The sequence below is a fragment of the Oncorhynchus gorbuscha genome, linkage group LG02 (genome assembly GCF_021184085.1).
Source record: "Oncorhynchus gorbuscha isolate QuinsamMale2020 ecotype Even-year linkage group LG02, OgorEven_v1.0, whole genome shotgun sequence".
NCBI lineage: Eukaryota > Metazoa > Chordata > Actinopteri > Salmoniformes > Salmonidae > Oncorhynchus > Oncorhynchus gorbuscha.
This window is the reverse complement of record NC_060174.1, coordinates 5209681-5264272: the sequence shown is the minus strand read 5'-3', so window position 1 is coordinate 5264272 and position 54592 is coordinate 5209681. Positions and strand designations below refer to the sequence as shown.

At 43.9% G+C, this 54592-nt stretch overlaps 2 protein-coding genes across 5 annotated transcripts; one reads left to right on the top strand and one right to left on the bottom strand.

The window, feature by feature from the left end:
* The first annotated feature begins 5903 nt into the window (after nt 1-5903).
* On the top strand, nt 5904-28632 carry LOC123996518 (cysteine protease ATG4B-like). Of its 4 annotated transcripts, none has more exons than XM_046299921.1 (14): nt 5905-5959; nt 6718-6819; nt 9092-9163; nt 9276-9374; nt 10391-10492; nt 10964-11036; nt 12265-12344; nt 21035-21237; nt 21420-21498; nt 22711-22856; nt 25713-25769; nt 27124-27220; nt 27327-27434; nt 27656-28632. In XM_046299921.1, the coding sequence occupies exons 1-14, from the start codon at nt 5950-5952 to the stop codon at nt 27721-27723; spliced, it is 1296 nt and encodes a 431-aa protein (XP_046155877.1). In that variant the 5' UTR covers nt 5905-5949; the 3' UTR covers nt 27724-28632. The 4 variants fall into 4 exon arrangements, with proteins under 4 accessions (XP_046155892.1, XP_046155877.1, XP_046155900.1 ...); XM_046299944.1 differs by lacking the exon at nt 5905-5959 and adding an exon at nt 6001-6384; XM_046299936.1 differs by lacking the exon at nt 27327-27434 and having other exon boundaries at nt 5904-5959.
* Nucleotides 28633-37905: 9273 nt separating this feature from the next.
* Nucleotides 37906-50398, bottom strand: agxta (alanine--glyoxylate and serine--pyruvate aminotransferase a). The gene is given in 11 exon segments (XM_046299958.1): nt 37906-38245; nt 38585-38713; nt 39824-39919; nt 40164-40233; nt 40805-40903; nt 41084-41168; nt 42853-42923; nt 43057-43157; nt 44920-44996; nt 46401-46593; nt 50166-50398. Coding segments are annotated over 11 exon segments (1194 nt in total). The 5' UTR covers nt 50331-50398; the 3' UTR covers nt 37906-38137.
* Nucleotides 50399-54592: the final 4194 nt, after the last annotated feature.

Here is a 54592-nt window from a genome sequence, read left to right as displayed (position 1 = left end):
TAGACTGGGTATCTGTAAAGCACTGCCGATGTAAAAAGGGCTTTATAAAATACATGTGATTGATTGGGAGTTGACAGCTGGAGGGACAGAGATTAACAAGTAATCACTGGATGGACCAAGGGGCCAGGGTTCCAGTCTAGAAGCACGGTTTTGACTACTCCTATGGTTTTAACAGCTCCTACAGTTTTGACTGCTCCTACAGTTTTGACAGCTCCTACGGTTTTGACAGCTCCTACAGTTTTGAATTCTCCTACAGTTTTGACTGCTCCTACAGTTTTGAATTCTCCTACAGTTTTGACTGCTCCTACAGTTTTGACTGCTCCTACAGTTTTGACTGCTCCTACGGTTTTGACAGCTCCTACGGTTTTGACAGCTCCTACGGTTTTGACTGCTCCTACAGTTTTGAATTCTCCTACAGTTTTGACTTCTACGGTTTTAACAGCTCCTACAGTTTTGACAGCTCCTACAGTTTTGCTTCGGTACTGCGGTTTAACTGAAGGCCGGACCAGAAAGACAATTTCCATAGACCCTCCGCAAAGAGAAAATTACTAATAAGATTTAGTCATTGCTTTTGTGCGCAAAGCGTCCATTAAATTATTCAGCTAATTGTCGCTGAGGCCGATATTTACAGTGTAGTCGGAAAGTATTCAGACCCCTTTGACTTTTCCCACATTTTGTTTCGTTACAGCCTTATTCTAAAATGGATTCAATTGTTTGTTTTTCCCCTCATCAATCTACACACAATACCCCTTAATGACGAAGCAAAAACAGTTTTTATAAATTTTTGCAAATTTATGAAAAATACGAAACCAAAATATTACATTTACATAAGTATTCAGACCCTTTACTCAGTGGTTTGTTGACGCACCTTTGGCAGCGATTACAGCCTTTTTTAAGGTATGGCGCTATGGATTACTGCAACTCGCTGTTGGCTGGGCTCCCTGCCTGTGCCATTAAACCCCTTCAACTCATCCAGAACGCCGCAGCCCGTCTGGTGTTCAACCTTCCCAAGTTCTCTCACGTCACCCCGCTCCTCCGCTCTCTCCACTGGCTTCCAGTTGAAGCTCGCATCCGCTACGAGACCATGGTGCTTGCCTACGGAGCTGTGAGGGGAACGGCACCTCAGTACCTCCAGGCTCTGATCAGGCCCTACACCCAAACAAGGGCACTGCGTTCATCCACCTCTGGCCTGCTCGCCTCCCTACCACTGAGGAAGTACAGCTCCCGCTCAGCCCAGTCAAAACGACGCCAGGACAGCGGAGTCAATCACCACCTTCTGGAGACACCTGAAACCCCACCTCTTTAAGGAATACCTAGGATAGGATAAGTAATCCCTCTCACCCCCCCTTTAAGATTTAGATGCACTATTGTAAAGTGACTGTTCCACTGGATGTCATAAGGTGAATGCACCAATTTGTAAGTCGCTCTGGATAAGAGCGTCTGCTAAATGACTTAAATGTAAATGTAAATGTAAGCTTGGCACACCTGTATTTGGGGAGTTTCTCCCATTTTTCTCTGCAGATCTTCTCAAGCTCTGTCAGGTTGGATGGGGAGCGTCGCTGCACAGCTATTTTATGGTCTCTCCAGAGATGTTAGATCGGGTTCAAGTCCGGGCTCTGGCTGGGCCACGCAAGGACATTCAGAGTCTCACCCGACCTCAACCCAATTGAGATGGTTTGGGATGAGTTGGACCGCAGTGAAGGAAAAGCAGCCAACAAGTGCTCAGCATATGTGGGAACTCCTTCAAGACTGTTGGAAAAGCATTCCAGGTGAAGCTGGTTGAGAGAATGCAAAGTGTGTGCAAAGCTGTCATCAAGGCAAAGGGGGCTACTTTGAATAATCTCAAATATAAATATATTTTAATTTGTTTTAACAGTTTCTGGATTACTATGTGATTCCATATGTGTTATTTCATATTTTTGATGTCTTCACTATTATTTTACAATGTAGAGGGGGAGAGGGGTAGAGCAGTGGGTGAGATGGGTAGGAGTAGAGCGAGGGGGAGGGGTAGAGCAGGGGGGGCGGGGTAGAAGTAGAGCGAGGGGGAGTAGAGCGGGGGGGCGGGGTAGGAGTAGAGCAGGGGGCGGGATAGGAGTAGAGTAGGGGGGCAGGGTAGGAGTAGAGCGAGGGGGAGGAGTAGAGCAGGGGGGGGGGTAGAAGTAGAGCGAGGGTAGGAATAGAGAAGGGGGTAGGAGTAGAGAAGGGGGGTAGGAGTAGAGAAGGGGGTAGGAGTATAGAAGGGGGGCAGGAGTAGAGAAGGGGGTAGGGGTATAGAAGGGGGGTAGGAGTAGAGAAGGGGGTAGGAGTAGGGAAGTGGGGATAGGAGTAGAGAAAGGGGGGTTTGATTTAGAACACGTTGCTACATAGCTTACACACACACACACACACACACACACACACCAGGGATCCCTAATTGAACAAGGGAACATTCATGATCTGACTTTGTCATCTTCACACAAAATGACCACTGTGACAGTTGATTGTATATTGATTTAAGTAACATTAGGACTATTAACTGTCACAGTGGTTATTTGTATCAAGATGACAACGTCATAACATGATGATGCAGATTTTGTATACGTAATTTGTGCTCATGTGATGTTGGTCATTATATACCGGTTTCCACTAGTTATTACAGCCCCAAAAATGTGCCTATATCATCGCAAACATTAATGAAAACAAAAATGTACTTGATGGTCTTAATTTAAGGTTAGGGTTATACATAAGCAGTATTGGACGCATTTAGAGTTAAGGACAGGATTAGGTTTAAAATCACATTATAAGAAGATATATTGTAGAAATAGTCGCGTTTATTACTTCGTGGCTGTGGTAACTAGTGACGAGTGCATAAACCCGGATATAGAGCTGGCCAGTTTGTTCCAGGGAGGCTCAAATCGGTGGAAGTCTGTCTCCCTCCAGCAGGTGGCGTTTTTTCGTTGTTTCGCCCACCAAGCAAGGAGTTTTTGTATGGGGTTCAATACGAGTGTCGAATTTGGTCAACAGCTGTGTTGTTATGTTGATTTGATCGAATAAAAGTGTTGTAATGCTTAAGTTGTTATGAGTGTACTGATATTAGTAGGGACACGTGACATCCTGGCAACTTTGAGAAACTAGATCTGATTTGTTTTCAAATTCTTTGTGGGTCTGAGGGAAATATGTGTGTCGAACATGGTCATATATTTGGCAGGAAAATAGGTGCAGCTCAGTTTCCACCTCATTTTGTGGGCAGTGGGCACATAGCCTGTCAGCTCTGCCTCTCTCAATAACAAGGACATCTATGCTCACTGAGTCTGTACAGAGTCAAAAGCTTTCCATAATGTTGGGTCTGTCATGGTTAACAGGTATTTCACTGTTTAGGGCGAAATAGCATTCCAGTTTGCTTTATTTGTTGGTTAGTTCTTTCCAATGTGTTAAGTAATTATGTTTTTGTTTTCTCATGATTTGATTGGGTCTAATTCAGTGGAGGTTTCTTAGGGAACGATGGCTCATAATAATGGCTGGAAACCATGTGTTAGATGTTGCTAATTCCTTTCTGCCTATTCCGCTCCTATTGGATGGTTGTATAATTATTTTCTGGATTTTGATCCAATAGCGCATATCGTCCTAATTCAGCTCTGCGTGCATTATTAGTTGTTTTAAGTTGCACACAGAGGATGTTTTTGCAGAATTCTGCATGCGGAATCTAAATTTGGTGTTTGTCCCATTTTGTGAATTCTTGGTTGGTGAGTGGACTCCAGACCTCACAACCATAAAGGGACATGGGTTCTATAACTGATTCAAGTTGCACATTATTACCAAAGACTTTTTATAACTAACCAAGATAGACCACCGCCTGTCGTTTCCCAAAGGGAGCAAATGAATCATAGTGGGAAGAACAAGCAAGGAGGTGGGTAGAGCCAAGCACGAGCTGGTGAGAGCCTATTGGCGTTTTCTAGCGTGTATTTGCATATTTGCATCAGGGAACGCCTACTCTGAAGTGCGCTTGTGCAATAACTAAATTCGTCCTTGCACCCTTCTTAACAACGCAAAAAAAAAATCAACTTTGGCAATGGGTAAAGTCTACAAAACATAGTCCATTCTGTTTACAACCAAATCTAGTTTTGGAAACAGAAAACTATATCGAGATCAAATGTTTCATCGATGAGACATTTGGCAGAATGTTGGGTAAAATCCATCTCACTCCATCTTTTCCCCACTGCCGTCCACAGAGCTTCCTCTCGAGCCCTGAATGCTGATTGGCTGGCAGACGGGGTATATCAGACCTTATATAACGGGTGGATCTAATCCTGAATGCTGATTGGTTAAAACCACATTCCAGTCGGTGTCTAAGTCCACAGATTGTCATGTTCCACATTGTTTCAATATTCAAATTCGATCTCCAGTCCCGTAGTAATGAACCTGTCGGGAGTCGGGACGAGACAGACAGACAGACAGACAGGCAGACAGGCAGACAGACAGACAGACAGACAGACAGACAGACAGACAGACAGACAGACAGACAGACAGACAGACAGACAGACAGACAGACAGACAGACAGACAGACAGACAGACAGACAGACAGACAGACAGACAGACAGGCAGGCAGTTTCTCAGCCAGTCAAAATCATGAATCAGCATCATTTTTATTGATACATACAAAAAAGGTCAATAGAAAAAAGGTCAAACGAAACGCAGATCATTTGAAGTCTTTCCAACTTCATTTTGAAGTGATTGTGTTACTGTAGCTGTGTTGTTGGCTAGCTCCTCTGAACAACTGTGTCCTGACGAGTGAGCACACTTTCTACGCCAGGCGAAATCGTGCCTCATTAGCTCATTGTTATGGATGTATCCAAATATATGTCACTATAAAACAGCTTCAACAAATGCAAATGCAGCTACTTTGCTGTACATTAGCCGTAGTTATAGCTAGCTAGCTAGCAAGGGATAAGAACGTTGCCAGCCAGTATGGTTATAGAACATTTAGAACCAACGACTGAGTCGTGTCCATAGATACAGAACCAAAATACTTAACGACTGAGTCGTGTCCATAGATACAGAACCAAAATACTCAACGACTGAGTCGTGTCCATAGATACAGAACCAAAATACTGAACGACTGGGTAGCGTCTCTAAGCAACCCTAGATTTGTGTCAGGGTGAATATATTGTGGAAGGATGAACTAGTATAAATGCATTAATCGTAACAATATTTTTATATGAAAATATGTCAATCATTATTTGAATATGTTGGGCACCCGCTCTATAAAAGTGATAATGCCCTCGAAAACGGTGTTTGGAACATATATTGGCACAGTTTGCTGGACTTCCGACTTCGATCTCGGGCCGAACAACACACCCGTGCCAATATATCGTCCAAACACCGGCTTCGAGGGCATTATCACTAATGACAATTTTATTTTGTTACTGTTCTAATTACATGGGTAACCAGTTTATAATAGTAACAAGGCACCTCTGGGGGGTTGTGGTATATAACCAGTATACCACAGCTAAGGGCTGTGTCCAGGAACTCCACCTTGTGTCGTGCTTAAGAACAGCCCTGGTATATTGGCCATATACCACACCTCCTCGGGCATTATAGCATAATTATACCTCAGTGGGACAAACACGTTAGACAAACTATTCTCTTCTCTGGCATCCTGTTTACTAAGGTTGTGGGTGGCAGTCAGTTTGCCTAGTTTCGCTGATCTCCATCCTATGTGTGGCAAGAAACCACATTGAATCGCATTCAGTCCATTCTATCAACAACACCAACAGCTCTACGTAAATGTTACGCTTAAGGGAAGCCATCAATGGATTCTTATTGGACGAAAAAAATATTTGCCCCGCCCAAAGCAGAAACTCCGATTGGATACTTAAATAGAAGAAGAAAAAAAATCTGCTATATTGATTTCTTATTGGTCGTATGATGTTTCCTCCTGTTTGGACAGATCAACAACACATTATGTCGGGATGGATGCAGGTAGGAAGTCTTTTTCAAGAAAATCAAGGATCTAGCCAGCGTCTGAACAAAAGCAAGCCACTTGTAAAATTACTATATTTCGTACAGGATTTCAATTTGTACATCAGTTTGAGGTTTAAATGTTACATATATGTTGAATGTGAATAAAGAGTAGTCAGTAGCTAGCTAGCCAGTTAACGTTAAGCTATCAACCAGTCATTGCAATCAACCCATCCAGACAGACAGCCGAAACTATTATTAGTCTAGTTAATTAAACAAGCACTCGGTGTATTTTGGGCTGAAAACATCCAGTAGGCGAGCAGAACCAGGTCCAATATAAACGAACCGGATTGTTCAGTGTCACATAGCTAACAAGCCAAATAAATGTATTTGCAATGTCATTCTCTGTCGCAAGCCGGGCCAGCTAGTTCAGCTGTCAAACTGCAGTGAGTGAGTCTGTTTTGCCATTTTGAAAGTGCTTGGACCATAGTTAATAGTCCTAATGTTGCTTAAATCAATATACAATCAACAGTCACAGTGGTCATTTTGTATGAAGACGACAACATCTGATCATGAATGTTCCCTTGTTCAATTAGGGGTGTGTGTGTGTGTGTGTGTGTGTGTGTGTGTGTGTGTGTGTGTGTGTGTGTGTGTGTGTGTGTGTGTGTGTGTGTGTGTGTGTGTGTGTGTGTGTGTGTGTGTGTGTGTGTGTGTGTGTGTGTGTGTCGTGTACGCTATGTAGCAAGGTGTTCTGAATCAAATGTACTTCTATATTTCAGCTACTCTCACGTACGACACACTTGGCTTTGGAGAGTTTGAAGATTTTCCAGAGACCTCAGAGCCAGTGTGGATCTTGGGGAAAGAGTTCAACGCACTCACAGGTAATTGGATACATCATCAGATCAGCGAGGTGGTGTAAATGTTGTGTGTTCTTCTTGTGTCCTCGTCAAGTTACTGTGAAATATGGAATGATTCCATTAGTCATAATGTAAATGCAGAAGTATAGAATAAACACACAGATCTATCTACACAGATGGTACATAAAGGCATACTGCCCCCAGCAAAATGCTAATCTGAGAACCAGTCTTTTTTAAAGCTAACATTCCACTCTGGTCATTTGCTAAAGAGACTGTCCTTTCATCTCAAGGTTCAATATGCAGTTTAATGGTTTTTATTCTAGGCGTGAAGATATTTCAACATGTCTAGACGATTGTAAAGGCTACACTGATCACTTGTGCTTGGCTGTCAAATGTATGGTGTCCCCATGGGCCTAATGTTTAAAATGAACGTAATGGGATCATCGTTATTATTTTAGCTGTCCACGGTAGATGTACCTCCTAATGAAAGAGGCTCCCCATCCTGCTGATGTGAGCCACTGGCACTTGTGTCTTTATGGAGGAGAAAGTGAACTTGCAATTTCCAAAACTTGAGCTCAGTTGGGGAATCTGGGATTTGCCTACGTCAACAAGCCAGGGTTTCATTAAATATGCCTAGGCACTGTACTTTTAAAAACATTTATTATTGATCATTTTAATTAAACTGACAAATATATGGCTTGCATAGCACAGGTGGTGGTTGTAAACTCAATGTTGTAAGCCAGGCCTAATTTACACTGAGTGTACAAAACATTAAGAACACCTGATCTTTCCATGACATAGACTGACCAGGTGAAGGGGAGGAGACAGGGGAGGATGAAGGATTTTTAAGACTATAGACAATTGAGACATGGATTGTGTATGTGTGCCATTCAGAGGGTGAATGGGCAAGACAAAAAACTTAAGAGCCTTTGAACGGGGTACGGTAGTAGGTGCCAGGTGCACCAGTTTGTGTCAAGAACTGCAATGCTGCTGTGTTTTTTCACACTCAATAGTTTCCTGTGTGTATCAAGAATGGTCCACCACCCAAAGGACATCCAGCCAACTTGACACAACTGTGGGAAACATTGGAGTCAACATGGACCAGCATCCTTGTGGAACACTTTTCACAACTTGTAGATGCCATGATGAATTGAGGCTGTTTTGAGGTGGGGGGGGATTTAACTTCTGACTTACACATCTCTGTATTCACTGTTCCTTTGACCAGCCATGCCTCTCCATTTAGCTCTCTCTTCCATCCTCTCTCTATGCCTCTTATAGCTATTGAACCAGTAGCCTAGCCCAATGCATGTGCCAGAAGTGACAACATATTCTGAACAAAAAATATAAACATAACATGCAATTTCAAAGATTTTACTGAGTTATAGTTCATCTAAGGAAATCAGTCAATTGAAATAAATTAGTTAGGCTCCAGTCTATTGATTTCACATGAAAGGGAATACAGATATACATCTGTTGGTCACAGATACCTTAGAAAATGGTAGGGTCATGGATCAGAAAACCAGTCAGTATCTGGTGTGACCACCATTTGCTTCATGCAGCACAACACGTCTCCTTCTCATAGAGTTGATCAGATTGTTGATTGTGGCTTGTGGAATGTTGTCCCCACTCCTCTCCAACGGCTGTGCAAAGTTGCTGGATATTGGCGGGAACTGGAACACGCTGTCGTGCACGTCGATCCAGAGCATCCCAAGCATTCTCAATGAGTGACATGTCTGAGTATACAGGCCATGGAAGAACTGAGACATTTTCAGCTTCCAGGAATTGTGTACAGATCCTTGCGACATGGGGCTGTGCATTATCATGCTGAAACATGAGGTGATGGCGGAGGATGAATGGCAAGAGAATGGGCCTCAGGATCTCATCACTGTATCTCAGAATGCCCAATGTTAGAATATTTTCCTATCAAATTCATGAACTAAGTCAGAATGTTTTCCTATCAAATTCATGAACTAAGTCAGAATGTTTTCCTATCAAATTCATGAATTAAGTCAGAATGTTTTCCTATCAAATTCATGAATTAAGTTAGAATGTTTCCCTATCTGTCTAATTTGCATAAACATTGTGATTGAATGATAGCTGTGAGGGTTATCAAATCAAATCGTCTAATATTCTGGAGTTCCATAATGATAGAATGTTAATTTGATGGTTTTCCCGAAAGGCCAGTCTCTTTGGCACATGACACGAGTGCCGAGGAATAGCTGAATAGAGACGGGCAACCAGGCTATAACAGAAGTCATACTTCTTTAGCTAACTCATTGTCTTTTGTTTTATCCAGAAAAGGATGACATTCTTTCAGATGTCACTTCACGACTATGGTTCACCTACAGAAAAAACTTCCCGCCCATTGGTGAGTAGCCCAATCCTTCTGTAGCTAGCCACAGAGTAAACCAAGGTAATTTTTGATTGTATACGCCAATAAGATTAGCCTATCAGGTGCATATTGTTTCAATGTGTTCCAGGAGGGACAGGGCCAACGTCCGACACAGGCTGGGGCTGCATGCTGCGATGTGGACAGATGATCCTAGGCGAGGCCCTGGTCTGCAGGCATCTAGGCCGAGGTAAGGATGACTGCTTTACTAATTCTTTCGCGTCTTCTGCTCCCTGAAGAATACAGCTAGTGGTATTACGCGTATCCTTCAACGTTAGCTTCTATTATCCCCCCCCTTCAATGTTAGCTTCTATTATCCCCCTTCAACGTTAGCTTCTATTATCCCCCCCTCAACGTTAGCTTCTATTATCCCCCATCAACGTTAGCTTCTATTATCCCCCCTCAACGTTAGCTTCTATTATCCCCCTCAACGTTAGCTTCTATTATCCCCCCTCAACGTTAGCTTCTATTATCCCCCTCAACGTTAGCTTCTATTATCCCCCCTCAACGTTAGCTTCTATTATCACCCCCTCAACGTTAGCTTCTATTACCCCCCTCAACGTTAGCTTCTATTATCCCCCTCAACGTTAGCTTCTATTATCCCCCTCAACGTTAGCTTCTATTAATCCCCCCTCAACGTTAGCTTCTATTATCCCCCCTCAACGTTAGCTTCTATTATCCCCCCTCAACGTTAGCTTCTATTAATCCCCCTCAACGTTAGCTTCTATTATCCCCCTCAACGTTAGCTTCTATTATCCCCCTCAACGTTAGCTTCTATTATCCCCCTCAACGTTAGCTTCTATTATCCCCCTCAACGTTAGCTTCTATTATCCCCCTCAACGTTAGCTTCTATTATCCCCCTGAACGTTAGCTTCTATTATCCCCCTTAACGTTAGCTTCTATTATCCCCCCTTTCAACGTTAGCTTCTATTATCCCCCCTTCAACGTTAGCTTCTATTATCCCCCTCAACGTTAGCTTCTATTATCCCCTCTCAACGTTAGCTTCTATTACCCCCCTTCAACGTTATCTTCTATTACCCCCTTCAACGTTAGCTTCTATTATTCAAGATGTATTTGTCCCCCCTCCCCCCTGAATTATCTCTGTCACTGTGTGGTACAGATCTCCTATTGCGCTGTACTAGAGTACTCTGTTCAATAGAGCAGTTGTTTCACACAGCAAATGATAATGGTGTTTTTGTTAAGCAGACTGGAGATGGGTGAGAGGCCAGCCTCAGAGAGGACAGTACATCAGTATCCTCAACGCCTTCCTTGACAAGAAAGACAGCTACTATTCTTTACATCAAATTGGTGAATACTAACTTGTACTTAATTCAATTTAAACTACTTTATTTGTTTCTTGGAAAATAATTTTCCTTTGATTTGTAATCTCATAACAATGATGCACTGATTCAGTCATACTTTATATTTAGAAATGGATGGGTGGTATTTCTTACAATAATAGTGTGTTTCTCACCACCTACTACAATATGACAAATATAGTCACAGAACAAGTCGGTCATCTTCATCTTTATTGGTATAACGTCATCTTTGTCTTTATTGGTATAACATCATCTTTGTCTTTATCAACTAACATCAGTTGTCTGTGTACTACAGCCCAGATGACATCATTATTAGGATGGCACTAACATCAGTTGTCTGTGTACTACAGCCCAGATGACATCATTATTATGATGACACTAACATCAGTTGTCTGTGTACTGCAGCCCAGATGACATCATTATTAGGATGACACTAACATCAGTTGTCTGTGTACTACAGCCCAGATGGGAGTCGGGGAGGGGAAGTCTATAGGCCAGTGGTACGGACCGAACACAGTGGCACAGGTACTGAAGTAAGTACAGTGATCTCCTCAATTAGTCTCTAGATCAGGGCTCTCCAACCCTGATCCTGGAGAGATACCCTCCTGTAGGTTTTAACTCCAACCCTGTTCCTGGAGAGAGACCCTCCTGTAGGTTTTAACTCCACCCCTGTTCCTGGAGAGAGACCCTCCTCTAGGTTTTAACTCCACCCCTGTTCCTGGAGAGATACCCTCCTGTAGGTTTTTAACTCCAACCCTGTTCCTGGAGAGAGACCCTCCTGTAGGTTTTAACTCCAACCCTGTTCCTGGAGATACCCTCCTGTAGGTTTTAACTCCAACCCTGTTCCTGGAGAGATACCTCCTGTAGGTTTTAACTCCAACCCTGTTCCTGGAGAGAGACCCTCCTGTAGGTTTTTAACTCCAACCCTGTTCCTGGAGAGAGACCCTCCTGTAGGTTTTAACTCCAACCCTGTTCCTGGAGAGATACCCTCCTGCAGGTTTTAACTCCAACCCTGTTCCTGGAGAGATACCCTCCTGTAGGTTTTAACTCCAACCCTGTTCCTGGAGAGATACCCTCCTGTAGGTTTTTAACTCCAACCCTGTTCCTGGAGAGATACCCTCCTGTAGGTTTTTAACTCCAACCCTGTTCCTGGAGAGATACCCTCCTGTAGGTTTTTAACTCTAACCCTGTTCCTGGAGAGAGACCCTCCTGTAGGTTTTTAACTCCAACCCTGTTCCTGGAGAGAAACCCTCCTGTAGGTTTTAACTCCAACCCTGTTCCTGGAGAGATATCCTCCTGGTTGGAGTTAAAACCTACAGGAGGGTATCTCTAGATGATCATCTAGTTACTAGATTATGACTGTACACTTTTAGCCTGATTTTAAGACTAGTCCTGGATGAAAAATAAAATCATGCTCAATGAAGAATTAGTTCAGGACCTGTCTTAACCCATGTCAGGAAATCAGGCCCTAAGTGTTTATGGTCATCATCTAAAAACTAACTGTGTTGAATATTGTCCGTCTTGCCCTAAGAAAACTGTGTTGAATATTGTCTGTCTTGCCCTCAGGAAACTGACTGTGTTGAATATTGTCTGTCTTGCCCTCAGGAAACTGACTGTGTTGAATATTGTCCGTCTTGCCCTCAGGAAACTGACTGTGTTGAATATTGTCCGTCTTGCCCTCAGGAAACTGACTGTGTTGAATATTTTCCGTCTTGCCCTCAGGAAACTGACTGTGTTGAATAATGTCCGTCTTGCCCTCAGGAAACTAACTGTGTTTGACTCGTGGAGTCGTCTGGCGGTACATGTTGCTATGGACAACACCGTGGTGATGGAGGAGATCAGTGAGTAGTGAACACGGTCATGATACTTCATCCATTACCACTGTGCATATCAACGTATAGAACATTCTCTGAGTGTAAAAAACATTCCATGACACAGACTGACCCGGTGAAAGATATGATCCCTTATTGATGTCTCTTGATCAATCCACTTCAATCTGTGTAGATGAAGGGGAGGAGACGGGTTAAAGAAGGATGTTTAAGCCTTGAGACAGTTGAGAAATGGATTGTGTCTGTGTGCCATTCAGAGGGTGAATGGGCAAAACAAAATATTTAAGTGTAAAAAATATTTAAAATATTCTAGTTACTTTTAATGTTTACATACTGCTTTACTCATTTTTATTTGACCTTTATTTAACTAGGCAAGTCATATCTTATTTTCAATGACGGCCTAGGAACAGTGGTTAGAGTGTAGAGGGGCAGAAGCACAGATTTGTTACTTGTCAGCTCGGAGATTCAATCTTGCAATCTTTCGGTTACTAGTCCAACGCTCAAACCACTAGGCTACCCTGCCTCCTCTACACTCTAACCACTAGGCTACGCTGCCTCCTCTATACTCTAACCACTAGGCTACGCTGCCTCCTCTACACTCTAACCACTAGGCTACCCTGCCTCCTCTACACTCTAACCACTAGGCTACCCTGCCACCTCTACACTCTAACCACTAGGCTACCCTGCCGCCTCTACACTCTAACCACTAGACTACCCTGCCTCCTCTACACTCTAACCACTAGGCTACCCTGCCGCCTCTACACTCTAACCACTAGGCTACCTGCCACCTCTACACTCTAACCACTAGGCTACGCTGCCTCCTCTACACTCTAACCACTAGGCTACGCTGCCTCCTCTACACTCTAACCACTAGGCTACGCTGCCTCCTCTACACTCTAACCACTAGGCTACCCTGCCACCTCTACACTCTAACCACTAGGCTACCCTGCCACCTCTACACTCTAACCACTAGGCTACGCTGCCTCCTCAACACTCTAACCACTAGGCTACCCTGCCTCCTCTAACCACTAGGCTACCCTGCCTCCTCTACACTCTAACCACTAGGCTACCCTGCCACCTCTACACTCTAACCACTAGGCTACGCTGCCTCCTCTACACTCTAATCACTAGGCTACGCTGCCTCCTCTACACTCTAACCACTAGGCTACACTGCCTCCTCTACACTCTAACCACTAGGCTACCCTGCCACCTCTACACTCTAACCACTAGGCTACCCTGCCACCTCTACACTCTAACCACTAGGCTACGCTGCCTCCTGAACACTCTAACCACTAGGCTACCCTGCCTCCTCTAACCACTAGGCTACCCTGCCTCCTCTACACTCTAACCACTAGGCTACGCTGCCTCCTCAACACTCTAACCACTAGGCTACACTGCCTCCTCTACACTCTAACCACTAGGCTACGCTGCCGCCTCTACACTCTAACCACTAGGCTACGCTGCCTCCTCTACACTCTAATCACTAGGCTACCCTAACCCCTCTACACTCTAACCACTAGGCTACCCTGCCACCTCTACACTCTAACCACTAGGCTACCTGCCACCTCTACACTCTAACCACTAGGCTACGCTGCCTCCTCAACACTCTAACCACTAGGCTACCCTGCCTCCTCTAACCACTAGGCTACCCTGCCTCCTATACACTCTAACCACTAGGCTACGCTGCCTCCTCTACACTCTAACCACTAGGCTACCCTGCCTCCTCTACACTCTAACCACTAGGCTACGCTGCCTCCTCTACACTCTAACCACTAGGCTACGCTGCCTCCTCTACACTCTAACCACTAGGCTACGCTGCCGCCTCTACACTCTAACCACTAGGCTACGCTGCCGCCTCAACACTCTAACCACTAGGCTACCCTGCCGCCTCAACACTCTAACCACTAGGCTACGCTGCCGCCTCTACACTCTAACCACTAGGCTACGCTGCCGCCTCTACACTCTAACCACTAGGCTACCTGCCACCTCTACACTCTAACCACTAGGCTACGCTGCCTCCTCTACACTCTAATCACTAGGCTACCCTAACCCCTCTACACTCTAACCACTAGGCTACCCTGCCACCTCTACACTCTAACCACTAGGCTACCTGCCACCTCTACACTCTAACCACTAGGCTACGCTGCCTCCTCTACACTCTAACCACTAGGCTACGCTGCCGCCTCTACACTCTAACCACTAGGCTACGCTGCCTCCTCTACACTCTAACCACTAGGCTACCCTGCCACCTCTACACTCTAACCACTAGGCTACCCTGCCACCTCTACACTCTAACCACTAGGCTACCTGCCACCTCTACACTCTAACCACTAGGCTACGCTGCCTCCTGAACACTCTAACCACTAGGCTACCCTGCCTCCTCTAACCACTAGGCTACCCTGCCTCCTCTACACTCTAACCACTAGGCTACGCTGCCTCCTCAACACTCTAACCACTAGGCTACACTGCCTCCTCTACACTCTAACCACTAGGCTACGCTGCCTCCTCAACACTCTAACCACTAGGCTACCCTGCCTCCTCTAACCACTAGGCTACCCTGCCTCCTATACACTCTAACCACTAGGCTACGCTGCCTCCTCTACACTCTAACCACTAGGCTACCCTGCCTCCTCTACACTCTAACCACTAGGCTACGCTGCCTCCTCTACACTCTAACCACTAGGCTACGCTGCCTCCTCTACACTCTAACCACTAGGCTACGCTGCCGCCTCTACACTCTAACCACTAGGCTACGCTGCCGCCTCAACACTCTAACCACTAGGCTACCCTGCCGCCTCAACACTCTAACCACTAGGCTACGCTGCCGCCTCTACACTCTAACCACTAGGCTACGCTGCCGCCTCTACACTCTAACCACTAGGCTACGCTGCCTCCTCTACACTCTAATCACTAGGCTACCCTAACCCCTCTACACTCTAACCACTAGGCTACCCTGCCACCTCTACACTCTAACCACTAGGCTACCTGCCACCTCTACACTCTAACCACTAGGCTACGCTGCCTCCTCTACACTCTAACCACTAGGCTACGCTGCCGCCTCTACACTCTAACCACTAGGCTACGCTGCCTCCTCTACACTCTAACCACTAGGCTACCCTGCCACCTCTACACTCTAACCACTAGGCTACCCTGCCACCTCTACACTCTAACCACTAGGCTACCTGCCACCTCTACACTCTAACCACTAGGCTACGCTGCCTCCTGAACACTCTAACCACTAGGCTACCCTGCCTCCTCTAACCACTAGGCTACCCTGCCTCCTCTACACTCTAACCACTAGGCTACGCTGCCTCCTCAACACTCTAACCACTAGGCTACGCTGCCTCCTCTACACTCTAACCACTAGGCTACCCTGCCACCTCTACACTCTAACCACTAGGCTACCCTGCCACCTCTACACTCTAACCACTAGGCTATCTGCCACCTCTACACTCTAACCACTAGGCTACGCTGCCTCCTCAACACTCTAACCACTAGGCTACGCTGCCTCCTCAACACTCTAACCACTAGGCTACCCTGCCTCCTCTAACCACTAGGCTACCTTGCCTCCTCTAACCACTAGGCTACCCTGCCTCCTCTACACTCTAACCACTAGGCTACGCTGCCTCCTCAACACTCTAACCACTAGGCTACACTGCCTCCTCTACACTCTAACCACTAGGCTACCCTGCCTCCTCTACACTCTAACCACTAGGCTACCCTGCCGCCTCTACACTCTAACCACTAGGCTACCATGCCGCCTCTACACTCTAACCACTAGACTACCCTGCCGCCTCTACACTCTAACCACTAGGCTACCCTGCCGCCTCTACACTCTAACCACTAGGCTACCATGCCGCCTCTACACTCTAACCACTAGGCTACCCTGCCGCCTCTACACTCTAATCACTAGGCTACCCTGCCGCCTCTACACTCTAACCACTAGGCTACCCTGCCGCCTCTACACTCTAACCACTAGGCTACGCTGCCACCCCTGCTTTACTCATATGTATATACTGTATTCTATTCTACTCTATTTTACTGAATGACACTCAGACATTGCTTGTCCTAATATTTATATATTTCTTAATTCCATTATTTTACTTTTAGATTTGTGTGTATTGTTGTGAATTGTTAGATACTCCACTGTTGGAGCTAGAAACACAAGCATTTAGTTAGATATTACTGCACTGTTGGAGCTAGAAACACAAGCATTTAGCTAGATATTACTCCACTGTTGGAGGTAGAAACACAAGCATTTAGTTAGATACTACTGCACTGTTGGAGCTAGGAACACAAGCATTTAGATAGATACTACTGCACTGTTGGAGCTAGGAACACAAGCATTTAGATAGATACTACTGCACTGTTGGAGCTAGGAACACAAGCATTTAGTTAGATATTACTGCACTGTTGGAGCTAGAAACACAAGCATTTAGTTAGATACTACTGCACTGTTGGAGCTAGAAACACCAGCATTTAGTTAGATACTACTGCACTGTTGGAGCTAGAAACACAAGCATTTAGTTAGATACTACTGCACTGTTGGAGCTAGAAACACAAGCATTTAGTTAGATACTACTGCACTGTTGGAGCTAGAAACACCAGCATTTAGTTAGATACTACTGCACTGTTGGAGCTAGAAACACAAGCATTTAGTTAGATACTACTGCACTGTTGGAGCTAGAAACACAAGCATTTAGTTAGATACTACTGCACTGTTGGAGCTAGAAACACAAGCATTTAGTTAGATATTACTGAACTGTTGGAGCTAGAAACACAAGCATTTAGTTAGATACTACTGCACTGTTGGAGCTAGAAACACAAGCATTTAGTTAGATACTACTGCACTGTTGGAGCTAGAAACACAAGCATTTAGATAGATACTACTGCACTGTTGGAGCTAGGAACACAAGCATTTAGATAGATACTACTGTACTGTTGGAGCTAGGAACACAAGCATTTAGATAGATACTACTGCACTGTTGGAGCTAGAAACACAAGCATTTAGTTAGATATTACTGCCCTGTTGGAGCTAGAAACACAAGCATTTAGTTAGATACTACTGTTGGAGCTAGAAACACAAGCATTTAGTTAGATTATTACTGCACTGTTGGAGCTAGAAACACCAGCATTTAGTTAGATATTACTGCACTTTGGAGCTAGGAACACAAGCATTTAGATAGATACTACTGTACTGTTGGAGCTAGGAACACAAGCATTTAGATAGATACTACTGCACTGTTGGAGTTAGGAACACAAGCATTTAGTTATATATTACTGCCCTGTTGGAGCTAGAAACACAAGCATTTAGTTAGATACTACTGCACTGTTGGAGCTAGAAACACAAGCATTTAGTTAGATATTACTGCACTGTTGGCACTAGGAACACAAGCATTTAGTCAGATACTACTGTTGGAGCTAGAAACACAAGCATTTAGTTAGATATTACTGCACTGTTGGAGCTAGACACACAAGCATTTAGTTAGATACTACTGCACTGTTGGAGCTAGAAACACAAGCATTTAGTCAGATACTACTGTTGGAGCTAGAAACACAAGCATTTAGTTAGATACTACTGCACTGTTGGAGCTAGAAACACAAGCATTTAGTTAGATATTACTGCACTGTTGGAGCTAGAAACACAAGCATTTAGTTAGATACTACTGCACTGTTGGAGCTAGGAACACAATCATTTAGATATATATTACTGCACTGTTGGAGCTAGAAACACAAGCATTTAGTTAGATACTACTGCACTGTTGGAGCTAGAAACACAAGCATTTAGTTAGATACTACTGTACTGTTGGAGCTAGAAACACAAGCATTTAGTCAGATACTACTGTTGGAGCTAGAAACACAAGCATTTAGTTAGATACTACTGCACTGTTGGAGCTAGGAACACAAGCATTTAGTTAGATACTACTGCACTGTTGGAGCTAGAAACACAAGCATTTAGTTCGATATTACTGCACAGTTGGAGCTAGGAACACAAGCATTAAGTTAGATACTACTGCACTGTTGGAGCTAGAAACGCAAGCATTTAGTTAGATATTACTGCACTGTTGGAGCTAGGAACACAAGCATTTAGTTAGATATTACTGCCCTTTTGGAGCTAGAAACACAAGCATTTAGTTAGATACTACTGCACAGTTGGAGCTAGGAACACAAGCATTTAGTTAGATATTACTGCCCTTTTGGAGCTAGAAACACAAGCATTTAGTTAGATATTACTGCACTGTTGGAGCTAGAAACACAAGCATTTAGTTAGATATTACTGCCCTTTTGGAGCTAGAAACACAAGCATTTAGTTAGATACTACTGCACAGTTGGAGCTAGAATCACAAACATTTAGTTAGATACTACTGCACTGTTGGAGCTAGAAACACAAGCATTTAGTTAGATACTACTGCACTGTTGGAGCTAGAATCACAAGCATTTAGTTAGATATTACTACTGTTGGAGCTAGAAACACAAGCATTTAGTTAGATATTACTGCACTGTTGGAGCTAGAAACACAAGCATTTAGTTAGATATTACTGCACTGTTGGAGCTAGGAACACAAGCATTTAGTTAGATACTACTGTTGGAGCTAGAAACACAAGCATTTAGTTAGATACTACTGTTGGAGCTAGAAACACAAGCATTTAGTTAGATACTACTGCACTGTTGGAGCTAGGAACACAAGCATTTAGTTAGATACTACTGTTGGAGCTAGAAACACAAGCATTTAGTCAGATACTACTGTTGGAGCTAGAAACACAAGCATTTAGTTAGATATTACTGCCCTGTTGGAGCTAGAAACACAAGCATTTAGTTAGATACTACTGTTGGAGCTAGGAACACAAGCATTTAGTCAGATACTACTGTTGGAGCTAGAAACACAAGCATTTAGTTAGATACTACTGTTGGAGCTAGGAACACAAGCATTTAGTCAGATACTACTGTTGGAGCTAGAAACACAAGCATTTAGTTAGATACTACTGCACTGTTGGAGCTAGAAACTCAAGCATTTCACTACACCCGCAATAACATCTGCTAAATATGTGTATGTGATCAATAATAATTTGATTTTGTGTCCAAACCTTTGACTGGTACTGTAGGTATGCCTGAATTGGTGTTTTGAGGGTATTTAAAAAATATATAACACATTCTTGAGACTGTGTGGGCATAGGAAGACATTGCAATTGGAGGATGCATATTCTATATTGATAGGCTATTCAATAGGATACATCTGTTCTATATGATGATAGGCTATTCAATAGGATACATCTGTTCTATATGATGATAGGCTATTCAATAGGATATATCAGTTCTAGATGATGATAGGCTATTCAATAGGATACATCTGTCAGGAACAAACTAAGGAAATGATGACTCATTTTACATGTGTTTTGTAGTGCTCCCTCACCTAATAAACTATTACTAGACCACTGGGTACTTCATCATTACCACTATCATTCATTACCACTATCGTTACCGTTATCATTCATCATTGCCACTGTCATTACCATTATCGTTCATCATTACCACTATCGTTATAGTTCACCGTTACCACTATCATTATCGTTACCATTATCATTCATCATTACAGCTATCATTATCATTGCCGCTATCATTATCATTACCGTTGTCATTCTTCGTTACCACTACCATTACCATTATCGTTGATCATTACCACTATCATTCATCATTAGCACTATCGTTACCATTATCATTCATCATTACCATTACCATTCATCATTACCACTATCGTTACCGTTATCATTCATCATTGACTCTATCGTTATCATTCATCATTACCATTATTGTACATCGTTACCACTATCGTTACCATTATCATTCATCATTACCACTATCATTATCGATACCATTATCATTCATCATTACCATTATTGTACATCGTTACCACTATCGTTACCATTACCGCTATCATTATCGATACCGTTATCATTCATCATTGCCATTATCGTTATCATTCATCATTACCATTATTGTACATCGTTACCACTATCGTTACCATTATCATTCATCATTACAGCTGCCATTATCGTTAGCGCTATCATTACCATTATCATTCAACATTACCACTATCATGATCGGTATCATTGCCACTATCATTATCATTCATCATTACCACTATGCCTCATCAATGTATAGAACATGTGGTTAAAGACTGGGGCATCAACTGTTACTCTTAACGTTATCATAATCCCATTTATTATTTATAGAACATGTGGTTAAAGACTGGGGCATCAACTGTTACTCTTAACGTTATCACAATCCCATTTATTATGTATAGAACATGTGGTTAAAGACTGGGGCATCAACTGTTACTCTTAACGTTATCACAATCCCATTTATTATGTATAGAACATGTGGTTAAAGACTGGGGCATCAACTGTTACTCTTAACGTTATCACAATCCCATTTATTATGTTTGTTTTGTCAGTGCAGTCCAGGTAACCCTACGGGATCTTGTGGATCACCTATGGACCAGTCTCCATCATCATTATAGATGGGAACAGGCTATTGACCATTTATGAGACGAGTGAGCTAGACTCATGATACTTATAGATGGGAACAGGCTATTGACCATTTATGAGACGAGTGAGCTAATGACTAATGATGATATTGGACCTCTCCTCTTCCCCAGAGCGTGTGTGTATTTACACAAAATGTATTCTTGTTTTTCTCACCAGAGCGGTTGTGTATGCCCTGGCTGGACTATGGTGGAGCAGCGTGTGCAGAGCCCCTGGGGTGGATGCCAAAGCATAACGGCTGCCTGGAGGGGGCCTGTGCCCTGGCTGAGGAGGAGACGGCTCTCTGGAAGCCCCTGGTCCTTCTCATCCCTCTCAGGCTGGGCCTGAGCGACATCAACAAGGCCTACATCGAGACCCTGAAGGTGAGACAGAGTGGCCAATCATACCAAAATAATACACAATTGCATTGAATTGACATGGCAGTTTGATTTTGTTAAATGAGCAAAACGTCACCTGCTATTATTTAGAGGCTCAGCCATTGCCTATTTTTCCTCAAGTGCCTCTTTTTATAAATGACCTCTCTTTCTGTGTCTCTTCTAAACAGCAATGCTTTCAGCTGCCCCAGTCCCTGGGTGTCATCGGAGGGAAACCCAACAGTGCCCATTACTTCATAGGCTATGTTGGTATGTCCTGTACACTAACATTACATCTGAAGAAAAATGATTTGCTTCTGAAAAAGTCTTTAAAACACATTTGCTTACCAGCGTCTCTGAATCGTTCGGCTAAAAACAGACAATGTTCAGTCTTGTCATTTGCGGAACATATTTTTTTTGATATCCAGACATTCTATGTACACTGCCGTTCAAATGTTTTGGGATCACTTAGAAATGTCCCTGTTTTTGAAAGACAAACACAGGATAGAAAGTGGAGTGGGAGGCCCCGGTGCACAACTGAGCAGAGGACAAGTACATTAGAGTGTCTAGTTTGAGAAACAGACGCTTCACAAGTCCTCAACTGGCAGCTTCGTTAAATAGTACTCGCAAAACACCAGTCTTAACGTCAACAGTGAAGAGGCAACTCCGGGATGCTGGCCTTCTAGGCAGAGTTGCAAAGAAAAAGACACAGACACTGGACAGAGGAACTCTGCCTAGAAGGCCAGCATCCCGGAGTTACCTGTTCACTGTTGACGTTGAGACTGGTGTTTTATGGGTACTATTTAATAAAGTTGCCAGTTGAGGACTTGTGAGGCATCTGTTTCTCAAACTAGACACTCTAATTGTGTACTTGTCCTCTTGCTCAGGTGTGCACCGGGGCCTCCCGCTCCTCTTTCTATTTTTCTTTCAAAAACAAGGACATTTCTAAGTGATCCCAAAACATTTGAATGGTAGTGTGCACACTGAGTATACTAAACATTAGGAACACCTTCCTAATATTCAGTTGCACCCCTCCCATCCCCCCTTTTCCCCCTTAGAACAGCCTTCATTTGTCGGCGCATGGACTCTACAAGGTGTCGAAAGCTTTCCACGGGGATGCTGGCCCCATGTTGACTCCAATGAGCCTGTCACCTACTACCATAACCCCGTCCGAAGGCACTTAAATGTTTTGTCTTGCCCATTCACCCTCTGAATGGCACACAGACACAATCCATGCCTCAATAGTCTCGAGGCTTAAAAATCCTTCTTTAACCCGTCTCCTCCCCTTCATCTACATGTCTCCTCCCCTTCATCTACACTGATTGAAGTGACATCAATACGGGATCATAGCTTTCACCTTGGATTCACCTGGTCAGTCTATGTCATGGAATGTTAATGTTTTGTACACTCCGTGTGTCTGTTATTCCAATACACCTCTGACTGGTCTCCTTACTGTATGGCCCCTATCCTATGTCCCCCCAGGAGAGGAGTTGATCTACCTGGACCCCCACACCACCCAGCCTGCAGTAGAGCCCTGTGAGGACAGCCAGGTCCCCGACGACACTTACCACTGTCAGCATCCGCCGTGCCGCATGCACATCTGTGAAATAGACCCCTCCGTCGCAGTGGTAAGAAGGACAGAGGCAGAACCTATGTAGGTCAAAGAATCGCAGTGGAAAGAAGTACAGAGGCAGAACAAGTATTTGATACACTGCCGATTTTGCAGGTTTTCCTACTTACAAAGCATGTAGAGGTCTCTATTTGTTATCATAGGCACACTTCAACTGTGAGAGACGGGATCTAAAACAAAAATCCAGAAAATCACATTGTATGATTTTTAAATAATTAATTTGCATTTTATTGCATGACATAAGTATTTGATACATCAGAAAAGCAGAACTTAATATTTGGTACAGAAACCTTTGTTTGGAATTACAGAGATCATACGTTTCCTGTAGTTCTTGACCAGGTTTGCACACACTTCAGCAGGGATTTTGGCACACTCCTCCATACAGACCTTCTCCAGATCCTTCAGGTTTCGGGGCTGTCGCTGGGCAATACGGACTTTCAGCTCCCTCCAAAGATGTTCTATTGGGTTCAGGTCTGGAGACTGGCTTGGCCACTCCAGGACCTTGAGATGCTTCTTACGGAGCCACTCCTTAGTTGCCAGGCTGTGTGTTTCGGGTCGTTGTCATGTTGGAATACCCAGCAACGACCCATCTTCAATGCTCTTACTGAGGGAAGGAGGTTGTTGGCCAAGATTTCGTGATACATGGCCCCATCCATCCTCCCCTCAATACGGTGCAGTCGTCCTGTCCCCTTTGCAGAAAAGCATCCCCAAAGAATGATGTTTCCACCTCCATGCTTCACGGTTGGGATGGTGTTCTTGGGGTTGTACTCATCCTTCTTCTTCCTCCAAACACAGCGAGTGGAGTTTAGACCAAAAAGCTCTATTTTTGTCTCATCAGACCACATGACTTTCTCGCATTCCTCCTCTGGATCATCCAGATGGTCATTGGCAAACTTCAGACGGGCCTGGACCTGCGCTGGCTTGAGCAGGGGGACCTTGCGTGCGCTGCAGGATTTTAATCCATGACGGCGTAGTGTGTTAGTGTGTAGTGTGTCTTTGAGACTGTAGTCCCAGCTCTCTTCAGGTCATTGACCAGGTCCTGCCGTGTAGTTCTGGGCTGATCCCTCACCTTCCTCATGATCATTGATGCCCCACGAGGTGAGATCTCGCATGGAGCCCCAGACCGAGGGTGATTAACCGTCATCTTGAACTTCTTCCATTTTATAATAATTGCGCCAACAGTTGTTGCTTTCTCACCAAGCTGCTTGCCTATTGTCCTGTAGCTCATCCCAGCCTTGTGCAGGTCTACAATTTTATCCCTGATGTCCTTACACAGCTCTCTGGTCTTGGTCATTGTGGAGAGGTTGGAGTCTGTTTGATTGAGTGTGTGGTCTCTTATACAGGTAACGAGTTCAAACAGGTGCAGTTAATACAGGTAATGAGTGGAGAACAGGAGGGCTTCTTAAAGAATAACTAACAGGTCTGTGAGAGCCGGAATTCTTACTGGTTGGTAGGTGATCAAATACTTATGTCATGCAATAAAATGCAAATGAATTAATTAAAAATCATACAATGTGATTTTCTGGATTTTTGTTTTAGATTCCGTCTCTCACAGTTGAAGTGTACCTATGATAAAAATTACAGACCTCTACATGCGTTGTAAGTAGGAAAACCTGCTAAATCGGCAGTGTATCAAATACTTGTTCTCCCCACGGTATGTAGGTCAAAGAAGATGGAGAAATACTTTAGCTTGTAGGAACAACTCCATTTTCTGGGTGACCTAAATATTGACTCGTTTTCATCAAGCTGCCCACTCAAGAAAAAAAGCTTCAAACAGTAACTAGTGCCTGTAACCTGGTTCAGGTTGTCAGTCAACCTACCAGGGTGGTAGCAAACAACACAGGAATAAAATCAGCCATGTATTGAAATCAATAGAATGTATTGATCACATCTTTACTAATGCTGCAGAAATCTGCTCTAAAGCAGCATCCGAATCAATAGAATGTATTGATCACATCTTTACTAATGCTGCAGAAATCTGCTCTAAAGCAGCATCCGAATCAATAGAATGTATTGATCACATCTTTACTAATGCTGCAGAAATCTGCTCTAAAGCAGCATCCAAATCAATAGAATGTATTGATCACAGTATAGTAGCCACATCTAGAAGAACCCAACGTTCCAAAGGCTGTGTAGTGTCTAAGAGATCATACAAGAGGTTCTGTAGGGATTCCTATGTTGAAGATGTATAGAGTATTTATTGGTGTGATGAGGAGCCATCAGACGCTGCACTCGATCCCTTTTAATTGGGTCTTCCACATACTGGTAACCCATTTAAAGGGATACTTTGGGATTTTTGGCAATGAAGCTCTTTACCTACTATAGAGCAAAAGGGGGAGGGGGCACAGGACAACATGACGATGACAACACAGAACTCTTCCACATCAAGTGGGCAGTAAAATCTGTTTTAAATTATATATTCTTTAAACGTAACACCTCACGGAACAACGCGGAAGGTGAAGAGACACAAACTCAAGCATTCTAGACACTGTAGTGTTGTGGATTTTATATTGTACATTTGTAATAGAGTAGCAATATATCTTGTATGGTGTAATGTTTTATTTACAATGTAGGCTGTTGTGTTGTGAGGTAAAAAAATATGTATATATATAATAAATTAAACCCCTTTTGGACCCCAGGAAGAGGTGAGAAATCTTAACAAATACTAATGATAGCATTAGCAAAAGCTAATTCTGATGACCACTATTTGAAGTTGAATGGCTAAATGCCTCTAAGTTGGTTATTTTGTGATTCTAGATCGATAGATGTGTTTTTTAGTTTTTGCCCTAACAGATTGTTTTAACACAGTAAAGCAGACAATCCTACAGTTGTCTTGTTTTCTGCTGTTTACCAGGGTTTCTTCTGCCGAACGGAGGACGACTTCGATGACTGGTGTATGCGTATCCGACAGGTACGCTGTTTTCCCTATGAGGTTAAAGGAAAAACCCTCCCCAAAACCACTCATTCATTTAATATAATTCAATAAATAATACTATGTTATGAAAAATGCCACTCATTCATTTAATATGCATTGTTAAATAATACTATGTGAGAACAATATGTGTCATTTTTTTTGCGTTATAATAATGTTGGTAGCAACATGGAAAATCGTCATGGAAATATGTTGCCGTTCAAGTAGACTACAAACCCCACAATGCAATGCTCTCTATGGGCTGTCTGGCTAGCTACACAAAGGAAATATCAGCATGTGAAGTAGCTAGTTAACTGTAAAACCGCCCAATCAATTTAGTCTACAAGCTCACCGTGTTCAACCTGCAGATCGATGTGTCTCAGAGTGGAGTCTGACCTGTACTTTTGAGGAGATGGTGAAACGCTGCCCATGCTACGTCAATGGGCCGCACAGTGCATTCTGGCCGATTCTGGGACAAAGAGCGCTCTCCTTCAAGGAGTGAAATGGAATCTATTGGGCGCTAGCTCAAAAACCCAAGCATTAGCACACATTTTTGTCAACAAAAAGTACAACATTACAAATCTTTCAATATTGCTAAAAATTTGATCAACGGCTCTCATTCGAAAGAACATTCTCCTGAGTTATGACATCGGCCAGTATTGTAATCTGACATGTGTGATAGACGTTTTCGCAATCTAAAAGTCATATTCCTATTAACTTCCGGGTGTAGTGAGAGAGACTTTTATCACAGTGGTACATCATACCGGCCGGGTTTCTGTCTGCTTAAACGCCAATGGCTCAGATAAACATGAAAGGACCCTGGGAATCGATAGAACATCACTCAAGAGATGCATTTAAAAAAACAATATAACATTCAAAATGGGCGACTCTTTCCTTTTTTAAAAGAATTCACCTTGATGTAACCGATGTGAAATGGCTAGGTAGTTAGCGTTTCAATCGGGTGACGTCACTCGCTCTGAGGCCTTGAAGTAGTTGGTCCCCTTGCTCTGCAAGGGCCGTGGCTTTTGTGGAGCGATAGACAACTGACACCCACGAAGCATCGTTACCCATGTGTGCAGAGGGTCCCTGGTTCGAGCCCAGGTAGGGGGCGAGAAGAGGGACGGAAGCTATACTGTTACATTGACACAACTGATTTTCTGATGTGTTAGTCCCTATTCCCCTGGATCCCAGGAAGACTAGGGGGTTCGTAAGGAGTCTGCTAATAGGAGATATAACGACAGAAAGGGGGTAGTTCTGCCTTGTTTCAGTTAGCCAGGCCTGTGAGTATTGGGTCCTATGGTGCTGAGTGTATTATCTGACCTGTCTTTCCCCCTCCAACCTGTGCCCCCCCCAGTTGTCCCACACTAGAGGAAGCCTGCCCATGTTTGAGCTGGTAGACTGTCAACCATCTCACTTCGCCTGCTCTGTAGACGTGCTCAACCTCACTCCGGGTAAATATCCAACACTGCTGTCTACTTGACCTGTCAAGGGAAGAGATTTCCTCTTGACCTGTGAGGGGGTCGGGGAAGGGATATTGTGATTTACTTCTCTTTACAGGTGAGGCTGGGATTCAGTCAGAGGTGCGTTGTGGACAAGCGCATTGCACTACCGACAAAGCGCCTTTTAAAGGCAATTTCCCTGATGTTCGCGGAGATCGCGTTCACGGTAAAATAATATTTTTTTTAAACTGCTGGCGTCGGCTCAAGTGGAAGTTACATTTTAAATGTCTACAACACACCTTTTTTTGTGTGCTTGAATCCTGAATCCGGGACATTATGTTGAAGACTAGATAATGTGATTTGATGTGTCAACAGATTATACAGGGTGTTTAAGACATTGATGTGATAACGTTGCTAAATTTTAATTTCCCATCTCCCGTCTTCTAGATTTCTCAGACCGGTCGGAGCGCTTCTTTGATTCTGAGGATGAAGAGTTTGAGATCCTGTCCCTGTGATGAACTGGAGGAATACAGTTACCATCTGTCCTGGCAGAAACGCCCGACGATTCTTCTCTGTATCAGAAGGGAAGCCAATAGGGGACAGGAGATGACCGGTGACATCACTAGCCCAGTCTGGCACCGATGGTGTAGTGATGTGTCAAACAGTTGTCTTCTGGTCAGTCACCTGGTGCTCTCCGTGTCCAATGAGGAGACTCCTTGCTGCGAGGTGGTACCAGGTAGTGCTCTCCGTGTCCAATGAGGAGACTCCTTGCTGCGAGGTGTTACCAGATAGCAGGAGCTCTCGGGAAACATTCAGTGCTACTTGCATCTTCACATTGGTTCTCCATTTTAAGTCTGAACACATTATATATTTCATTTAAGCCAGGGGTGATAAACTCATTGTGTGGAGGGCTGAGTGTCTGCAGCTTTTTTCCCCCATATTCAATTAAGACCTAGACAAATAGGTGATGGGAGTTCCTTACCTAAATTAGTAACTTTTTAATTCATCAAATCAATTACAAGGGTGATGTGGAAAAATAAAAAACAGACACTCGGCCGTCCGTGGAATGAGTTTAACACGTGTGCTTTAAGTGATATGGTGCCTTTCTCCCCCTCTCCCCTAAACTGAATTACCATAACACACAACGATGTCTTTAGGAACTTGGTTGACTCTCTGTCCACGTGTATTGACTGATGTAAATTGTAAATCAAAATGTGGTTGAGTGAAATTTTGCAGACAAAGTAGATTTGCTTGTATTATAATTTGTTTTCTTGAGAGTACCATTTTATATCTAAAAATTATCTCTGTACTAAACACTGGCTCATTTTAAAGATGATTTTATTTCCTCTAACGACACATGAAGACAAAATGAATGGCCGTGTTAATGAAAATATCATTTAAAAAGATAAAGCTTGGACATGTAATTTAGTAGTTTTGGGCTGTGCTCTTTAGAGAGTTAAGGATTCGAAATAGTTGATTTATACACACTTAGATATTGTACAACCTATATCCTCTTCATATTCAAGTCTTTTCCCTTCTCTGACCTCTCTTCATATTCAAGTCCTTTTCCTTCTCTGACCTCTCTTCATATTCAAGTCTTTTCCCTTCTCTGACCTCTCTTCATATTCAAGTCCTTTTCCTTCTCTGACCTCTCTTCATATTCAAGTCTTTTCCTTCTCTGACCTCTCTTCATATTCAAGTCCTTTTCCTTCTCTGACCTCTCTTCATATTCAAGTCTTTTCCTTCTCTGACCTCTCTTCATATTCAAGTCCTTTTCCTTCTCTGACCTCTCTTCATATTCAAGTCCTTTTCCTTCTCTGACCTCTCTTCATATTCAAGTCTTTTCCTTCTCTGACCTCTCTTCATATTCAAGTCCTTTCCCTTCTCTGACCTCTCTTCATATTCAAGTCCTTTCCCTTCTCTGACCTCTCTTCATATTCAAGTCCAGGCGGTGATACAGCCCGCCAGGATGCTCTTGATTGTGCATCTGTAGAAGTTTGTGAGTGTTTTTGGTGACAAGACACATTTTTTCAGCCTCCTGAGGTTGAAGAGGCGCTGCTGCACCTTCTTCACGACGCTGTCTGTGTGGGTGGACCAATTCAGTTTGTCCGTGATGTGAACAGGGAGTACAAGAGAGGGCTCAGAACGCACCCTTGTGGGGTCCCAACAGGGAGGGATTACCTGGACTTGTCCAATAAGAAACACTTTATTTTTCTGTTGCAAACATTTTGCTACAGTGTGCCATAATGAACACTACCCAGGTATCCCACTTCCACAGCTCATTCTCTGATGCCGTAATGGCGTTTACACTGTGGTTGTTAATGTCTGTGCGCACATCTTCAATGTCCTTGGCTGCATCAATCACCTAGGAGAAGAAAGACAAGAATATGACTAATCGATATCAACTTATCCACAGGAGCACTTAATTCAGCCTTTACTTGTGTTGATTTAAGAATGGTGGATGGAAACCAAGGGCTGTGTTCATTAGTACACACTGTAGCAAAACTTGAGGGCTTCTTATTGGACAAGTTCCAATAGTACCTACCCGTTTTGCTCACTCCTCCTCGGAGGGGTTGATCTGAAGGAACGCTGGTCTCATGTCATAACAAACTGGCTCCGCTGGCCTCCTCCTCGGAGGGGTTGATCTGAAGGAACGCTGGTCTCATGTCATATCAAACTGGCTCCGCTGGCCTCCTCCTCCTCCTCGGAGGGGTTGATCTGAAGGAACGCTGGTCTCATGTCATAACAAACTGGCTCCGCTGGCCTCCTCCTCGGAGGGGTTGATCTGAAGGAACGCTGGTCTCATGTCATAACAAACTGGCTCCGCTGGCCTCCTCCTCCTCGGAGGGGTTGATCTGAAGGAACGCTGGTCTCATGTCATAACAAACTGGCTCCGCTGGCCTCCTCCTCGGAGGGGTTGATCTGAAGGAACGCTGGTCTCATGTCATAACAAACTGGCTCCGCTGGCCTCCTCCTCGGAGGGGTTGATCTGAAGGAACGCTGGTCTCATGTCATAACAAACTGGCTCCGCTGGCCTCCTCCTCCTCGGAGGGGTTGATCTGAAGGAACGCTGGTCTCATGTCATAACAAACTGGCTCCGCTGGCCTCCTCCTCGGAGGGGTTGATCTGAAGGAACGCTGGTCTCATGTCATAACAAACTGGCTCCGCTGGCCTCCTCCTCGGAGGGGTTGATCTGAAGGAACGCTGGTCTCATGTCATATCAAACTGGCTCCGCTGGCCTCCTCCTCCTCGGAGGGGTTGATCTGAAGGAACGTCTGGCTTCGGTAGCCCCACGTCAGGCATCATACACCAGCCCAGACTGAAACCCGGTAGACCTACTGTAACAGCTGGTTGTTACTGGACTCTTTACCTTAGCGCTGGATCTATCTCATTGGGATAAAGATATCCTCCAGTATTTAAAAAAACAACTTTTCCTGTTAAAATGATATCCCAAGTATAACTACAGTAAAGTACACACACTAAAGGGTACAAAAATGTAAACTTTTTTTTTTTTTACACAACTGCAAACTTGCAGGAGAAGAGTATTCAAGGAGTTGGTCTGATGGGACCTTGTGATGTCATCAACCCCCTCTCCCCCCTTTGCTTGAGAAACATTAGAAAACTAAAGGGATGATGTCATGACATACAGTGGGGCAAAAAAGTATTTAGTCAGCCACCAATTGTGCAAGTTCTCCCACTTAAAAAGATGAGAGAGGCCTGTAATTTTCATCATAGCTACACTTCAACTATGACAGACAAAATGAGAAACAAAAATCAGGAAAATCACATTGTAGGTTTTTTTTATGAATTTATTTGCAAATTATGGTGGAAAATAAGTATTTGGTCAATAACAAAAGATTACCTCAATCCTTTGTTGGCAATGACAGGGGTCAAACGTTTTCTGTAAGTCTTCACAAGGTTTTCACACACTGTTGCTGGTATTTTGGCCCATTCATCCATGCAGGTCTCCTCTAGAGCAGATTTCCTTAACAAAAGGCACATCTCAATAGGTGGTCCAGGTACACTACCAGTCAAAAGGTTTGGACACACCTACTTATTCAAGGGTTTTTCTTTATTTTTACTATTTTCTACATTGTATAATAATAGTGAAGACATCAAAACTAGGAAATAACACATATGGAATCATGTAGTAACCAAAAAAAAGTGTTTTTTGAGATTCTTCAAAGTAGCCACCCTTTGCCTTGACGACAGCTTTGCACCCTCTTGGCATTCTCTCAACCAGATTCATGAGTTTCAAATCACGGGTGTGCCTTGTTAAACGTTCATTTGTGGAATTTGACACGGTAGGGGTTGTATACAGAAGATAGCCCTATTTGGTAAAAGACCAAGTCCATATTATGGCAAAAACAGCTCAAATAAGCAAAGAGAAACGATAGTCCATCATTACTTTAAGATATGAAGGTCAGTCGATTCGTTTCAAATTTCAAGAACGTTGAAAGTTTCTTCAAGTGCAGTCGCAAAAACCATCAAGCGCTATGATGAAACTGGTTCTCATGAGGACCGCCACAGGAAAGGAAGACCCAGAGTTACCTCTGCTGCAGAGGATACGTTCATTAGAGTTAACTACACCTCAGACTGCAGCCCAAATAAATGCTTCACAGAGTTCAAGTAACAGACACATCTCAACATCAACTGTTCGGAGGAGACCGTGTGAATCAAGCCTTCATGGTCAAATTGCTGCAAAGAAACCACTACTAAAGGATCCCAATAATAAGAAGAGGCTTGCTTGGGCCAAGAACCATGAGCAATGAACATTAGACCTGGTAGAAATCTGTCCTTTGGTCTGATGAATCCAAATGTGAGATGTTTTGTTCCAACCGCCGTGTCTTTGTGAGACGCAGAGTAGGTGAACGGATGACTTCAGCATGTGTGGTTCCCACCGTGAAGCATGGAAGAGGTGTGATGGTGTGGGAGTGCTTTGCTGGTGACACTGTCTGATTTATTTAGAATTCAAGACACACTTAACTAGCATGGCTACCACAGCATTCTGCAGCAATACGCTATCCCATCTGGTTTGCGCTTAGTGTAATTATCATTTCTTTTTCAACAGTACAATGACCCAACACACCTCCAGGCTGTGTAAGGATGTCAATACGATTTGACCAAGAAGAAGAGTGATGGAGTGCTGCTTCAGATGACCTGGCCTCCGCAATCACCCGACCTCAACCTATTTGAGAAGGTTTGGGATGAGTTGGACCGCAGAGTGAAGGAAAAGCAGCCAACAAGTTCTCAGCATATGTGGGGACTCCTTCAAGACTGTTGGAAATACATTCCAGGTGAAGCTGGTTGAGAGAATGCCAAAGGTGTGCAAAGCTGTCATCAAGGCAAAGGCAAGCTACATTGAAGAATCTCAAATATATTTTTACTTGTATAAACACTTTGTTTTGGTTACTACATGATTCTATTTGTGCGTGTTCAATCTTTATACATTCTTGCAAATCCTCAGACTCCTTGAATCTTCTGAAGGTGAAGGATGGTGTCGACGCAGGATTGCATTACTCGTCCGTTAACTTTTCAATAGTGACTATGGAACAAGGGAAAATATCAATATGGGATCGTTATAGGAAACATAATACAGTCAGATTGATATGTATACATTACTGATAACTTCAATTTCAAATGTTTACTGGACAGCTGCCCGTTTGGTCCCTCTGGGCATGTGTTTACTGGACAGCTGCCCGTTTGGTCCCTCTGGACATGTGTTTACTGGACAGCTGCCCGTTTGGTCCCTCTGGGCATGCGTTTACTGGACAGCTGCCCGTTTGGTCCCTCTGGGCATGTGTTTACTGGACAGCTGCCCGTTTGGTCCCTCTGGACATGTGTTTACTGGACAGCTGCCCGTTTGGTCCCTCTGGGCATGTGTTTACTGGACAGCTGCCCGTTTGGTCCCTCTGGGCATGTGTTTACTGGACAGCTGCCCGTTTGGTCCCTCTGGACATGTGTTTACTGGACAGCTGCCCGTTTGGTCCCTCTGGGCATGTGTTTACTGGACAGCTGCCCGTTTGGTCCCTCTGGACATGTGTTTACTGGACAGCTGCCCGTTTGGTCCCTCTGGGCATGTGTTTACTGGACAGCTGCCCGTTTGGTCCCTCTGGGCATGTGTTTACTGGACAGCTGCCCGTTTGGTCCCTCTGGGCATGTGTTTACTGGACAGCTGCCCGTTTGGTCCCTCTGGGCATGTGTTTACTGGACAGCTGCCCGTTTGGTCCCTCTGGGCATGTGTTTACTGGACAGCTGCCCGTTTGGTCCCTCTGGGCATGTGTTTACTGGACAGCTGCCCGTTTGGTCCCTCTGGACATGTGTTTACTGGACAGCTGCCCGTTTGGTCCCTCTGGACATGTGTTTACTGGACAGCTGCCCGTTTGGTCCCTCTGGACATGTGTTTACTGGACAGCTGCCCGTTTGGTCCCTCTGGACATGTGTTTACTGGACAGCTGCCCGTTTGGTCCCTCTGGACATGTGTTTACTGGACATTCGCCCGTTTGGTCCCTCTGGGCATGTGTTTACTAGACAGCTGCCAGTTGATGGAAAAGTGTTTTCAATGACTCCTGGGTTGACAAGGGAATCTGCATGATCTGCTGTGACAGACATCAGTGTCTTTGGCAGACAAATTTAAGTTCTTCAAGAGTTGGCATTATCAAGTCCCATCAGAACAGCACAAACACTCAATTTTGGTCGGCCTTGCGGCAGGGTCTGTGGAATTTGGAAGCGTGGCTACACGAGACAAGCAGCAATGTTTTTTTTATAACTAACTGAGGTAGTGAGATCCCATTGGCGCGTTCTAGTATTTATTTGCATATTTTCATTTGGGAACACCTACTCTATGAAGTGGGCGTGTGCTATAACTCAATTCTCCCTTGCCCTCCTTAGTCTGTTTGCTACAGATTTTAGATAGGAAACAGAAAACTGTATCGATGAGAAATTGCAGAATGTCGGCTAAAATGTTGGAATGTCGGCCATCTTTTCCTACCGGAAATGACCATATTTGGTCATGAGTTTGAAACGCCAACCGGATGATTCACATTTATACATCTGGTGAAATATACTCTCCTCAAATATAAAAACGCAACATGTAACAATTTCAAAGATTTTACTGAGTTACAGTTCATATAAGGAAACATACCCCAACCAAGGTTCAGAATGTACACTCAGTGGGCCTACACATTGCACACCCTTTAGTTTGTCCATTTTCAGCTCATGAGATTTTACGATAATTTTGTCAATATTAAAATTTCAAAAGCTCTTTAGTCTTATGACCTACAACCCTGAAACTGCTGTCAGAATATCCACTGAGTAGCCTTATATGTTGTTTTTCCAATTTCAACTCACACAATTTTACATTAATTGCCTGCTCTGCTCCCCTGAAGGACAGTGTCACTCACACACCTATTCACTTGGGCCTTCTCCCTGGGGCCTTCCTGACTTCCAGGCTGGCCCCCATTGACCTGGTGACCTCTGCCTCAATGCCTACAATCCCTGCCCAACCTGTCCCTGGGCCTGAGAGTGTATAGCTTACTCCCTGGAACTACAGACCTCCACACCCCTCTCACTGGGCATCACCCATGACAGCTTCTCTGCCGTGCTCAGCCATCTCCATAACCTTGCCCACCAGGTGAACCAGGGCACCCACACTTAAGCACCCCTCCCCAGACACTAAGACGTCCATATTCCCACTGTCAAGAACCACGTGCACCTGATAATCCGAAACAGTCTCTGCACCTGGTCATCTGTTCTCTTTTCCACTCAGCGACCGAGTCCCTACTCCAACCTCCATGGCCCCCGAGTCCCCCCGCCCCTGCTCGGACTCTGAGTGCCCCCTGCCTTGATGGAGGACTCCTCGTGCACCTGGTAACCCTTTGACTTCCACAGCGAGTCCCAACCTGACTCACAGTTTCACCAGAGGACGATCCCGGGCGGATGGGCGACCACAACCTAGCTCCCTACCTATCCAGAGCCCCATGTCAATGTCTTACGCCTTCTACCTGCCTGCCTGGCCTCGCTCACACTCTGTGTCTGGCCCTTCTGCGTGCACCTGGTAACCTGTAAGTAAAGAAGAAGAAGGAGGAGGAAGATGCCTTCCGTTCCCGACAAACGCTTGGATCGAGCGCTGGCTTTCAATAGATCACAGCGAGTGAGCTGCTCTGCTACGTACGAAAACCTGACCCAGAATCAGGTCGTCTACGAGTGATTTAGCACCAGGTTCCCCACAAAATGCGGTGCACATTATCCGGCCGCACCCCAGCAACTCATCCGGCCGCACCCCAGCAACTCATCCAGCCGCACCCCAGCAACTCATCCGGCCGCACCCCAACCCCGTCACGACCGGCTCTACTCACCTGCCAAAAGAGGCAGGCTATCCCCGGCCAACAGAAGATCCGCGGCACGACGGTAACTTTACGTTTAGGGGGGATTCTGACTTAGAGGCGTTCAGTCATAATCCCACAGACGGTAGCTTCGCAACATTGGCTCCTCAGCCAAGCACATACACCAAATGTGCTCGGGGGATTTGAGTGCGACCGCGACAGGTGGGTACACTCCTTTTGAATTTCATCAAGTTGACATTCAGTGATCCGTGCCCAGTGGGAACCTAGACTTCTTCTGTCCGTTTTATGGTTCCGCAGTAAATCAATGGCCGTGGATGGTACTACCCACATCAGATGTAGGCCTCCCTCCCCAGACAAGCTGGAGATACCTCTCCCCACTTCGTAGGGCATGATCCAGATCCATGCAATGACCTATCACTGCAGGGCCAATGGGTTTAGTCTCTGCCTCAAGTCTAGTGAGTGTAGAGGAGACCTCCCCACCTACAATGTACGATGTCCCGCATTCAGGCAAGCCTGAGGCCTGGTAGTGTCAGCTAATGGTCAGCTAATCTCCACTACATAGAATGTGTAGAGTCCTGCACCCAGGCGGACCGGAGGCCTGGTAGTGTCCATAACTGCTAAGAACATTCCATCTCCATTTAGAGCTCCACTGTTAGCGGGTCCAGCCTAAAGCCAGCGTTCGATTCAAACCTTTGTGGTTTAGCTAAGTATCCGGGGGAAGTGTGTTTTTAAACGTTTCAGCCGCTCTGTGATCATACTGATGCCAGTAAGTACATTATCAGCCATCTCCCAGGACTGAACTCCCCCCCTCCCGGCCAAAGCCAGGGATGTGTTTGAGCCATCATTCTCTAATTGGCTTCCTGTCAAGGTCAGGATTTGTTAACAAGAGCCCCGCAGCAAATCATTAAGTCTGGTAGAACCGTCCTCACATTTTCATGCTTGACCTAAAGCCCCATATTCCAGGACCGACTGACGCCTTCCTTTTTAAAGATCAACAGCTGTCACCATCTGCAGGACTCTCTTCGCGTACCGACTAGTACCGAGGTAACTCCCGTTAGCGACACCTGAAAAAAGATGGCATACAGGGATGGAAGAGCCCTGCTAGAGGGCTACCTCGTTATCTCTTTTACTAAGGCTCAGGACTCCTTAAGAGTCATTGTTACGCCATTTACTTCATTGATTTTTCTGCCCAGTGCGCTTCATTGAATCGTCAACACCCACCTCGGGCCTTCACGATGCTTTGTTTTAATTAAACAGTCGGATTCCCCTGGTCCACACCAGTTCTAAGTCAGCTGCTAGACACTGGCTGATACGACCCAGTGTGAACAGGAATGGGGAGATCCGCGAGAAGGATTTACACCCTCACCCCCGGGTTTTCAAGGGCCAGCGAGAGCTTACCGGACACTGCCGGAACTGCAATGCTTTACAGGGCTTGGGTCCCCCTCTCGGGGCGAACCAATTCCAGGGCGCTATGCCCTTCACAAAGAAAAGAGAACTCTCCCCGGGGCTCCTGCCAGCTTCTCTGGGATCGGTCGCATTACCGCACTGGATGCCTCGAGGCGCCCGTCTCCGCCAGTCCGTGGACATTCTGAAAGTAGTTTGAGGTCAGTAGGTCACAAATTAGGAAGTTTGAAAAATGTATGTAAAATATTGTGAGATTATAATGGACAAACTAAAGGGTGTGCAATGTGTAGGCCCACTAAGTGTACATTCTGAACCTTGTTTAAAGTCAGCAGGTCACATGACCAAGGAGCTATTGAAATTCGAATGTAAAAAAAGTTTGTACTTTGTTTCCACTCCCTAACTAATTCAACTAGGAATACAAAATGCTGCTCACATTTCCACATGTTTATTAGATTTGGAAAGCAAATTCATGTCCACATCGTAAAAGTAAGACCTGTGCAATGTTGTGCGCAATTTTTCCAACATCATGACACTTATTTGGGAGTCTCTGGCTCAAGTGGTTTGAAAGCCCGAATATCCGCTGAATTATTCAACTTCAAACTGGTTTTTACCTTGGTCTCAAACCTATCGTTCGCTCTCCTGCAGTGTTTGGACTAGTTTGTTACATGGTGTCGTTTTCACTGCCTTGTCGATGACAGAGCACGAATGTATCCTTATAGCTATTGTACCGGTGTTCGGGAACGCTTCTGTGCAAAACGTCAACAAGGAAGGAACGTCCGGAGGCTCCACATCTGCATAGTTCTTCTTCTTCAAGATCAAATGTAAGTAGCACTCGTGTAAATAGAGGGAGTAATCTACTGTAATCTACTGTAATCTACTTATTACACTTTTGGAAGACGAGCGACAAAAATGTATTCAAACATTGAAAGCATTGAGAACAAATCATGCTGATTTTTAAAATTATTTCTTTATTTTATTCAACATATTAGAAGTTTCCATTCCATGAATTGTTCTTCCCTGATATCAAAGCTGACTTTAAACTGACTTTCAGACAGCCATGTTATAATTGGTTCTTATGGCAGCGTTTTAGCCATGTTTGACCTTGCTAGAGACAATGAGACAATGTTTACAATGTTGATCCAGACTTTGACCTTGCTATTGTGGAAGCGTTTGAGCCATGTTATACTTTGCTTTTATGACAGTATCTGAGAGCATCTCTCAGGGCCTCCAGCACCATGTCGACATTGGCCTTGCTGCTGTTACCCCCCATCAGTCCCACACGCAGCACCTGGGGAGAAAGACGGGACGGGTCAGAGAGCCGGTTGCACACAGGAGAAGGCGTGGTCGAGCCCACACAACCAACCTAGACAAAACCTAAACCAACCTAGACAATGGTTGTTATGATTAGTAAAGAGGGCTGATGATCACGATCTTAGCTACTTAAACCCCATTGTCAAAGCAATGCATAATGGTTCACAAAGGTACCCCCCTGCTCCCTACTATGACTGGTAACTCATCCAGAACTAAGAAGCAGCAGTAGTCCATTCTGTTACCTGGCTTGAGACGGCCTCAGTCCTCTAACTCATTGGTTCTCAACCTTTTTTTTTTTGCCCCTGAAATAACTCACCTGGCCAACGGATGGTCCCAGTCCTCCAGAGATCTCTAGGTTGTGATTCTTCATGATGTAGCTGGTGATCTCCTTCCAGTCATATCCAGGGGGTGCTACTATAGTGGTGACCGTGGGCAACCTGGCGTTCTGGCAAATGGAACCATCAATGGAAAGAGGAGTGTAAGGGGCCTGAGTGTTTTGTTTTACAGTAACACATATGGAAAGAGGAGTGTAAGGGGCCTGAGTGTTTTGTTTTACAGTAACACATATGGAAAGAGGAGTGTAAGGGGCCTGAGTGTTTTGTTTTACAGTAACACATATGGAAAGAGGAGTGTAAGGGGCCTGAGTGTTTTGTTTTACAGTAACACATATGGAAAGAGGAGTGTAAGGGGCCTGAGTGTTTTGTTTTACAGTAACACATATGGAAAGAGGAGTGTAAGGGGCCTGAGTGTTTTGTTTTACAGTAACACATATGGAAAGAGGAGTGTAAGGGGCCTGAGTGTTTTGTTTTACAGTAACACATATGGAAAGAGGAGTGTAAGGGGCCTGAGTGTTTTGTTTTACAGTAACACATATGGAAAGAGGAGTGTAAGGGGCCTGAGTGTTTTGTTTTACAGTAACACATATGGAAAGAGGAGTGTAAGGGGCCTGAGTGTTTTGTTTTACAGTAAAACATATGGAAAGAGGAGTGTTTAAGGGGTCTGAGTGTTTTGTTTTACAGTAATACATATGGAAAGAGGAGTGTAAGGGGCCTGAGTGTTTTGTTTTACAGTAAAACTAATGGAAAGAGGAGTGTTTAAGGGGTCTGAGTGTTTTGTTTTACAGTAATACATATGGAAAGAGGAGTGTAAGGGGCCTGAGTGTTTTGTTTTACAGTAAAACTAATGGAAAGAGGAGTGTTTAAGGGGTCTGAGTGTTTTGTTTTACAGTAATACATATGGAAAGAGGAGTGTAAGGGGCCTGAGTGTTTTGTTTTACAGTAAAACTAATGGAAAGAGGAGTGTTTAAGGGGGCTGAGTGTTTTGCTTTACAGTAAAACATATGGAAAGAGGAGTGTTTAAGGGGTCTGAGTGTTTTGTTTTACAGTAAATTATATGGCAGTCTGCAATATATTTAACATACTTCTGTTACATCACAGAATAAGGTTATACTGTATGTGTAGCTAAATTATTGAATGTTATTTGTTTTCATTTGTACTTTTCAATAGACTACAGTAAATAGTTTACAGTAAATCTCTTTAAGGTCTTTGATACTGACCTTGTCTTTTACAAACAGTTTGAGGCCCATGTTCTCTAGGCCTTCATGGAAGTATTCTGCTACTTCCTTGTGTCTCTGCCAGGAGTTCTCCAGACCCTGGGAGAGAGTAGAGACACGGGTCTGTCATTTCATCATCACTAAAACACAACTACCGTGCCCAATGCTGCTATAACATATTCCCGTTTACATTTTCAATGATAGAGAGAGAGAGATATTTAAAACATATATCAAAGTGCTAGGATATAATTTATCCCTGTGAATTATCTTATGATTCTATAAGATGTAACTCTTATCTAAGCGTGTGAACTGCATCATGATTTAGGAACCAGACTAAAGTCACCTGTTCAGCGAGGATAGCCAGGCTCTCCCGGAGAGAGTAGAAGGCAGACACAGGCGCAGTGTGGTGGTATCTGTTCAGAGGAACAACAGGTCAGACTCAGTACTGTCACCAATGATACATTCTGCTTTACTTACATTCTGAGCTGAGATTCCATTGACATTCACAGGAACATCATGTTAAACTGTGTTTTTTTTTGTCCAGGTGGATCAAACTGTTAAACTGTGTTTTTGTTAAGGTAGATGATGTCATAGAATGTGGTGTTAGATGATGTCATAGAATGTGGTGTTAGATGATGTCATAGAATGTGGTGTTAGATGATGACATAGAATGTGGTGTTAGATGATGTCATAGAATGTGGTGTTAGATGATGACATAGAATGTGGTGTTAGATGATGTCATAGAATGTGGTGTTAGATGATGACATAGAATGTGGTGTTAGATGATGACATAGAATGTGGTGTTAGATGATGTCATAGAATGTGGTGTTAGATGATGTAGTAGAATGTGGTGTTAGATGATGACGTAGAATGTGGTGTTAGATGATGTCATAGAATGTGGTGTTAGATGACGTCATAGAATGTGGTGTGAGACGATGTGTTGGTGATACAAGGCTCTGATGTAATGCATTATGGGAGTCTCACATTCTAGCAGGTTTGCCGTCACAACCCCAGTAGTTTGCCAGCCAGGTCATGTCCAGGAAGAACGACACTGGCTTTGTTTTCCGATTGAATACTTTCTGACTGGATAGAAGCAGAAAATAAGTGCTCATAGTAAGAAAATACATTCGATTGGTTGTTATTGTTTAATTGCTTCGTAAATATCAGGCCGTTTTTTTTTACCATTTAAAAAGTGCTTCCAACCTGTATTTTTTAAATTCTCTCCTACATTTCTAAAGCTACGGACTAGAACACCTTCCTCACCAAGCTCTTTCACTGAAGGAAATGGGAGCGGTCCCAGGTGGGGCATTTAGGACCTTCTGTGAGCCAGAGTACAGGATGTCGATACCTGAAGGAAACATAATGAGCTTGACTTGTTAAGTTTCAACCTGAAAATCTGTTAGCTCTGATGGCAGTACAATGAATGAAACTAGTAGTGATGCTATTATCACACGGGTAAATAATGTGTAGAAAAGATATATGCAGGGTTAGGGTGCATGTCAATAGTCCAACGTAGCGTCATAATAAGCATCAACACAGTCAAGCTTCCCCCGGGGTCTTTATCTAGCTTCCCCCCTCAGGGTCTTTAACTAGCTTCCCCCTCTCAGGGTCTTTAACTAGCTTCCCCTCAGGGTCTTTATCTAGCTTCCCCCTCTCAGGGTCTTTAACTAGCTTCCCCCTCTTTAACAGGGTCTTTAACTAGCTTGCCCCCCCTCAGGGTCTTTAACTAGGGTCTTTAACCCCCCCTCTCAGGGTCTTTAACTAGCTTCCCCCTCTCAGGGTCTTTAACTAGCTTCCCCCTCTCAGGGTCTTTAACTAGCTTCCCCCGGGGTCTTTATCTAGCTTCCACCCCTCAGGGTCTTTAACTAGCTTCCCCCCTCAGGGTCTTTAACTAGCTTCCCCCTCTCAGGGTCTTTAACTAGCTTCCCCCCTCAGGGTCTTTAACTAGCTTCCCCCTCTCAGGGTCTTTAACTAGCTTCCCCCCTCAGGGTCTTTAACTAGCTTCCCCCTCTCAGGGTCTTTAACTAGCTTTCCCCTCTCAGGGTCTTTAACTAGCTTCCCCCTCTCAGGGTCTTTAACTAGCTTCCCCCTCTCAGGGTCTTTAACTAGCTTCCCCCTCTCAGGGTCTTTAACTAGCTTCCCCCTGGGTCTTTATCTAGCTTCCACCCCTCAGGGTCTTTAACTAGCTTCCCCCCTCAGGGTCTTTAACTAGCTTCCCCCTCTCAGGGTCTTTAACTAGCTTCCCCCCTCAGGGTCTTTAACTAGCTTCCCCCTCTCAGGGTCTTTAACTAGCTTTCCCCTCTCAGGGTCTTTAACTAGCTTCCCCCTCTCAGGGTCTTTAACTAGCTTCCCCCTCAGGGTCTTTAACTAGCTTCCCCCCTCAGGGTCTTTATCTAGCTTCCCCCCTCAGGGTCTTTAACTAGCTTCCCTCTCAGGGTCTTTAACTAGCTTCCCCCAGGGTCTTTATCTAGCTTCCCCCTCAGGGTCTTTAACTAGCTTCCCCCTCTCAGGGTCTTTAACTAGCTTTCCCCTCAGGGTCTTTATCTAGCTTCCCCCTCAGGGTCTTTAACTAGCTTCCCCTCAGGGTCTTTAACTAGCTTCCCCCAGGGTCTTTATCTAGCTTCCCCCTCAGGGTCTTTATCTAGCTTCCCCCCTCAGGGTCTTTAACTAGCTTCCCCCTCAGGGTCTTTAACTAGCTTCCCCCTCAGGGTCTTTAACTAGCTTCCCCTCAGGGTTTTTATCTAGCTTCCCCCTCAGGGTCTTTAACTAGTTTCCCCCCTCAGGGTCTTTAACTAGCTTCCCCCTCAGGGTCTTTAACTAGTTTACCCTCTGGGTCTTTAACGAGGTGGTCTTGATAAACCTGTCTGTTTATCCCGGAGCAACAGGTGTCTCTCTAACACCGATGTGATCTTTGCTCATCCCTCTCAACGGGAACTCTGTTATTCCTGCAGGGTCCTTGTGCTATTTGCTACAGGGTCACTACAACACCATGCCTTATTTGTCCATGTGAAGTGGGGCACCTGCCTTCATACCTTGTTTGTCCATGTGAAGTGGGGCACCTCCCATTGAAGCCACACAGTCAACGAGAAACAGACAGTTGTGCCTTGCAGAAAGAAAGGAGAGGGCACTACTTTATAACAAATGATTCACTGGTACCTTATATATTATCAGTTGGGTTTTTAATAAGCATTTATATTGGCATGGAAGCTGAAGAGGTGGAGTAAGGGGCTCTTTACTTGTGACATAGGTCTCCAATGCCATCTAGTGGATGGACTACTCCTGTGGAGGATTCTCCGTGGGTTAGGAAGAACAGCACAGGCTTGTGTTTGGCCAGGGCCTGAGGAGAAACGGTGACTGATCAGAAATACCAGTCTCGATGCACAGAATGAAATTGGCTCTGGTCTAAAGTGATACACTACATAGGGAATAGGGCTCTAGTCTAAAGTAGTGCACTACATGGGGAATAGGTGCCCTGGTCTAAAATTATACACTACATAGGGAATCGCGCCCTAGTCTATACTTGTAGATGAAGGTTAGGGTTGGAGTCTCGATACTTACAGATGAAGGTTAGGGTTGGAGTATCTATACCTACAGATGAAGGTTAGGGTTGGAGTATCTATACTTATAGATGAAGGTTAGGGTTGGAGTATCTATACTTATAGATGAAGGTTAGGGTTGGAGTATCTATACTTATAGATGAAGGTTAGGGTTGGAGTATCTATACTTATAGATGAAGGTTAGGGTTGGAGTCTCTATACTTATAGATGAAGGTTAGGGTTGGAGTATCTATACTTATAGATGAAGGTTAGGGTAGGAGTATCTATACCTATAGATGAAGGTTAGGGTTGGAGTATCTATACTTATAGATGAAGGTTAGGAGTATCTATACTTATAGATGAAGGTTAGGGTTGGAGTATCTATACTTATAGATGAAGGTTAGGGTAGGAGTATCTATACCTATAGATGAAGGTTAGGATTGGAGTATCTATACCTGTTGATGAAGGTTAGGATTATCTATACTTATACATGAAGGTTAGGAGTATCTATACCTATAGATGAAGGTTAGGGCAGGATTATCTATATACCTACTGATGAAGGTTAGGGTAGGAGAATCTATACCTGTATATGAAGGTTAGGGTAGGAGTTACCTGTAGATGAAGGTTAGGGTAGGAGTATCTATACCTGTAGATGAAGGTTAGGGCAGGATTATCTATATACCTACTGATGAAGGTTAGGGTAGGAGAATCTATACCTGTAGATGAAGGTTAGGGTAGGAGTTACCTGTAGATGAAGGTTAGGGTAGGAGTATCTATACCTGTAGATGAAGGTTAGGGTAGGAGTATCTATACCTGTACATGAAGGTTAGGGCAGGATTATCTATATACCTACTGATGAAGGTTAGGGTAGGAGAATCTATACCTGTAGATGAAGGTTAGGGTAGGAGTTACCTGTAGATGAAGGTTAGGGTAGGAGTATCTATACCTGTAGATGAAGGTTAGGGTAGGAGTATCTATACCTGTAGATGAAAGTTAGGGTAGGAGTATCTATACCTGTAGATGAAGGTTAGGGTAGGAGTATCTATACCTGTAGATGAAGGTTAGGGTAGGAGTATCTATACCTGTACATGAAGGTTAGGGCAGGATTATCTATATACCTACTGATGAAGGTTAGGGTAGGAGAATCTATACCTGTAGATGAAGGTTAGGGTAGGAGTTACCTGTAGATGAAGGTTAGGGTAGGAGTATCTATACCTGTAGATGAAGGTTAGGGTAGGAGTATCTATACCTGTAGATGAAGGTTAGGGTAGGAGTATCTATACCTGTAGATGAAGGTTAGGGCCTGTAGGAAAGTTAGGGTCTATCTATACCTACTGATGAAGGTTAGGGTAGGAGAATCTATACCTGTATATGAAGGTTAGGGTAGGAGTATCTATACCTGTAGATGAAGGTTAGGGTAGGAGTATCTATACCTGTAGATGAAGGTTAGGGCAGGATTATCTATATACCTACTGATGAAGGTTAGGGTAGGAGAATCTATACCTGTAGATGAAGGTTAGGGTAGGAGTATCTATACCTGTAGTTGAAGGTTAGGGTAGGAGCAGATCAAACCTGAGATGAAGTTAGGGTGCACCCGTATCTATTCACTGGTGAGATTGAAATGGAATTAACTCTGGCACCTGTTGGTTGAGGAGTATCTATAATCCTGTAGATGAAGGTTCCTCAGTGGCCAAAGCCACGTATCTATACCTTTAGATGAAGGTTGCTCAGGGTAAATAGGTGAGCTATCTATTACCTGTACATGAAGGTTAGTTGGTGACAGGATTATCTATATACCTACTGATGAAGGTTGGGGTAGGAGAATCTATACCTTGTAGATGAAGGTTGGGGCAAGGAGAGGGACAGAAGCAAAACTTTAACAGGCAAAGGTCATGTTTACCCAATGACACCCTATCCACTATATAGTGCACTACTGTTGAAGGACCCATAGTGCACTGCTGTTGACCAGGACCAGCACTGCTGTTGAAACCCATGAGATGCTGTGACCAGGACCCATAGTCAAGCTGTTGACTTCACTGGTGAAAGGACCCCACTGCTGTTGTCCAGGACCCATGGGCACTACTGTAAAGACTCATGGCACCTGTTGACCAGGACCCATTGATGGGAAACCCATAATGCACTATGCTGTTGACCAAATGTGCACTGCAATTCAAAGGTTGAAGGTCCCATAATGCCTCTGTGACCAGGACCCAAATGCCCGCTGTTGACCAGGACCCATATTGTGACCAGGACCCAAGGTCTTTGACCAGGACCCAGGTGTTGACCAGGACCCAGGCATGCTGTTGACCAAGACCCATAGCGTGTTGAAACTGCTAGCTGTTGACCAGGTGTGCACAGCTGTTGACCAGGACCCATAGTGCACTGCTGTTGACCAGGACCCATAGTGTGTTGACCAGGACCCATAGTGTGACTTCAGGCTCTGAGACCTAGTGAACTAGCTGTTGACTGCTAAGGCTGTGGCTGTTGTTGACCAGACCCATAGTGCAGGTAACAATGCTTTGCTGGACCAGACCCATAGGCAGTTGTTGATGTGTTCAGAGACCCATAGTCCTGCTGTTGACCAGCCCATAATGTTGTTGACCAGGACCCAAGGAGAGGGACAGACCAGCAAAACTGTTGACCAGGCAACCAGGACCCATGTTTACAGCTGTTGACCAGGACCCATGACACCCTATGCCAGCTGTTGACCAGGACCCATAATGCACTGTGTTGACCAGGACTACTGTTGACCAGGACCCATAGTGCACAGCTGTTGACCAGGACCCATAATGCATGCTGTTGACCAGGACCCATAATGCACAGCTGTTGACCAGGACCCATAGCGCACTGCTGTTGACCAGGACCCATAATGCACAGCTGTTGACCAGGACCCATAATGCACAGCTGTTGACCAGGACCCATAATGCACTGCTGTTGACCAGGACCCATAATGCACTGCTGTTGACCAGGACCCATAATGCACTGCTGTTGTCAGAGAAAGAGAACAGAGGGCCAATGGAACGTATCCCATAGCAACCAAGTACCTATCCTCTCTGCCATCTCTGCCGCCCGTTCTCCCCAGATCCCGTTGACCGCGGTGAGAACCCCTTCCCCTGGCTCCACGGCGTTGAAGATGGCACACTCCATGGCCGTGTGTCCTGTGCCACTCACTGCTATTGTCACGTTGTTCTGAGTCTGGAAGGCATATTGGATCCCACTCTTGATGTCACTCATGATCTAGAATACCAACAAACACAGTCAAAGATGAGATGATTATGGGATCAAGAGTCTGTCTGGTAGACACTTGAGGATTAGGACGTGTACTGTGTGTGTTATGTCTAGTGTGTAGGGTATAGTGTCTACTTGTGTTACACTGCAGTACTGTGTGTGTTATGTCTAGTGTGTAGTGTATAGTGTCTACTTGTGTTACACTGCAGTACTGTGTGTGTTATGTCTAGTGTGTAGTGTATAGTGTCTACTTGTGTTACACTGCAGTACTGTGTGTGTTATGTCTAGTGTGTAGTGTATAGTGTCTACTTGTGTTACACTGCAGTACTGTGTGTCTTAAGACAATTTCTTCCACTCGGGACGTTAAACTTCATCCGATTCTAAATCTGATTTAATGATTTGGTGCGTTTCTCTCAACACTGTAATAAGTTCGATGGGTTCGTGAAAACAGATTTAAAACACACGTCACTTTTACATCAGTTGAACGCAGAGCCGCCTACATGCTGTGTTTCGGGCCCCTGCCGGCCGACCCAAATTTAGTTATTTACATATTTTTAACTCTCTCAACTTACTGTTGGAAGATAGAATACACATGTATCATCAGACATTTTCCACATTATGTCAGTAGCTCAATTAGTCCATGTCAGCTAACATGCTTTTTGATTGCTAAGGAAGGTAGCTGTCTAGAGCTCGTAGGCCTAACCGTCGCCATGCCGACCAGGTAGTCATTCTCACACCAATATCATATGAACGTGACATCAGTCATGGCAAGAATGAGGAATTGCAGTAAATGTACTTTACGCTAACCAGGATTCCATCCAATTATTTTAATTGTACTTTTATTTAACTAGGCAAGTCGGTTATGAACACATTCTTATTTACAATGACGCCATGCCGGGGAACAGTGGGTTAAACTGCCTTGTTCAAGGGCAGAACGACAGATTTTTACCTTGTCAACTCGGGGATTAGAACCAGCAACCTTTCGGTTAATGGCCCAACACTCTAACCAATAGGCTACGCTGCCTCCTCTACACTCTAACCAATAGGCTACGCTGCCTCCTCTACACTCTAACCAATAGGCTACGCTGCCTCCTCTACACTCTAACCACTAGGCTACGCTGCCTCCTCTACACTCTAACCACTAGGCTACCCTGCCACCTCTACACTCTAACCACTAGGCTACGCTGCCTCCTCTACACTCTAACCACTAGGCTACGCCCCCTCTACACTCTAACCACTAGGCTCCTCTACACTCTAACCACTAGGCTACCCTGCCACCTCTACACTCTAACCACTAGGCTACGCTGCCTCCTCTACCTCTAACCACTAGGCTCTAACCACTAGACACCTCCTCTACACTCTAACCACTAGGCTACCCTCTACACTCTAACCACTAGGCTACGCTGCCACCTCTACACTCTAACCACTAGGCTACCCTGCAATGACAGGCCTGATGGAATCAGCAAATTTGTTGGTAAACTTTCCAAATTTCATAAAATTAAATACACTAGACAAGGTGGGATCTTTTTTTTTTGCGTCAGTAAAATGAATTATACCGAGAAATGACATATTGATATAAATGACCAAAGTAAACTTTGGAGTCACCCAATGATATTGTGTGGTCTTCCCACTACGACTCGAGGAAAGCAGTTTATCAGGCTACAGATGATAATTAATGATGAACTTCACAGGGTGGTGAAGGTGGTCTTCCCACTACGACTCGAGGAAAGCAGTTTATCAGGCTACAGATGATAATTAATGATGAACTTCACAGGGTGGTGAAGGTGGTCTTCCCACTACGACTCGGGGAAAGCAGTTTATCAGGCTACAGATGATAATTAATGATGAACTTCACAGGGTGGTGAAGGTGGTCTTCCCACTACGACTCGAGGAAAGCAGTTTATCAGGCTACAGATGATAATTAATGATGAACTTCACAGGGTGGTGAAGGTGGTCTTCCCACTGGTGACGACTCGGGAAAGCAGTTTATCAGGCTACAGATGATAATTAATGATGAACTTCACAGGGTGGTGAAGGTGGTCTTCCCACTACGACTCGAGGAAAGCAGTTTATCAGGCTACAGATGATAATTAATGATGAACTTCACAGGGTGGTGAAGGTGGTCTTCCCACTACGACTCGAGGAAAGCAGTTTATCAGGCTACAGATGATAATTAATGATGAACTTCACAGGGTGGTGAAGGTGGTCTTCCCACTACGACTCGGGAAAGCAGTTTATCAGGCTACAGATGATAATTAATGATGAACTTCACAGGGTGGTGAAGGTGGTCTTCCCACTACGACTCGAGGAAAGCAGTTTATCAGGCTACAGATGATAATTAATGATGAACTTCACAGGGTGGTGAAGGTGGTCTTCCCACTACGACTCGAGGAAAGCAGTTTATCAGGCTACAGATGATAATTAATGATGAACTTCACAGGGTGGTGAAGGTGGTCTTCCCACTACGACTCGAGGAAAGCAGTTTATCAGGCTACAGATGATAATTAATGATGAACTTCACAGGGTGGTGAAGGTGGTCTTCCCACTACGACTCGAGGAAAGCAGTTTATCAGGCTACAGATGATAATTAATGATGAACTTCACAGGGTGGTGAAGGTGGTCTTCCCACTACGACTCGAGGAAAGCAGTTTATCAGGCTACAGATGATAATTAATGATGAACTTCACAGGGTGGTGAAGGTGGTCTTCCCACTACGACTCGAGGAAAGCAGTTTATCAGGCTACAGATGATAATTAATGATGAACTTCACAGGGTGGTGAAGGTGGTCTTCCCACTACGACTCAGGGAAAGCAGTTTATCAGGCTACAGATGATCATTAATGATGAACTTCACAGGGTGGTGGAGGAGCTCAGTGAAGGGCTTGATGCTCCTTTCCAATAAGTATCGAGGGTCTTATTCTGGTGACATGGCGATCGGTCCCTTGGTTGCCGTTTGAAAAATAAAACTAACATCCCATAATAATATCATAATGTAGGTAACCTACCCACTGTGTCTCTGCCAGCTGTTGGCTGGAGACCAGAGCACAATCGCTATTTAACACCATTTTATTTTTGACAAAACCATCAATGGAGTTGAAAATGCAATGGAAACACATTTTAATTTTTTTTTTTTTAAATCGTTTTTAACCGCAAAATGTATTTTTATGTGCACTACTACGTCACTACATACATCCTTTTATCCTCCGCAAGTCAATTAGATGGACACATCGCTGATGGGAAAACATTTGCATATTGTTTCTATGCAGATTTTAGAATCTTCGCATCTGTCCCCAATTGGATGGAAACCAAGTTAGTTATGGGGGGGGGCCCAACCAAATCTAGTTTAGGACCTCCCCCAAAAGGCTGGTTGACGTACCCCAAATGTTCATAAAATGATTTTGCTTGGGGAGATAAGCAGCTAAACAAACAGACGATATGGTTCAGGGATAATATTATAAGCCTTATCTAAAATATTCCAATTCAACCATTTAGGCGTAAAATCCTGCATCATTTTTTTTGTTTTTTTTGCACGGTTACCTTTCGTTGTGATTGATTTCTCATCACCAAACTTTGTCGACATACCTCGAGCATTTCCGGATGCATGTGACCGATGATGGGCTCGGCCCCTGCCGCTAAGATGCGGGGAGGAACATTGGACGGTCCGGGCCCAAACATGTGTCTCCGTGGAGCCACGAAGGTTTTCTGGAGACATTTAGGTGGCGGGACGGAGACGGAGATGGACGACATGGCTCTTGCTGGGTTTGTTGGCAGTGTGGATATGATCAAATTGCACGGTCTGGACCCTTGACTCTGTAAGCAGCCTGACAGACACACACACCTCTCACCTGACATTTAAACCCCTCCCCCTTCTATGTTTGGTTTGCATTACTGTTTTGACGGTGAGGATTTCGTTCAAGCAAACCTTTTCGTTTTTTACTCCTGAAAAGTGTTTTTTGAATTTGATCAGAATGTATAAATGTATTACACACTTGTTTTTGTTTTTCAGGTCACATGTTTGTTCCCGGTAATCTATTTACACCATTGTTCAACAGCCTCATTTACAAAGGTTAACCATTAACCTCCGTTGCTTCAGTAGGTCATGGAATTATATCACAACACTTTGTAGGACACACTCACTTTTTCATTCCAATCAAATAAACCTAATGGTAAAAAAAATGATGACCTTGATAATTGTCTAATAAAACGTGTATATATATATATATATGTATATTTGTCTATATTTTTTATATATATATATATACCTGTTTTAATGGTGTTTTGTTTTGTGGTGAGCTGATATGGTTTCCTTGATCACTCAAACGTGTCTGTTTAGTCAGTGGTTACTCAGTGACACAGAGAGGCAGTGAACAGACACAGGAGACCAACCCCCCCACTCTTTTCTAGTTCCCGTTATCCCTTGGAATCGAGTATCGAGTCAATTCAGAGGGGGGGGCGTTGTAAAGACTCTCAGTGGGCTTTTGTTTATTTCAACACCTTGCCCGTTGCAACACCAGTGAAGCATTTGTACTGACCCTGTAAAACAACACCTATCATACTACTGACCCTGTAAAACAACACCTATCATACTACTATGACTGACCCTGTAAAACAACACCTATCATACTACTATGGCCGACCCTGTAAAACAACACCTATCATACTACTATGACTAACCCTGTAAAACAACACCTATCATACTACTATGACTAACCCTGTAGAACAACACCTATCATACTACCATGACTGACCCTGTAGAACAACACCTATCATACTACTATGACTGACCCTGTAAAACAACACCTATCATACTACTATGACTGACCCTGTAAAACAACACCTATCATACTACTATGACTGACCCTGTAAAACAACACCTATCATACTACTATGACCCTGAAAACAACACCTAATACTACTATGACTGACCCTATCAACACCTACTACTACTATGTCTGACCCTGTAGAACAACATCTATCATACTACTGACCCTGTAAAACAACACCTATCATACTACTGACCCTGTAAAACAACACCTATCATACTACTATGACTGACCCTGTAAAACAACACCTATCATACTACTATGACTGACCCTGTAAAACAACACCTATCATACTACTATGACTGACCCTGTAAAACAACACCTATCATACTACTATGACTGACCCTGTAGAACAACACCTATCATACTACTATGACTGACCCTGTAAAACAACACCTATCATACTACTATGACTGACCCTGTAAAACAACACCTATCATACTACTATGACTGACCCTGTAAAACAACACTTATCATACTACTATGTCTGACCCTGTAGAACAACATCTATCATACTACTGACCCTGTAAAACAACACCTATCATACTACTGACCCTGTAAAACAACACCTATCATACTACTATGACTGACCCTGTAAAACAACACCTATCATACTACTATGACTGACCCTGTAAAACAACACCTATCATACTACTATGACTGACCCTGTAAAACAACACCTATCATACTACTATGACTGACCCTGTAGAACAACACCTATCATACTACTATGACTGACCCTGTAAAACAACACCTATCATACTACTATGACTGACCCTGTAAAACAACACCTATCATACTACTATGACTGACCCTGTAAAACAACACCTATCATACTACTATGACTGACCCTGTAAAACAACACCTATCATACTACTGACCCTGTAAAACAACACCTATCATACTACTATGACTGACCCTGTAAAACAACACCTATCATACTACTATGACTGACCCTGTAAAACAACACCTATCATACTACTATGACTGACCCTGTAAAACAACACCTATCATACTACTATGACTGACCCTGTAAAACAACACCTATCATACTACTGACCCTGTAAAACAACACCTATCATACTACTATGACTGACCCTGTAAAACAACACCTATCATACTACTGACCCTGTAAAACAACACCTATCATACTACTGACCCTGTAAAACAACACCTATCATACTACTGACCCTGTAAAACAACACCTATCATACTACTGACCCTGTAAAACAACACCTATCATACTACTATGACTGACCCTGTAAAACAACACCTATCATACTACTATGACTGACCCTGTAAAACAACACCTATCATACTACTATGACTGACCCTGTAAAACAACACCTATCATACTACTATGACTGACCCTGTAAAACAACACCTATCATACTACTATGACTGACCCTGTAAAACAACACCTATCATACTACTGACCCTGTAAAACAACACCTATCATACTACTATGACTGACCCTGTAAAACAACACCTATCATACTACTGACCCTGTAAAACAACACCTATCATACTACTATGACTGACCCTGTAAAACAACACCTATCATACTACTATGACTGACCCTGTAAAACAACACATTTCATACTACTATGACTGACCCTGTAAAACAACACCTATCATACTATGACTGACCCTGTAAAACAACACCTATCATACTACTATGACTGACCCTGTAAAACAACACCTATCATACTACTGACCCTGTAAAACAACACCTATCATACTACTGACCCTGTAAAACAACACCTATCATACTACTGACCCTGTAAAACAACACCTATCATACTACTGACCCTGTAAAACAACACCTATCATACTACTATGACTGACCCTGTAAAACAACACCTATCATACTACTATGACTGACCCTGTAAAACAACACCTATCATACTACTGACCCTGTAAAACAACACCTATCATACTACTATGACTGACCCTGTAAAACAACACCTATCATACTACTGACCCTGTAAAACAACACCTATCATACTACTATGACTGACCCTGTAAAACAACACCTATCATACTACTATGACTGACCCTGTAAAACAACACATTTCACTGCACCTGTTGTATGTGCCAAAATATTTTTATATTTTGTCGAGGATAGTTCAGTCGCTATCATGCTCTGTTTTCCAAGGAGTCTAGATTTCCCTCAGGGTTAGGGTCAATATCATTTCAATTACAGTCAATTCTGAAAGAACATTACTTTCCAATTCCAATTCATTTCAGTCTACTTCCTGAACTTTATTTAAATTTGTTGATTTTTTTTTGGGGGGGGGGGTCCCCATTAGTTGATGCCACGGTGACAACTAGTCAGTCTTCCTGGGGTCCGACACATAACGAAAAGACATTTCAGACAAATACTTTACAATTTACAATTTACACTATCGTTCAAAAGTTTGGGGTCACTGAGAAATGTTCTTTGTTTTTGAATGAAAAGCACACTTTCTTTAGTCCATTTTAAAAATAACATCAAATTGATACGAAATACATTGTAGACATTGTTAATGTTGTAAATGACTATTGTAGCTGGAAACGGCTGATTTTTCAAAATGGAATATCTACATTGACGTACAGAGGCCCATTATCAGAAACCATCACTCCTGTGTTCCAATGGGACGTTGTGTTAGCTAATCCAAGTTTATTATTTTAAAAGGCTAATTGATCATTTGAAAACCCTTTTGCAATTATGTTAGCACAGCTGAAAACTGTTGTACTGATTAAAGAAGCAATAAAACTGGTCTTCTTTAGACTAGTTGAGTATCTGGAGGATCAGAATTTGTGGGTTCGATTACAGGCTCAAAATGGCCAGAAACAAAGCACTTTATTCTGAAACTCGTCAGTCTATTATTGTTGTTCCGAGAAATGAAGGCTATTCCATGCAAGAGATTGCCCAGAAACTGAAGATCCCGTACAACACGGTGCACTACTCCCTTCACAGAACAGCGCAAACGGTCTCCAACCAGAATAGAAAGAGAAGTGGGAGGCCCCGGTGCACAACAGAGCAAGAGGACAAGTATATTAGTTTCTAGTTTGAGAAACAGACGCCTCACAAGTCCTCAACTGGTAGCTTCATTAAATAGTACCCGCAAAACACCAGTCTCAACTTCAACAGTGAAGAGGCGACTCCGGAATGCTGGCCTTCTAGACAGAGAAGACATATAA

What these genes read in the sequence shown, in the direction of transcription:
- LOC123996518 (XM_046299921.1), top strand. An exon ending in CTATTCTTTACATCAAATTG is followed by an intron (nt 10,493 to 10,963) that starts GTGAATACTAAC and finishes TGTGTACTACAG; the next exon opens with CCCAGATGGGAGTCGGGGAG. An exon ending in TTACTTCATAGGCTATGTTG is followed by an intron (nt 21,499 to 22,710) that starts GTATGTCCTGTA and finishes ATGTCCCCCCAG; the next exon opens with GAGAGGAGTTGATCTACCTG.